Here is a 72,089-nt window from a genome sequence, read left to right as displayed (position 1 = left end):
TTTTTGTCTTTGTACTATTTCTTTATATAAACATCCCCCCTTTTTAAAAAATGTTAACATTTCATTCTACATCTCTTTAAAAGTGTTTACATATGAATAAGGCATTATCCTAGATCTTTTAGTAAGTTATTTAAATTGTTATATTTATGCCTCAGCTCACTTTCTGTCCCAAATTGTTTAAATCCTATTTGAAAAGTGTGTTTCTTTATATACTTATTTTTAACAGTTTTTATTAAACCAAACTTCATTTCAAGCATCAAAATATTTATCTATAATAGCAGCAATACTTTCTTTTCTTTTTTAACCAATTGATTGTATTTTAAAAATACAAAAGTATTTTAGAGCTTTAAGCAAATCTTTAGATTAGATCTAAGTTGATCTTTAAATAAAAACTGGATGACCCTTTTGAAATTATATTGAAGATGGAATTTTTTTCCAGTTACAGATTGGACTAAACTACAGGATTAAGCAGCTGTGGTATTGCCTGGAGTCTTCAACCTTGAACATCAAATCCCTTTCTGGATGCATACCCATTCAGGACTATTGACCCTGAATCTCCTGGCCTTTCCCTGAAGTGCCTTCCAATGGATTTCTGTGTGAATGCAGGATTAATGACTACCATAATTCTTAACTAGTTTGGCTCACTATTCCCATCATTCATCCTTCTTGTGGGATCTTGTGATCTTTCTCAGCATTCCAACTTTAGTCTTTTATGCCATTTGATTCCATGCTTCCATGGTTTTTTGCCAAAAAGCCTCAAATGAAATCACGAGAAGTCAGACATGACTGAAATGAACAACGAGAAGATGAAGGTGATAGTCTTGACTTTGTCAGAACACACTAAGCATTGTGCTTAGCTCTGGGTAGCACATTTTAAGAAAGACATTAATAAAAGAGAAACATGTCCAAAGAAGGGTGAATGAGAATAGTGAGGGGACTCATCCCCATGCTAGATTAGTAAAAGGGCGGGAGATACCCTCATACCCCAACTGATGTAATGACAATGTGTGAAATATGAAGGTGATCTCATATGATGAATAAGTCCAGAGGGCTTGTCATACTGGGATTGGTTAAAGAAACTGGTGTTGTTTAATCTCTGTGTAAGAGAAATGGGGGAAACATAACAATTGATATTTTCAATTTCATTTTCACTGAGTTCATATATGAATTAATAATCCCTTTAGGTCCTACAAAGTTGGAAGAGAGAGTAGAGCCAATGAGATTGATGAGTTATTATAGTTATTCATATTTCTAAAGAGAAACTCAGGTTGAGTCATCTAAGGGGAGTAAAGGTGAGCTCTACGGTCTGACCATGTTTAATTAATAGAAATTTGAGCACAGAATTGAGTAGCTGCTCATGCATGCATAGTAGAAGTAGGTAGAGGTTGGAGGTGGAGCTCAGAGTGCCATCTGATGGTTTGGACAAGCATTCTATTCAGAGAAATATTCTGTTCTCGCTTAGAGACCAGTGGCAAATTCTCGGCATGGGAATTCCTTCCACTGGTTATTGGTCATCTATTTGCAATTTGTGGTCTTAGTAGGTTGCCTTTGATCAGACATTTAGTTTGTGTCAAGACAGAACCTGAATCCAGGTCTCCTAGACACTATGGCTGGTCCTTTCTAAGGTGAACCTAGGTTACACTGGGCTAAATGACTTCTAAAGTCCCTTTTAGCTTATTCTGTAAACCCAGTATTTTACTAGACATTTACAATGTCTGTCCTTGAATGACATTATTTAAAAGTTAAAATTTTCCAATAGCAGGCATGAAATTTTATAGCCCCAGATTGCAAAAAATAAAAACAAAATAAAACATTTGGCAATAATCTTTAGTGGCCTTATTCAATTCAATAAATATTTCATAAATATCTATCTGTGTTAAATCTCAGATGAAGAAAGACAAAAATAATCCAGGACCTCTCCTCAAGGAGAATACAATTTACTGGCTTTTTAGCTGATTTTGTTTTAGGCCAAGCAAACCATGTTAAAAAAAAAATGCTTTTATTCCACACTAGGTCTTTATGACCCCTCTTCTTTTAGAAGCTTGAGTCACAAAAACCATTACATTGAATTCCCAATCCCTATATTTATGCACACCTGCATTTTTGATTTCCTTCACAAGCTAATTGTACAATATTTCAGAGTCTGATTCTTTTTCTACAGTAAAATAACGTTTTGGTCGGGTATACTTATTGTATATCTAATTTATGTTTTAATGTATTTAACGTCTACTGGTCATCCTGCCATCTAGGGGAGGGGGTGTGGGGGGGTAAGAGGTGGAGAATTGGAACAAGAGGTTTGGCAATTGTTGGTGCTGTGAAGTTGCCCATGTTTATATCCTGTAGGTGAAAGGCTATTAAATAAAAATGAAAAAAAAAAATAAAAAAATAAAAAAAAAAGAAGCTTGAGTCACTTGGAATTGAATTTTCTTCTGAAGAGCTCTTTCACCACCTACATGCTGAAGTCACATGGATCAGAATAAGCCAGAATAGGGGTTGTAGTAATTAATGTTTGGATTCCAACAAGTTTTTTCAGTTCCAAGTGAGCACCGAAATGAATAGAATTTTTTCAGTGAGTTTATGAGGGAATGATTCGCTGAGGCAAGGCTACTGGTAGTAGCAACAGCATCCAAAACAGTGTCAGAGGGTCTTTAGGTTTAGCCAGCACCTCACGTGGTAAGAAGCTGTTAGAAATATAGTCTCCTTTTGGGTCACAGAGATTGACTGAGTGCCTACTATGTCCCAATCTCTGGGCTGAGGTCTCTTATTTGAAGCTCTCTGAGGGGGAAGGAAGTGATGAGAACACCCATCCCCTCTATTTGGGTGACATCCAAGATCAGATCACTCACCCAAGGAAGGAAGTGTCCGAACCACAAGACAGCTGCTGTACTCACAACTTACTCTGCACACTTACACCCAATTGTTCTCCTTTAACTCATGCACATCATTGTGCTTCCGCTCTATGAGACCTTCCCTTCTGAGCAAATAGAAATTAAGTAGAAATATGGCAAACATGAGTGTGTAAAAGAAAAAGAAATCTTCCAAATCTGGACAGGAGAAGTGAGACAAATTCTCTGGATATGCATTAGAAAGAGATTTGGCTTTGAAGAGGAAAAAAAAAATAGAACAAATCATGTCTCTTTAATCCAGGTTTTGACAGTACCATGGGACTGTAATTCACCTGATTTCTGAGAACTATATTCAGATCTATAAAAATTAATTGGACCATAAGTTTATAATGGAGGTACAACTTATCCAGTAGTCAAGTAATCTTTAAGATTAAAAAAAAAAAGCATTTGGTTAGAGACTTAATGCAAACATGGAAGACCAAATTTCATTCACTCTTAGAAAAGTGGTTAAAAGATGGGAAGAAGCAATTCTCAAAAGATCTGTAAAGATTTGGCTGCATATGAAGAAATACTCCAAGTCACTAATAATAAGAGAAATCCAAATCAGAACAATTCTGAGGCTTCTGACCCTCAGCAAATTGGAAAAAATGATGAAAGATGACAATAGTTAATGTTGGATGGGGCTATGGAGAGACTGAAATACTACTCTGTTATTGATGGGGCTGTGAATTGTTCCAGCCACCCTATAAAGCGATGTATGTGTGTGTGTATGTGCGTGTGTACTTTTTGGAAGGGGATGTCCTGGGAGGAAGGGGGTTCTCTTGGTGCAATCCCACGTGTACTTCAGAGCACACATAGCTACTGTTTCCAGCTTGCTCACCCATTGACTGCTGACCTATAACTGAGAATCCTTACGGAAGGTACCAATATGATGGTTAGGTCCTCTTTCCTGGCCCGTAGGTCCTAATCTCTGACCACCTGGGCATCCCCATGGCCAAGAATACAGGTTCCTCTCTGCCACTTTGCATTTGCTCTTTCATGAGCCTCTGTGTGAAGTAGAGTGGGACTGTAGATATTGCACACACAGTCTTGGACACACCAAATTCTGAATTTGGAGGCTTTGAAATATCATGATGACCTACTGCCAGAGATCCCGGAGCTCAGTACTCTAGATTTTATAGATGGCCAAACCCAGTGAGGAGTGAAATCCTGATGTCCTGCCTGACCTACACAGAAGTGCCCGAGAGGATGGACAACCTTACTGCATTTGGAAGTGTATTTGGCAGGATGATTTGTGACAAAACTATTCTATTTTTGAGCCCACTTTCCCAAGTCACTGAGGTGATACAGAGGAGAAGAGACCTTCTTTTTGTACTTTTGTTCCAGTTAGATCTTGTTAGTAAATATCCCTTTGTAAAATCTAATTAATATTAAGTGATGGGAATGTAGTGCCCACTATTGTAGAGCATTAGGGAGATTGTACGAGCATTAGGAGTCTGAGCAGATAGCATTAGAAAGATTACCCAACCCAAATGCCTTGGAGTTCCCTTGGAACTTTGTTTGGGGCATGAGCATGGGCAGTAGTAATCTTGCTCTGGGGCACTTGGCTCATCATTGAGAGTAGAAGTTAGGGGAAGTTCGGTGTTTCTAAAGACTATCCTAAAAAATTAACTAAACATAACATGTTAAATAAATGTTAAATGATATTCTTTGACCTATAAATCCTACTGCCAGTGTAAACCCCAAGGAAGACAAAGACAGAAGGGAAAATTCCAAATGGACTAATCAGAGCATACCTTTTTGTGGTAACAAAGAATTGAAAAAAAAAAAAGCAGACATCAATAGATTGGAGAATGGCTAAACAAAATGCATTACATGAATATACTGGAAGCAAAGAAAATGAGGAATTCAGAGAAGCGTCAGAAGACTCATAGAACTGATGTAAAGGGAAGCAAAAGTAGGAAGACACTATATACAATAAGTATAACATTTAAAACAGAAAAAAAAACCCAATCTTACCAACAAAATAGAAACTGGATATTGTGTAATTATAGTGATCAGTATAGACCTAAAGAATATGTAAATGCAAAAAATAATAAAAACAATAACAATTAAACAGAACATTATATAATTATAATGATTAAACTTGGCTCCAAAGAAGAGAAGAGAAATTTTCTTTTTTAGGTAAAAAGAGTTTTTAAAAACTTGCTGTTTTCTTTTCAGAGGTTAAGGATCATGGGCATGGAACATTATATAAACTATCATACTCAATTGATGTGTTGGTTAGTTTTACCCAATTTCTTTTCCCCCCTCTTTTAAAAAATTTCTTTATTACAAATATTCTTTGCCTCTTGAAAAGTGAGCCTGGATATAGGACCTAGTGGGGAAAGTTGCATTGAGGTGGTATATCTTTTGTACTATAAGAGAGAGAGACATTTACTCCTCTCATAGGGTGCTGAAATGGGAATGAGAGTCCTACCTTTTAAGAAATGGAAGACAAAAATTTTACACATAGAAAAATTTTTCTCATAGAAATGCTTAGAAGTACTCTCTTTTATTAGAAGTCCATGAGATACAATTCCTTTTTAGCATGAGTTAAGGTAGAGGGAGAAGGGAGGGAAGGAAGGGGGGAGGGGGAGGAAAAGAAGGAAGAGGATGAGAGAGCAAGAGACTGAGAGTTAGAAGAAGAAACATTCAGTGATTTTGATAGCAGTTGATATGTTTCCTGTCAGACAAAAAATCTACCCACTCCCACCACTCCTAATTGCCACTTCCCCTTTTTTTCCTCTTCTTTAATCAACTGAGAGAGGGGAAGCTGCATCAAAATAAGAATTTAAAATGGCTCAGGTATACTATTAGAACCCTGGAGTTAATTTAGCTTTGTACTTGGATTCCCCAAGCATTGTGGCCAGCAAACTCCCACCTCCTAACTTTCTAATCCCTGTGATTCAGAAAAACTTTCTAATTGGGCAAAACTCTCTTTCCTTATTACTCAGGTTCAAATCCCAGTCTTCAAAATGCATTTGTTTATTGCTTTTTAATAAAGATTTTGAAATCTAGAATTTAGGGAGAGAAATAGAACACTTTACCTGTGTTATTTCATACACATTGCCTTTGCCCCAGCATGTTTAGCTGTTTTTTCAGGAGAACTTTGTTCCCTTCACTTTGAAATTAAACTTCTGGTTGATCCCTGACTCTCCTCTCAGACCTGCTCTGTTCTGTTCTAGCTACCCAGGTTAGAGGTCAGTTTTGGTCCAGTTGATATTAATTGGTGTCAAACTTGGACACAGAACTGGGCCATTAGACTTCCTGGTACCAGTGAGAGTGGACTAAACACCACCAAAGACCTCTCCAGAATTCAATTCCACCTCATCTGGTGAGTTCTCTGCCCCTTGTTCCTGCTCAAATTTCTTGGGCTTAGCCTTTTTTTTTTTTTAATAGGATTTTATTTTTCCAAACACATGCAAAGATAGTCAGCATTCATCCCTGCAAGACTCTGTGTTTCAAATTTTTCTCCCTCCCTCCCCCATCACCCCAAGACAGCAAGCAATCTGACATAAGATAAATATGCCCAATACTTTTAAATATATCTCCCTAAGAGCAATTCGGAACTATGCTCAGAAAGTTATCAACCTGTGCATACCCTTTGATCCAGCAGTGTTACTACTGGGCTTATATTCCCAAAGAGATAATAAAGAAGGGAAAGGGGCCTGTATGTGCCAAAATGTTTGTGGCAGCCCTTTTTGTAGTGGCTAGAAGCTGGAAAATGAATGGATGCCCATCAGTTGGAGAATGGCCGAATAAATTGTGGTATATGAATATTATGGAATATTATTGTTCTGTAAGAAATTACCAGCAGGATGAATACAGAGAGGTTTGGAGAGACTTACACGAACTGATGCTGAGTGAGATGAGCAGGACCAGATCATTATATACTTCAACAACAATACTATATGATGATCAGTTCTGAGGACGTGGCCCTCTTCAACAATAAGATGAACCAAATCAGTTTCAATAGAGCAGTAATGAATTGAACCAGCTACGCCCAGTGAAAGAACTCTGGGAGATGACTATGAACCACTAAATAGAATTCCCAATCCCTCTATTTTTGTCCGTCTGCATTTTGGATTTCCTTCACAGGTTAATTGTACACTATTTCAAAGTCTGATTCTTCTTGTGCAGCAAAATAACTGTAAGGACACGTATACATATATTGTATTTAACATATTTAACATGTATTGGTCAACCTGCCATCTGGGGGAGGGGATGGGGGAAGGAGGGGAAAAATTGGAAAAAAAGGTTTTGTAACTCTCAATGCTGAAAAATTACCCATGCATATAACTTGTAAATAAAAAACTATAATAATAAAAATAAATGAATAAATAAATCTCCCTATCTGTCATGCTGGGCAAGAAAAATCAGACCAAAAGGGAAAAAAAAAAAAAAACACAAGAAAAAAAAACCCAATTAAAAAAAGGTAAAAATACTATGTTATAATCCACATTCAATCCCCAGTCCTCTCTCTGGACCCTGATGGCACTTTCCCTCTGTTGGAATTGGCCTTTAATCACCTCATTATGGAAAATCAGAGCTGACCATCACCTAATCTTGTAGCTGGGTACAAAGTCTTCCTGGTTCTGCTCACTTCACTCAACATAAGTTCACCCAAATCTTCCCAGGATCCTCTGTCATTCACCACAAAACAACTGCATTCCATCACATTCATGCAACCTGGGCTAACTCTTGATAAAACTCGCTTTTCTGAGTGAGGAAAACTCCAGGGCCCCTCCTCTGACCTGGTTTTGGTAAGGATATCCTATGCACATCTGAGCTCCCTACATGACCATGAATTTTTGCTGGGTGCCTTTGTGTTTTTTATGTTTGTTTTTCTCCCTGCGTCTCTAACCAATTGTTCTACCTGTTCTGTTTAACACCAGTCTCCCAGACCAGGAAGCTTTTATCTGTCTCTATCTGCCCCTGAGGGATAAGGAAGTAATTTGGCCTTCTACATGCCTCGGGTCTGTGTGTGTGTCTCTGGGTTTGTTTTTTTTCCTGCACATCTTAGGATCTATGTGCCTCAAGTCATTTGGATAAAATAAAATTTGTGCGCTTTATTGTTTTTGTTTTATCATTTTGTCTGTGACTGTGTCTTTGTAAGATGCAGAATGTCTGTTTTGTGTTGTGTCATGAGCTAGATTCTATTATCTTGAAAGATTTTAAAATACAGCCAGCTAGGACAACATCTAAGGCCTGTAGCCAGAAATTAGGTTAGAACACCAGGAGAAATGAATGAATTTTCATAGCTGAAGCAGTAAAGCTCCACTTTTAGGCTTTCCTTGGGAGATTAGGTTTTAGGAAAAAGAAAAGAAAAACTTGTTTTTTTTTCTCTATAGTCTTCATAACATTGGTCAAGTTGTAATTACAAAAATAAAGTTAGATAATCAAAGTTGTGAAGTCACTCAGATTTGGAGATCAATCATTAAATAGTTTGGAAATTAATCACTTTAAGATTGTAGGAGAGAATTTCTGAGATTTTGGGGTCACTCCAGGAACTCATTTCCTTCTGAAATATCTTAAGTTTTGGCGTACCACTCTTTAAAATTTAAGGAAAAATAAGGATTAAATATTATTAAAAAAAATTTAAAGTAATTGGTAAGATGGATAGCCTCACTGTCCCGGAATGAAGAGTGAGGAAAAAAATTAGGTAAACAGTTTGCACCTTATAGCACTATCTTGTTAGCTCTTCCTTGCCCTTTCAGCTTTTATCCTATTTTGTTAACAATCTTCACCAACCATCTCTAAACAAATTAAGCTGATTACTTTTGATTCACAATATCTGAGATTGGGTTCTCCCTTGAGACTGTAGAAAAATATGGTCCCAGGGGCAGTTAGATGGCACAGTGGATAGAGTACCAGCCCTGAAGTCAGGAGGACCTGAGTTCAAATCAGATCTCAGACACTTAACACGTCCCTGGTATGTGACCCTGGGCAAGTCACTTAACCCCAAATGCCTCAAAAAAAAAAAAAAAAAAAAAAAAAAAAAAAAAAAAAAAAAAGTATGGTCTATTTAATCAACAAAAGATGCAAACTAAGAGTTTATTCTTACTTTAAGAAACTTGACTGGAGAACAGAATGTAGAATAAAAGCTAGGGTAAGATGCTGAAAAGGGGAAAGCATCCTAGAAAGTACTGAGGGACCCTCCTACAACCCTGCTTACTCAGGATGATGCAGCTCCAGGCAGGGCTGGCAAGAGGAGGGGGATATTCAGTAAACCCCTCTGCCTCGCCCACTCCCTTCCCCAAGAGTCATGAGTATATCTCAGTTGTGGGAATTGTTAACAAGACCATTACAGGCCATGTCTCTTTGTAAACCACCTTCATCTCAGATCAGATGCTGGAGAATTGTAGGGAACTTGAATTATGTTCTACCTTACCTGGTAGAAAGGAGGGGCAGCAGGCACAGTGGGTTCCCGCAGAGGCAATGGTCTCCGTGCCCCTGGCAGCTCACCTGCCCTAAGCAAGCCTGGGGACATCCCCAAAGTACAGGGGTCCTGCCTACCCTGCCCCAGCCCCTGCAGGTTACCCCAGCCCTAGCAGTGCCTGCAGCTGTTGGGAGTGGATTGGGGCAGGCCCCACAGCCAGCATTCTTTTTGCTCTGCCACCAGGAACTGACACCGATGGGAATGCCCTGGTACCATCATCTCAACCCTAGGCAGTGCCTTCTGCTGCATCCCCTAAGGCCCAGCCCTTGGCAGGTCCTGTGCCCTGCCAGTGCCCAGTGTGAACTGGGTATACCAGACAGTTTCTGCCCTTAGTGAGCCCTCCCAACTCTGTCCAGGGGCAGAAATGTATTAGTTGTGCAATCTTAGGCAAGTTACTTTAATCTGTTTGCCTCAGTTTCCCAACTTGTAAAGAGTAGTTGTAAGATCAAAATGATATGATTGTAAAAGTCTTAACAAAATGACTGGCGTATACTAAACACTGCACTATTATTATTTCTCTAACTGAATATAATCATTCCCTATCTAATAATTCTAAAGTGGTTTTAAAATACCAAAGGTACTAAGAACAATGATTTTTTGTATATAATTTAAAAATGTAATTGATGTCATCTTGATGTGGTAAAGATTCCAATCTTTGATTCCCAACCCCCCTAGCTAATGTAAATTACCCTTTGACTCACAAATCCTGGTCCCTTTGAATTCCAATAGAAGGTCCGGACCTGTCCCAGCCCCACCCGGATCTGAGCCAACTCTGGGGCTACACCCCAAAGCCCCTCGAGCTAAGTCTCCGACTTAAAAGGACCACACTGGGAACCCCTCTTTGCAGAGATTCCAAACATGGTCGCCATGTGAGGACCCTCTGTCCACTGGACCCTCTGTCCAGTGCCCTCCTTATCTCTGCCTTCACCTATCTCCTACTTCTAAACTCAGTAATAAACCTCTTTTATTACTCTAGCTCTCTGGGCCAATAAATGCTTTTATTGGGAATCCGCGCCGCTACTAGACCTCATATACCGCCGTATCCTTGCGCCGAATCCAAGGGGGTTGCAGGGGAGCTTTGCTTGACTCTCTGTACCCCAAACCCGCCACTAGACCTAACTAAACCCTAATTTCATTTAGGTATCCCAAATGTAGACCTCAACACATGTGGTCTACACCTCAACATTTGGTTCCTGACCTCAACAATCTGGTTTATTGTGTTATTGTTTTCCTAAGTCTATATCATCAAATTTGACATAATGTAAGCTAGTAATTCTTTTACTTTTCATGTTACCCATGAATTGGACTTTTAAAAGGCTGTGGTTGTTTAAAAAATGATATTTAAAACCTATTAAATATGTAATGAGGCATATTTAGTTAGAAAACAGCCACTATTGCTACTTTTTACTTTAATAGCATATTTTCATTTGAAAATCTTGGCTATTATGAAAGTGTATATGTTGTTTAAAGCACCATATAAAGATGTAGCTTCAACTTTTTATGCTGAGTCATTTGCTGTATGTCAGAAGCCCCAGAATATGGAAGTTTTAGTTTGTAAGTAAAAGATTAGGGAAATGTTAACTACTAGGGAAACATCAGGAAAGATATTCAAGGCCAACTTTATGGGTTGTGAAGTTTTGCTATTTAAAAGATAACAATTTCTGGGACAGTAATTTACTATTGTCTTAAGTTTGGATTATAAGGATAGTTATCTGAATTTTCGTGATGTCAATAGTAGAAAATGGCATGTGCGGCAATCTAGGGAGGAGCAAGTGAAAGATAAAATACCTTGAAAGCTTTTAAGTGGCATATTAATGAAATGGTAGGCCTGGTTTACAAGGGGTAAAGGAAATTCTATAATGGAAGAAAAGGAGCATCTATCCAGACTTGGAAGCCTACTTGTGAAAAGGCATAGAAAGGTAATGTTCTGTACAAGGAATAGTTAGCATGCTAGTCTGACGGGACTGGGAGGTTCATAAATTCATTTTGAGTAATGTGAAATAAACCTAGGAAGGAAGACCAATGATATGCTGGGTGATGTCTTGGCTTTGGATTTTAAGTGTGGCACAAAGTTGTCACCAGAGTTAGACAAACCCAGTGTCTTGAGCCCTGGCCGGGAAGTGCAGTGACTGGCTTTGCTTTCAATTGCTGACCAAATTCTAATTGTCGCAAGGCACCTGCTTGGGCTCGACTTCATGGTCATTGAAATAAATTGTTCTCATCCCCCATTCTGCCAAGAGTGGAGTCCCCCACCTCAGGAACAGGTTTGAAGCCTGTCAGTCACCCTCAACCTGATTTAGCCCATCTGCTGAAAGTTTGGGGGATGGAGGGGTGGCTGCTCTGCATGCTGCGGCTTCCTGGAGCCATGGGTATGCGCCAAGAGGAGCAGAAGCCCTGAAAAGGAATCAACCCCCCACACCAGAAATGCTAGTCGTCCTTGAACACACATAAAAACCAAAACCAAAACCAAAACCCTGTAAGTTTTAAAGATATATAAATGTCAATTATTATAGCACAGCCCTGAGATACAACTAATCAACAAATATTGGCCAAATTTAACTTAGTGTGCTCCTGGGGTCTTGTGAGTCATGATGCTTTGAGTTAAAGAATTGCAACCTTTATGGTGGAAATGTTGATTTTTGCTAATGATCCTCAAGGCACCTTGCAGAAGCAGCCACCAGTTGGGTACATCTGCAAAGCAGATTTTTGATTGTTTTTTGGTTGACAGTTTGGAATGGTAAGGGAAAGTAATGTGCAAGGTGGGATGGCTCTCTGGCCCTTTGGGCTCCTTTCACTTTCTAGTGCTGTTGTTTGTCTTGGGGAACTTGATCTTAAAACTGCTCTTTGCTGGACAAAGCAAGTGCTTATAGTATTTGTAATTGGTGCTGGCTTGAATTACTTGGAGGAAACTAAGGAGCCAGTGAAAGAAATCAATTACCAGAAAGGATGGAGGTACAGTTGTATAATGGAAAGGAACCACAGAGTCTGGCTTCTAACCTTTGAGCAAAACACTTTTTTTTTTTTTTTTTTTTATGATTAGAAATGGCTTTAAATTTCTTCATCTGAAAATTGTCTGTTCATATTCCTTGACTATTTATCAATTGGAGAATAGCTTGAATTCTTATAAATTTGAGTTAATTTTCTATATAGTTTAGAAATACTTTTTTTTTTTTTTTTTACTAACTTTTTATTGACAGAACCCATGCCGGGGTAATTTTTTACATTATCCCTTGCACTCACTTCTGTTCTGACTTTTCCCCTCCCTCCCTCCCCCAGATGGCAAGCAGTCCTATACATGTTAAATGGGTTACAGTAGATCTTAGATACAATATATATGTGCAGAACCGAACAGTTCTCTTGTTTGAGCAAAACACTTAACACTTCTAGATCCAGGTGGGCCACAAATATAAAAGTCCTCCTGGGATCTCATTTGCAGGCAGCCTCTTTTCCCTAATACTATCCTTTTCTCTTGCTTAGTCCCCTTTCTACAGCATTGTCCCATTTTTGAAGGAAACAAAATGACTTCCTGTCTTGCAATCTCCAGCAAAGCAGCAGCAAGTTTCTCTAATAACAGCAATAGCTGCTAAGTGAAGGACACATTCCCCAGACCAGACTAAATGCCCTTAACTTCCTGTGCCCAGAAAGCTCAATGAGGTGAAGATGATGTTGGAAAGGAGGTGGGAAAACGGGGACACTGATACATTGTTGGTAGAACTGTGATCCAACCATTCTGGAGAGCAATTTGGAACTATGCTCAAAAAGTTATCAAACTGTGCATATCCTTTGATCCAGCAGTGTTACTACTGGGCTTATATCCCAAAGAGATCCTAAAGGAGGGAAAAGGACTCATATATGCAAAAATGTTTGTGGCAGCCCTCTTTGTAGTGGGAACAAACTGGAAACTGGATGCCTGTCAGAGAATGGCTGAATAAGTCATGGTATATGAATGTTAGGGAATCTTATTGTTCTTTTAAGAAACGATCAACAGGATGACTTCAGAAATCAGGACTTACGTGAACTGATATTAAGTGAAGTGAGCTGTGTAATATTGTACACAGTAATAAGATTATGAGATGATTAATTCTGATGGACGTGGTTCTTTTCAACAATGAGGCGATTCAAGGCAATTCAAGTCCATTTGACTTGTGGAGAGTCCAAGAAAGAGAATGATGGAGGCTGAGTGGATCACAGCATAGTATTTTCACCTTTTGTTGTTGGCTTTTTTTTTTTTCCTTTCTCATTTTCTTTTTGATCTTATTTTTCTTGTGCAGCATGAAAAATGTGGAAATTGTATAAAAGAATTGCACATTTAATATATATTGGATTACTTGTTTTCTAGGGCAGGGGAGTGAAGAAGAGAAAAATTTGGAATACAAGGTTTTGCAATGGTGAATGTTAAAAACTTTCTTTGCAAGTATTTTGAAAAAAGCTATTAATAAAGTTTTTTTAAAAAAAGAAATGGCTCAATCAATGGTAGTGAGCTTAAAAAAAAAATAGGCCATACTAATAAGCAAATCAGATGCTATCTATGTCTCTATAATTAAATACTCAGCTGGCTAGTGCCTCCTTATTTATATGGGGCAAAACTGTCCTTCATCTGGATCCCACCCCAATTTCTGCCAGAAGAGCAATGTTTCGGGACATCCAATGAAAGGGGAGCACTACCACAGCTGAACATAAAGGAAATTATCCCATGCCATCAATTTCTCTCACCTTATAGAGGACTGTGGGGACTGAATGTGTATCACAACATAGCATTTTCATCTTTTTTGTTGTTTGCTTGTTTCTTTATCATTTTTGTTCCTTTCTGATGTGATTTTTCTTGTGCAGCATAATTGTGGAAATATGTAAAGAAGAATTGCACACGTTTAACATGCTGGATTACTATCTAGCGGAAGGAGAAAAAATTTGGAACACAAGGTTTTGCAAGGGTAAATGTTGAAAACTATCTTTGCATGCATTTTAAAAATAAAAAGCTATTATTTAAAAAAAAAACACAAAAAAAGGCTTCTCTCACCTCGGTGAAAATACATCATGATGAGCCTATACCCCTACCTAAGCTCTTCTATCATGCATCATTATTAAAACATTTTAAATTACTTTTCTTTTGTGTGGGGAGCATGGTCGGAAGAAACCAGGGTTGGTCAGGACTGGAGGAAGGAAGGGGAGAATCAGCTGTTTCATGTCTTTCTTAAAGGCCCAAGTGCCCTTTGACTCCAGGATGGGGATAAGGTTCATTTTTAAAAATGTTATCATTGAGCCCTTTATGGTTGTTTTTTCTTTCTTTTTTCCTATGAACTGGCTACAACACTGGGTAAATTACAGTGCTTCTAGAGCTTAGCTTTTCAATTTGTAAAATAGATTGAACTAAATTTCCACTCTAAAATACATTTATTTCTATAGCTAGTCAATTTTGGATTATTGTCTGTCTTTGAGTGGCAGTATGGTAGACAAAGGGCTTTCCTCAAAGCTGGGAAAACGTGTTCAAGTCTCCTCTGTGACATATTATACTTGTGATCCCGAATAATTCACCTAATTTCTCAGGACTGTAGACATCTCTGTCTCTTACTGGAGAGAGAAAGGGTGCCAACCCACATTGGTGGAGGGAGTTTCCAAACAGCAGGGAAATAACAGGTCTGACTTTTATCCCAATTTATGATGTCACTGGGGTAGGGAATCCCCAGCTGCAGGCAGCTATCCCTCCAGGCTCTCCCCAGCTTCCCACCTCAGCTTGAGTGCCACCTTGTAGGGAAGGCATTTTCTGACCTCTTTTCTTCAAAAGTGTTAAGTAGCTTTCTCCCAAATATTACCCTTGACTTTATTTACATTTTGTTTCTTCCCAACAGAAAGAATTACTGGAGCCATTTTGCTTTTGTTAAGAACTTGTGCTCTATAAAGAATTTTTGAAATCTGCTACCTTAAGAGTTTATCTGGAAACATGGACATGTTGACCTGCTCATTGACCTTGCATGTCAGAGGCACACCTTTCTCACTGAGGTTAGCCTTTTTAAATCAAGAACAATGAAGGAGCAGCAAAGCAGAAGAGACTTTTAATGAACTTTTCTAAAGTATGCCTACTAGGTTATCTGATTCCTTTTCTCCTAAAAAAAAAAAAAAAAAAAGTACTTAAATGTGTAAACAAGGTCATAGGATCATAGCCTTAGAGCGGAAAGGACTTCCAAGCTCAATTGATTTAACTACTTTATTTACAATAAGAAAACTGAAGTCCAAAGAAGTGACTTGGCCAAGATTATCCACCAGCAGAGCCAGAATTCAAACCTAAGTTCTTGGACTCCAGATCTTAACTTTCTACTTTAGAGTGCTGCCTATAAAGTAGCAGGAAATATTCACTCTGGTCACATTTCCTATAGCACAAATGAGCACATTTGTATTCAGAAAGTAGTAATGGTATTTCTGATAACACTTTGGTTCATATTTCATCTTTCAATAAATCTAAACCATTAACGGAGCTGCTGAAGCAAGTTTATTTGATTAGTTTATTCGACACATAATTAGGTCCATGTGTACAACCAAGAAATAAAGACAATCCCAAAGGCAGAAAAGTTGAGAATTACACCAACATCCATCTAGAAAAGAAAAGCAGCTGTACTAATTCACATGATAATAACGTTCACAGCACCATTTTTCTCAAAGATATTTAAAGTGCTTTACAAAACAACAAGGCTGTCTTTTGCTGCAACCCTGACAATTCTGGGAAATAATACTGCCTTAAAAAGATCAGAAAAATAGTTTAAAAAAAAAAATGTGAATACTGGGTAGGATCTTATATTTAACACAGGCTTTAAAAGGAAAATGCAAAGAGGAAGTTATGGGTTTAGATTTACCCTGAAGACAAATGTAGACTGAACTTTCATTTTTCTATCAATGACTATCCCTTAACTACAACCACTACCAGCAACCTTAGAGCTTAAGTAAATATTATTTAGAAAGGTCCAGTAAGTGCTTCTCTATTATCTGGAACCATTCTGAATTTAATCTTCTTTATAGTAAAGGCTTATCATTCAATTAGATGACATAGACATTAATGCCACTTATATAAGGCAAACTAGTAAAAGAATATTAACACTTTCAAAACAAATTTCTTTGTTTCTGGCCCAAATGTCAGAATTTAATTCTAACCTCTTCAATGTCCTACTTCAACTGGCTTGAAAACTTCCCAAGTGTCAGTCTAAGAACTTGGTTCTCATGTTAGCTATTTGTAATGAGATGCGCCTATTTGTAATTTAATGTACCTTGCTAAAAGCAAAGCTTAGCCCAAGACTGTTTAAGAATTCTTTCTTTTTCCTGGAATAAGAAAAAGGAGTAAAGTTTATTAGTCCATCTACCTCTCCCCTCTCTTGTTAAGTCATACTACATAGTATTACTACTTATCCCAGGCACACCCCATCCAAAAGAGGGGGAATACTGATCAAATGTAAAATACTCCATGTTTTATGACTATTTTTAAAACACTTGCTCCTTTAAAACATAGTGGGGAAAACAAATTCAGTCCATGTTGTAAATTTATGTGTCAATTTAGCAAGCAATGCCTTAATGCCATTGCTGTAAGTTCTTTTGATTTAAAATAAAGTTAATCTCTTTGTAGGAAGCAAGCACCAAAATACTTAATTCCTTTACCCAATTCCTTCTCCCTTGATTAGCCCCACTGTAAAGAGAATTACAAGATATATGTGTGTGTGTGTGTGTGTGTGTGTGTGTATATACACACACACACATGCACAAACACATATATATATATATATCTTGTTAAATGGGGAATTCTTGTAGTTTTAAAACTTTAGTTGATAGTTTGTTAAGCACTATTTTCCCAGTAGCTAGTCACTAGAAACCAAGCAGAATTTAATGCCTTTGAAAAAATAAAGTTCTCAATTCAAGAATGTTTTCTGACTGAATTTATCTCTGTGCAATTGTCTTATGTAACTCAAACTAAAGCTTAGTGTCTTTGCACAGATTTGCAAGTCTTACATTCTTCCCTTTCCTCTCCATAAGCACAAGAAATATAATCAATCTTAAAAGTTCTACCTCTTGTTTAGGGTAGAAAACATTTAGCTTTTGCCTAACTCAGTTTTGGAGCGCATCTGATGTGGCTTACCCTTTAATCTTATGGAACAAAATATTAGGCTTACCACAAGATTACCATAAGAGTTTAAGAATACTGTATTTAAAGCTGAAATCTGAAGTGAACTCTAGATGCTATATGAATCCAGTGATGCTTATATAACTTCATATTCTCTTTGACAAATGCTGATTGGGCATCCAACACAAAAAGAGAGAAACAGGGACTGATTTCAAGCTTAGTGGAAATGAAGTAGGGTAAAAACTTTCTTAGTACATAAAGGAAAAATTCCATATTTGAATGGGTTGGAAACGACTATTTAAAAAAAAATTAAAATACAGTGCTCTACATCAGAAATAATTCATCAAATCCAATAGTAGTCTTTAAAAGTTAAGGAATTGGATAACTGCCAAATATTAAAAGACAGGAATTATCCAGGCAATCTTATTCAAAGGGAAATAGACACTAACAAGGAATGTAGTGTCCATTTAAGTGTTTTAAGATAAAGGCAAAGATGAAAGTACACCGTTAAGTTTCTAAGGAAAATACTAAATGGGTTGTTAGTATTTAAAAAATTAAGGATTAATAATCATTTTTCTTCTTTCTTTTGTCCTTTCTCTTAGAAAGCTTTAATATTTCCCTTTTCACAAATCAGACACTATAAATTTCCATTTTTCCAGATCATGAATATGAGGGGAGAAAAATTCATTAAAAAACAAAAAAATGTTAACAGGTTTGGAATATAGCTGAATACTGAACTGAATTGAACTGCCAAAATCTTTCAACTTAAGGGCCGAAGTTTGCAAAAAGGTTATTAGTTACTGTTACCTAATCTACTACACATATACCCACAATTTCTATTCAATAAAATATACATGCCAACCAAAGAAATTTTTTCCCATTTGAATCGAAATTTGGAAAAGTGAAAGTACCAGTTTGCTTTTTGTCTACTATCCTCAATGAATGTTAAGTAAGAAGACAGCTGAAGATGATAATATATATATATATGCATATAAATATATAGATACACATACCTAAATATCTATATATGTATATAGATATACATATAGAGAAATATATAAACAATGTAGATGACGTAATGTGCACTACTTTTAAACGTGCTTCTTCCATTCCTAAAAGTTCTTTTTTTGTTTTTTAGCATAATCCATGTAAAAAATTAAAGCGAGACAGTAAAGGTTTTAAAGTTTTCTCTTTGAAAAGATGGTATCTTACAGTACATACAAAAATACTCTGAAAATACATACGACTTCATTTACAAAACATTGAATCAAACATATTACAAGAGGAATTACATGGTTATGGTTTTTTTTTTTTTTTTTAATAAACTGCATGCTTTCATGAAACTTAAAAAATTACTAAGAAATGCACTGAAAAAAGCAGTGTAAAAAAAAAGACAACATATGTATTTGTTAAATGAAGATTACAAAGGCCCTGAGCCAATTAATGGTCAGTTGTAATGGTCATTCAAAAATGCCTTTTAGATTTCAATAAAACCTACTGCTTGTTTCTGCATGCCTGTCAGTGGGGGGGAAGGGTGGGGAAAAAAAAAAACACTTTTTAAGGTTGTGGTGTAAAATGATGGTGTAGAGTTGTCATGCCCAGTTAATTCCACACCATGAAGATGTAATCTCTTATATTATGGTATTAATTTTCATTGGTACTGGAATGTTTTGTGGTTCTACAAAAGCTTGCAAAAACATGAGATAAATACCAAGGATGACATGGGATATGGTATATAATAATTCTACCATTCATACACTGACTTTCAGTTATCCTGGTTATGTTTTGATTTTTAGTAAAGATGCATTTCACAGACCTCCATGGGAGGCAAGTTAGAAAGAATACATGGTGCTTCGTGCTTGCCATTAATCACTAGACTAATACTCTCTAGTAACCAAGCACCATTTTGACAGAAATGCACACAAAAATTTAGTTTAAATATTCTATGTGCCAACCTGTGGGAAAAATAATTTAAATCAACAATAGATGAACAGACAAGTATATCTACACAAATTGGAAAAGCAGAAATGATACCTCAAATTCATGTATCTGACATTTCACAACAGGGCTTCACTGACTAAAGTAAATATGTTGACATATAGTAGATTACAATTATAGGACAATTTTTTTTTTGTTTTTAACTTTTCAGTTTCAGACAATGATTATAACACAAGACTGGAGGAGGGGGAAAAAATCAGGACTGTTCTATGGTAGTCCACAAGGGTGAGGATGGGTCCCCCATAACAGAGGAAGCAAGCATCTAAAGTTAAGGCAATAAAACCCCTAAACTTAAAGCCATAATATAGTAGACAGTCTGACAGCAGGTGATTCTGGAAAAGTTACATACAGTAACAGGAACCATCTGCAGGTCAAAGTGAAGACATAAAAATTCAAAACCAGATCAGGGTTTCCAGGCTGATGACTGTTAACTCTCACCGTATTTTATGTGGGACAGCAACTGCAATAAAAAAAGAGAGTAGCTGCTTGTGAGCCACTAAACCATTGCATATTTTCTTTTATGTGATGAGGCACATTGCCTTTTACCGGTTAAGGGTTAGACGGATGGAATTTTTAATGACGCGGATGTTATTTGTTGGAACAGGAGATGATGAATCTGGTAGTTCTTTACTGGGAAGTCTCTAAGGAAAAAAAAAATAATCAGGAAAAATGAACAGATTTTAAAATACTGAACACTAATTTAGATACCAAGTAAATGGCAACTCTAGTTCCCTACCCTGCTACAAATCTTTTAGTTCTTAATTTAATACAAATAAATGCCCTTGGTGTGTTAAGTGTCTTCAAATATTCATAAATAACTTCTCACTCTAGCGTTTTCATGTAATGGAGGAGTTCCACATTCCTAGGGAGTGGGGGACAAGAGAGGGAAAAGTAGATGGGAAAGCAGGGAAAAAAGAGAGTTTCAACAAAGAGAGAAATTCTTATTACTTATACCTCTTTCCTTTACTCTGCTTACATAAAGAAGGGAAAGTAATTTTCCTGATAAGGCAGAGAGACTGTAGTTCTTCCTTAAGCCTGACATTGCTGTCACACATATGGTACAGGAAAGTTGGGAGGGACATAGATCACCCAAGAATAAAATTACTAACTGCCTTGGAAAGGGCAAAAATTCTACCAGTGAATTGAAATTTGTTTGATACTTGCTACTAATACAGAGATACAGAGAAATAAATTAACTGTAAACTTGGATTGTTGGAAGGAGACATATCTTATAAATACACTAAGATTACAGAAACAGTGATCCCATCGTGTGGGAATTAGCAAAGTATGGAATGAAATACAACTGCGTGATGGATACTGCATTAACTTCTTACTGAGAGCGAAATATACTCTCTATTTTAATTCTCCACAGTGCTGTGGAACACATATTCGTCAGGAACACAAGATGTTCAAGAAACTCAGAAAGCCTTCTCTATCTCTATATTATGTTCTTTCATTTACTTAAAACTTCTACTTCTATTAAGGGTCTATTCTCTGTAATATGGTGTTATTACTATTGATTTCAGTTGTGTCTAACTGTACATGACCCCATTTGGGGTTCTCTTGACAGAGACGAAGCTACTATTTAATTAAATGACGTATTTTCCTAGAATGCAACTATTTGCTCAATATTAGATTCAAGGTTTATATGGAAAAAGATATATTATGCATACCATTTTGTTCTCCTAATAGCAGCACATGTAAATAATATACTGTAAAAGTACCAATTATAATTGATAATAAAGACTATAACAAAGGACGATGATCTTATACTGCCACAACAGATTTCTGTGTTTAAACCCCATGTTTCTTAAAAACTAAGACAATAAAAGAAGAAAAAATTAAGACAATAAGTCATCCATGAAGCTTAATTTCCCTAGCTCATAATAGTTTCTTCTCTGAACTCCCTAGAGTATTTACAAAGTTAATAATATGGAGTTTAATATTTGTTTGCTTTTATGTATTTATTTCAAGTATATGTTATTTAAATAACTGAAAGAATTTTACCTGTAGTCTAGATGTGTCAATAGTTGGAATAGGCATAGATTCTCCTCCAAGATTATCCTGAAAGGTCAAAAGCAAGCAAGTGAGACTTTTTCATTTACTATGAATAAATTTGTGATAAATGATTCGGATCTATTAAGAAAAACAATTGTACTTAAAATTAACATATGTGTGAGCTCACACACAAAACAAGATAGATTTAACTGCCCTGATTCTCAGAAAGTATTCTCTCTCATATATTATAAACCTTATGATGTAATTCTTTCCAAGTACTTAGAATGAACATTACATACTTACTATTGGTTTTCTCTTTCCATCTTTAGGGGTACAAGATTCTCTGAAAGCTGAATCAAGTCCAATAAACTATAAAAATAAGAATCAAATAAATATTAAAATCACTTGGTTTTAATTTACATTTATAGTCACAATCTTTATAATTTAGAGAATAAAAAAATATAGTGCAACAGCCAATATATTAAAAAGTGGGATAAAGTCAGGGAAGGATGAATAGAATTTAACATATCTTTCTTTATATGTCTTTCTCAATTTCTACAATGTGAAAGATCATCCTTTAGTGAGAAGTCTGCTATGAAATTCTTTCAAAAAATAACTCATGAATTTACCACCACCTACTGGACATAAAGGAGACCACACCATTATCTAAGCAGATAATTATAATGGGTATTTAATCCAAAATTCACAATCCCCTGATGATATGGTGTCTAAGACCTATCACTAATATATGGGTGTTTAGGATACAAGCTATTGACATGATTCTTCCATAGTTTAAAACATGCCCAGGTTTTCTGTTTTTCCCTAGTTTCTTTCATTATTCATCTTGATCAGGGGATGACAAACTACAGCTGGCACAGTCTGTTTTTTGTACAGTTCAGGAGCTAAGAATCACTTTTACATTTTAAAATTAGGTTCAATTTTATAAAGTCGATTGTAGTTTGTTGACATCCATTTTATTCCCCCAAACAATAAGGCTGAAATTCCTGCACAGAATCCTATTGTAGAATATTTTTGTATACAATAGGGTGAGGTATGGTGGGTGGGATGAGGGAGGCAGAAAAGAAGTAGATTTGCAGAAGAGCTCAAGCTGTGTCAGGTCTGCTCAATAATAGGCTAACGTATCCTTCAGAACTAGCACAGCTAAATTCTTGGGTTTTAAATAAAACACTGGCAAAGAGGCAATGACTTTTTTGAGAACAACAATTACCAAAGTGATTGCATTAAGGGATTCTAATCTGTGGCAAGGGAAGAAATATTCATACTGAGAATATAATTTCCATAAGGGTGGAAAGGGTGCGCGAATTTAAACTTTTTATCTCTTCCCAGTGTCTAGGTACTACAATGTTTTAATTCTGAAGTGCTGAAAATATTCAATTTGCTTTTAAGAAATCAGATAAATGGAAATTTGAATAAGAACAATGTAATAAATAAAAGCATTTCCTATTAAAAAAATTAATGTGATGGGTAAATTAAGCCAATATAATAAAATGATACTGTACCTAAAAAATACCATGCCTAAATTAATTTACTTAACTTTGTAGGGCTAGAATAATTAAATTCACATGGAAGAACAAAAGGTCAAGATCTCAAGGGAAATAATAATAACAACAAAAGTGGGAAGTCATCTATCAGCATTAGATTTCACCTATAACATAAAGCAATAATCATTAAAATGCTCTAGTAGTAGAGCTGTATATTCATCCTACACTGTGGGAGGCAATTTGGAACTACAGCCCCAAAACAGGTTTGATTCAAGTATAATATCATTAGATCAAAGAAGAAAATGAACCAAACACATACACAAAAATATAGTAGTTCTTTTCCTAGTAGCCTCGAATGAGAAATTAATTGGGTACCCAATGCACTGGTGAATGGCTACACAAATCATATGAATGTAATCAATTACTATAAGAAATTATGAAATAGATAATTTTATAAGAAATTAGGAGAGCAAATATAAATCATAGTCCAAATGATGAAGATGAAACATGCTGCCCACCTCTTGCCAGAGAGGTGAATAGACTTAAAATGCAGAATGAGATATACATTTTTGGACATGGCCAATGTAGGCATTTGTTTTTGTTTGAAAATATATAATTATCAAAGATTTTCTTCTTTCTTCTAAGTCCAATGTGGATGAGGGGTGCAGCGAGAAGGAGAATTAATAAATGCTCATAAAAAGAAACTAAACACACAGAAGAGAAAAAGTAAAATAAAACAACATTTAGGTACTTTGTTTACTCAAGAGGACTGAGAAATCTCTAAAGTAATTTTTAAAAGAAATAATTAAAACAATGCCCATACCTTTTCTATGTCTTTCAACCTTTTAGGAGATCCATCTAAAGAAGGCGAATGAGATCTCTTGGATATAGCACTTTTAGATGTTACACTTAACATTCCATTTTGGTGCTGCTGTCCTTGGACTAGATTATGAGATGTTATTATACGAGGAATGACATTTCTTCCTACTACAGTAGGAATAGTACAGATAGTTGGAGGTGATATGGCTTTCATTGTTGAATCAATTTCTGCAAAAGAGGAATTCTTTTAGACTATAATAAACACAGTGGAATCATATAGTAGCAAAAAGTTTTGATACATACTTGAACCAATAACTGGGATAGACAATCCTTGAATTGGAGGTGAAGGAACAACATCCAAAGGCTTTTCTGCAATGCTGGCAGGTGCTGTTTCATCAGGTTCAGCACAGCTGCTGTTGAAAAGAAAAGATAATCTAAATTTTCTAATGATTTAAAAAATAAATCAACATAATAAAATTCCACATTAAACTTAGGGCTTGTGGAAGATGGGGAGTCAATGAGATTTTTTAAAACCTCAAATGCAAAAAGGAAATTTAGTCATTCCTATTTGTTGACTTGCCATAATATATTCCCTTTATATGATTTCATTATCCAATGAGTAATTAAACATTTTCACTAAAAGACTATATCCAAGAACCCTTAAAATTTGTTTTCTGGCTGAGCATTTCTTACTTGTCATTTCAAAAATCTGAAGAGCTGTAGTCTATGTTTGGAAAATACCATTATGCTAATGACACCACTTAGCGTTGCTAACTTTTTTTAAAATGTCATTTAGGTACAAAAGAAAAAGATGTTTAAAAAAAGATTCATATTTTAGTTCAAAATGTATCCTAAAAAAGCTATTTGATGAAAGATTAAATCAACAATACAGACCTTTCCATTTCTACCACAGGAGGACTCTCAGGCTTGGGATGCTTGTTTAATAACACAGGGGAATTAAAAGGTGTTCCATTATCAGTGTCTCTGGAACTATCCAAGCAATTTCCATCCAGGGATGATCTCTTTGACTGAAGTCCACTAGCACTTCGATTGATATCTTGAAGGCTTTGCTGAGAAAGAAAAAACTCACAAAATTAAAAATTAAACACAAACAAAAGCCAACTGGTGACAGAAAGAACATGATCGACTTAATTATCTGCAAGCAGGCCATCCTTTTGTGGATGAACAAAGGCAAATTGGGAATGGCTTTGTTCACATAAATGCAAATTCTGTGATTGGTCATGGAATTGTATAACTTGCTATCAGTCTATTTAGGAAGGCAAAGCTGTCTATACTGATCTATTCTGAAATACAAACACAGATAGCTTGCAGTTATCTTTTCTGTCTAGGATTTTGCTCCATTTAAATCATATCTCTTCTTATTAGGGTAAAAAATTAGGAATTAACTAAATCAACTAAAAACTAAGTTAAACACTTACCTTCTTTTTTTTTTGCAAAATTTCTGCAGGAAGATAATGATGAAGTTGCTTTTTCTTTACATGAGTTGCTTCAATCTTCATTCCTTCTTTTAGCATGTTTATGTTGTTTGCTTGCCTATATACTGTAAAACAGCATCTTTTTTTGTGAGAATCTAACTTTTAAACTGCAACAGCTCTGGCTTTTCTTAATAAGCCAGTTTTATGTACAGGCACACATGAGACTAATATCTTAGAACATGTTCATTATCATGTCGCCATTAGAACACAACTGATTCAAAGAAGACCAGATTAGCAATATCTTTTGAAACATCTGATTATATTTCTGTTCAATCTAAGACCCACATAAAAATGACAAAAATAGTACTAAACCATACCTCAAAACCTAGTCAGGCAGAATGAAAAGGCAAATTAAAACAAATGAAGTTTAGTGTCACATAAATCAAATTGGCATAGAAGATCTTTTATCTTCATCTTTTATGAAAATAAGCAATGTTACAGAGGTTGTGAGAAATTAGGCATAATAGTATATTGTTGGCAGAGCTGTGAATTGGTTCAAATCTTGGGAGAAATCAATTAACTCATGCCACTAACTTATTTAATGACAGGAAATCTCATAAATTCTTAACACATTCACATCACTACTCTTTAGATGAGGCACCTATTACATGGGAATGGCTGAAAGAAGGATGATGCGGTGAAATCTAACTGTGTCTTAAGAAAAAAAGAATGAGACAATCAGAGGAATGTGGGAAGAATTGTATTAACTGACACAAAGGAGAGAAAGAAACATACATGACTAAAATAATGTAAAGGAAAATGTTAAAAGACACCAGAATGCAAATCAGAAACATTTAATCTTGGGTCCAGAGGATTACTCTATTGGCAGGGAATTATTGATGCAATCTGTCACTAGTGATGCCACTAGGAATTGATAGACAGGTTTGTTTCACTTTTATTATTTTTCTCTTTTATGAAAGGATTCAAGGTAGGATTTCTGGGAAAAGATATACAAAATAAAAAGTATTACTAAAATATTTTTTTAAAAGAACTATACCAGTCAAGATTAAATCAACAAAGTTTTTATTAATCAATGTGAAATGAAGTCAAATGTAGAACATTTACTAAATCTCAAAGTGCTACATAAGTCCTGCATCTGAATTCCGATATCTTCTGCCCTATATTTATCTTTTTATGTGAGCTGACCTGGGGAGGCTCATTATAATAGCCAACTCTCAATTCTTCCTGAAGCTGTCTTTTGTGACCTATGTGTTAGATGTGGATACAATTTAGCTCACAGTGGCATGCATCCCTCCCCTTATGCCTTATTGATTAAATATCCTAGGGATCAAGGGAAAACAAAGTTAAAAATATTTTTTCTGGAGGGGAAAAGGCTATTATTATTTATCTTCTATAGCCAACTTTTTAGAAACTAAAAATTGTATTTATGGCTTGCAGGCCAAATATGCCTTGTCTGACTTTGAGGTTTGGCTCACTTTAATATTTTAGGCAAAAAAAGCACTCTAAATTAAGTAATCAAAAAAGAAGCTTAATCACCTGAAATTTATGGCTACATGGTTAGGTTCTAGGCAAAGACTGAGACTACTTGGCTCTTTCATGAGACTGATGAAATTACATCAATGACATATGTAATCCTGGAGCTGCAACTGAGATAAGTTTCTGACTTTAATATGCCTCATAATTCACATGAATTCCATCTGTTAACTGGTTTATTGTTAATTAGTTAAAAACCAATAAGTATTCTCACAGACTTCATCAGTGTTTCTATTGAAAAAATTTGGAATCTGCTGTTTTGCAACAGCACCTTACATTTACATAGTACTTACACAATGCTTTACCTGTCTCCTTTGATTCTGTAAGGTAGGGGCTATTATGACTTCCATTTTCCAGATAAGAAAAACTGAGGCTCAGAGAGAGGGTAGGGAACTTGAACATCAACACAGAGCTACTTATCTGAGGTAGGATTTGAACCTCAAACTTTCCAAGTCTAGCCTGTCATACCTTCTTGTTATGCTACAGTAGCCATCTGGCAGGAAGCAAAGGCTCTTCAAGAATGTATTTTAGACCTTCTTGATTTTGCCCATGTCTACCTCATATTACTCTTCCCCCTCCTCTATGATCCAGAACATTCAAAACTCTACAAAGTATAAAATTTCTCTCCCTGGCTTTCAAGACCTTCTTTTAATCTTACTTATAAAACACCTAGAAATTCAAACTCTATTCTTCAAGCTTCTTCACATTTCAGAAATAACTAAAAAATTTCACAGTATTTCTGTTACTAAAAACAAGTTATATACAGTTGTGATACTAAGATCAATTATTTTTCTACTAGGCATCACTGATGATGTATATCTCCTAAATTTTCATGAGGTTATCATTGATAGATATATAGCTATAGAATGAATTCAAACAAACAGCTCTGGCAAGAGTTCAAAAAATGAAGTGTCACTATAGAAAAAAAAAGAAACATTTAGAAATCACTTAATACTTTACATGATTGCTATTAGAACAATAATTTTAATAATTTTTTCAGTGATAATATTTAGCTACTGATAAATACTGAATGGTCAAAAAGGCCTATAGTATATACCTGATAGACTCACATCTAGCCTTTTATTCATGAAATTAGCTCCAAATTAAAACAAACAAAAATTTAGTCTTACCTGTATCAGTAAATGATTGAATATCATATGTTAAATCTATGTTAACACTTTCTGCATTTTCAACTCGCCGGAAAATTATTCCAAGAAACCACATAGATACATAGTCACTCCTTGTAAAAATAAAAAATAATAGTAATATTAGGATAATCCCCTAAATTTAACAATAAAAACTAAATACTTAAAAAAAGATTTCCAAATTTTTAGACTTAAAAGATCCTCTGCTAGCCTAAGCATAAAAATTTATAAATTCCACCACTATAACTGATGATTAAATATCCCTTAAACACTAAAATATCAAGTAGCACTGGTTCAAATAATGATATTAAACTTACTCTTTATAATGTTCCTTGTTCCCTGGGAATGACTGCGGATTAACGTGGGCAAGAGTAATAAATTCATTCCGCTCCAAATTTCCGACAAGTACACGAATTTTAGATTCAACTAAGCCAACCCTAAAAAGAAAAAAAAAAAAAAATAGAACAATTTTCTTGATTTTATGCCAGCATTAAATTTGGCAGCTTGCAGGTCAGTCACACCCCCAAATGTTTTCAAAGATGCGCATTATCTGTGGATTAAGGCAATCAGTCTTAAAATGTGGTTGCCTTCAATACTTCTTATCTCTAGGCCTAACTTTAAACTAACCTATGTATGGTCTAAATAGAGATAAAGGAAATTATTTTGCAAGGAAAAAGTATTTTAAATTCCTTTTCCATTTTTAATTATGGAAGTGCACACCATTAATTATTTAAAATTTCCATACTATAGTTATGTTTGTTAGTTATGTCATTATAATTCACCAAAATTTATTATGTGTCTACTAAATACAAGGCACTATGAGCTCAATATTGGAAATTCAAACAAAGAGTTCTCATGGGACATTCTATATTGGGGGAATGACATGTATGAACATAATTATAATAAGGAGGAAGGGAAAAGGGCAAAGAAGATGATTAAAGTGCCAGAGAAGGTACTATCTGAACTTTCTAAGTCTTGAATGGAGATAGGATTCTGAAACGTGAAGAGGGATAGTACATTTCCAGTAGGAGGGATGGCCTCTGTGAAATATAAAGTGGGAGGAAATTGGCATATCAACTTTGGAAAATAATCCAATCTGTATGGCACAAAGACTACATTGAGAAATAGAGCCAGAGTATATGGACAGTATCAACATTAGGCTTTATATTTTATCATAATGTCCAGAGAGAGCCACTAAAGCTGGCTGAGCAGGGAAGGGGGCCTGGTAAAACCTGTGCCTCAGGAAGATCACTTTGGCATTTCTATGAAGAATAGATTGGATAGGGGGAAAAGTACAGTAAAGTAGACCAAATAGGAGACTATCATAATAGTGGATCAAAGAGATGGTCCTGGAAATGGGTAGAGGCAATATTTATTGAATAAAGGGGAATGATGGGATAAATGGATGTAGAATAAAAAGGACTTAATACCTTATTGGACATAGGGAATAAGGGAAAAGAAGAATAAGAATTATTTTGAAGTTTCAAACTAGTAAAATAAAAAAAAATTTATACTGTTTAAACTGACTCCTTTCAATACTGAAGCCCCATTTAAAAATGTTCAATTTATAAGGATTTCCATAGGATCATAGATTTAGAGATAATCTAGTGCAACTCCCTTATTTAACAGATGAAGAAGTGGAGGGGTTTGCCCACACTCACAATGGTAGTAAGCATCAGAAGTGGGCTCTGAATTCAGGTTTTCTGAATCCACAGTCCTTTCCACTGAGCTAAATTGCCTTCACATGTAACAGTTTTGCAAAAAAAATGAGGCTTACTAAATTTAAAAGATATTTGTTTACTAACCATCTACAATAGGTATAACAGTACTAGTTATAGGTAATATATAATTAATATGCTAGTTCTTCCTTTCCAAGAGTCTACAATCTGGCTGTAAAAGATATTTTTTTTCCTTATAAAATCATATTTCTTTTGAGTCAACTCCCTTTTATCCAGATATTTTACTCTAGATTTCAGCCTTCTGGAACTTTGCCATGAATTTTAAAAGGTTGTGGAGCTTTAAATAGTGGCTACAAAGCCCATTTACTTATGCATAAAATAAGGTAATTGATTTGGATTATAAGCAACAGTGGCACACTGACAAGCAGCAAGAAATGACAACAGAGGGAAGGCACCAGAAGAACTAAAGATATCTAAAACATTTAGTTCTATTATTTTCAGGAAAAATAATCCTGCATAGACTTCCTGGGGACATTATTGGCTTACAAAACAGTGGAATAATTATATTTATAATAAACTTGAGTCATTATAAAAAAGATTAAACATTGTTTAAATTAGAGAAACTCAACCAACATATTTTAGAAAGATTTCAATTTAAAAAGTAGTTAGCAATTAAAACAAAGAGTAAGTTTCCCAGGAAATATGCTTGTTGACTATCTTATTCCCTGATGGTGAAGCAGTATGGTATGTATGCTTCAATAGCTCAAGGACCCATGATTTTGTTGATAGGGGTACACCAATGTAGATCACAACCCCTTTAAACCTTAGCAGATGGTCTTTGTGAGCTGCTATGGCCAAAAAAATAATCACCTGGTGGCCAAGCCTTTGATGATGAGCCTCTCCCACGGAAGGCAGACATCCACTCCATTGCCGGGCCTGTACTCGAAGCCAGTTTGGTAGGACCTGCTAGAACTTGTGCTCCACTGGCATAGCCTTCGAGAACCCAGGGTCCCCTCCATGCCATGATGAGTAGGAAGGACTTTAGTGGAGGTACTACATATAACTAAGTGCTAAATTGGATATAATCAAGTGACAAAATGCATGGTACAGACAACAAATGGTATGGGCAATGAGGAAGGGGAGATAGCAATACTGACCAGAATTATTAGAAAAGATTTCACGGAGCAGGTGAAGTTTGAGATATGTATACACTGGGCCCATTTAAGTTTCAAATCAATTGTCCAAATTGAAATGCTATCACAAGCAACAAAAAGATATTTTAGCAGCCTGGTTGTGTATGTGATACTCGAGACTGCCTTTTGAAATGGGAATTTGGCACCTTTAATTCCTCATATTATATGGAAGTGTACTGCCAATATGGACTATGTTTTTTGACCCACTTGGTGACCCAACTTGATTCAGATGACAAATGGGATAGGACAGGCCACGAGAACAAAGGGTAAAGGTTAAGGGTATGATTTCAGGGATTCCAGGAAAGATCTACCTCAAAATAACTGTATACCCAGTTATGGATATTTGAATTTAATTTTAAAAAGGGTAAGCCTTTCATACCACAATTAGAAATAAGGCTTAGATGAAATTTGGGAAAGAATATGTCAATCTAAAGTTACACTAAGAATAAAAGATTAATATGTAGAGGGACAGCACTAGAAGGATGACACTGCCTAGGAAGGGAGGCTGGGGGCAGAAGAAAATCTCTATCTACCTATAATTCTGACTAGGGCTTGCTTTGACATGTACATAGTGGCCCATGTGGTCAAAAATCTTAGAATAGAGAGTAGGGACAAAAGAAAAGAAGCTGCCTTGTACATGCACCATTAACTCCCGACTACATCCCTTGCCCCCCCAATTTGAAAAAAAAAAAATTTAATACCACTTATTAAATTCAGTGCCACTAAAATGGCCATTCATTCTCAAAGCAGAAAAGTTAAGGATGCTGTTAAGGCTAGAAAATTTCTTATATCTATGTGGTTGAATTATACATTTGAGGTTAAAAGAAAAAAGTAGTCTTACCATTCTAAATGGTTCTCTTCTGTGGATGCACTGGCAGTCAATACTATATAATGTCTATGAAGAATTTTCAATATTAAATGGCCATTGGGGATTCAAGAAGGAAGTGAGAAAAAAAAGAATAGTCAATCAGGATATATATTATCATTTCCATTCCTTTTCTACCACCATGACTCTGTGTTTCCTCTTTAATTATAGCAGTATAATTAAGATATAGTCTTAGATGAATTTAAGTGAGGAACTACTGATACCAATACGAATTACAACCCCTAATGCATATATTTTTGAGAGAAATCATAAGTCTAGCTTCAAACACAAACTTTTTTTCAAACACAAAATTTCTTTAAAAAAGCTACTTATAAATCTATTAGGCATGAAAATGAATATTTTATATTTACTATGTGTAAAAGTAACATTACACACACATATATATAAATAAAAATCTGCCATTGCATTCTATGTTATCAAAAACATTAAACTATGTTAAATACAACATAGACAATATTTCTACCAAACACTTAACCCATTCAGACAATCCCAAATACCTGTATTTCTGAAAAAAATTTGGTGGTTCAAGAAGTTTGGACCAGTCTGATTTTCCTTGAAGAATTTCACCTGTTACTGCAAGACCTGTTTTAAAATAAGACACAAAAATTTGCTGTTATATTTTACTCTTAGAAACTGGAACCCTTGGGTAAAAATTTCAACATAGTCAACTCCATTTCAAAGTACAAAAATTAAGTCTCAACTATATTGGATTATATATTTTTTTTATGTTGTCATTCCAACATAAAAGAATGCTTTGAATTGTAATAGAATTGACTTACCAATTTTAACAGACCATTAAGGCTGAAGAAAACTTTTAAGTAGTTTTCCTTACCAATTATAATGCTTTTCTGCTTAGAGAATCAGGTTGCCAAAACTAAAACTTGTTATCAGACCTCAGATAAATGGTTACAGAGTGCTTACCTTGTTTGAATTCTTCTACCATTACAGTCCGGGTTGAAGTAGATACGTTATAAGTAGAATTTTGTTGTGGATAGGCAGGGGTGATTATGGGCATGAGATGATATCTATCAGATGGATTTACCTATGAAATTGGATAATACAAGAATTAAGACTTATTCTATTTCTTTAACAACTATTTACTGTGCACCTACTATATGAAAGCAAGCTATTTCAGTGGCTCCCATTTCATTTCCCCCCAACCTACAATACACAATATAGGAACATGGGTAAAGTAAAAATAAAGTTAATAAATGGCTATGAAAAGAATGATGCAGTAAACCTGACCTCGAACAATTTTTAACTATAGTGGAGATAATAACAAAAATATGTTTTTGTTTATTTCTTCTTATCTACCAATAGAACAAAGGAGAAGGAACAGACAGGAGAGGCAGGGAAAAAGGTAAGTAGGGCTAGAATCATCAAAAATAGACCTCAGCTTGGAGAGTAATTAAAGAAATAACAAAACAAATTATTCACATACCCTAGGATCCCAAACAGGTAAATTCAGATTGCTGTCTTCAGGTTGTTTCAAAAGCACTGGATTTGGCCATTCCCTATATAATTGCAGATAAAATCTTTTTTTTTTTAAGGAACTTGAGAAAATATCAGAACTGCCATTTTTGATCCAAATCTCAAGAATGGAAACCTGACTATAGCAAAGTCAACTGTTGTTTATATATCACAAATGGACTGTGTATATAATATTCACTTAAAATTATATATATATATATATATGTGTGTGTGTGTGTGTGTGTGTGTGTGTGTGTGTGTGTGTGTGTGAGTGTATACATAAATACACACACACGAAGGACTCGAGGATTTTTGTTTGAAAATAGTATCTTCTTCAAGGGATATATATACTGTTTTGCATTAGATACCTAAGTAATAGAACTAGAGAACTATTGGCTGCACTGGAGTTCCCATTCCCAGCTTCATTGCCCATACTCTAATGCTACGGAAAGAAGAAATAACTTTATTTTAGTAGAATAAATATGTAAGAGATGCCAGTTACCTAAAGCATTTTGACAGTAAGTTATCAGATTTGGGGAAGGATTTATTTGTTTTAAGAGAAAAGCTTAGCTATAAGGGGCTATGACAAATAAACATAACTCATCCTAGATAAACTGTCCACTGTCAGCATCAATTGAAATTTTGATTCAACAAGCTCCAGGTACTAACAAAGTTGCTTAGATTCCTCAACATTTAACTGCTTAAGCAAATAAGTACCACTTGCTATACAGATAGCAATTTTAAAATGTATACAGTATTTTGCTTAATCACATTTTTTACTGATGTAGACATCATCCCTGAATCAGCAGTATAGTCAGACCAGACTTTGTTAGAACAAAGACAGAGAGAAAAACTTATTTAATTCACAACTGAAACTCAATTCTTACCCATTTAAACAAGTTACAATGAAAAATGGGCAATGGGTAACCAAAATGATGTCAACACTCATTATAATCATTTTATAAAGAAATTTAACTAATGTAAATGAACTGTGAAAACCAGACCAAATGAGCATAAAAAAGTATCTTAACAAACATTTAACTTACTTGCCAGAGAAATTATAGCCAAAGGTAATACTAGTTTAGCAATCACTGGTAAAAACTTACAGAGGATGATAGAAGATTATAAAGAGTATCAGCTCACAAATAGCTGCAGGAACAGAAAGTAGAAACACCTGACAAAACCCCTGGTGATTCAATCAAAGCCATCATAAAGGCATTTAAAGATAAAAATGGTAAAACAGAAAAATGGAAAAGATCTACAAACATTTAAAAATATGTATTTTTATTACTATCTTTTCACATTGTCTATAAATATAGTTTTTCCCTTTATTCCTCCTGTATCCCTTAAAATATAAAAAAGAATGGCAAATCTATAGTAGATCAACTAAGATTTTTATAGCAAATTTTTTCCACCATTAAGGACAGCAGAGATACCCTTTGGTTTTTATCATCAATTATAGGTATGTACATAGAAGAAATAAAGATGATACTAAAGAATTAGGATAAGACCAAATATATACAGAAGTTATACAACTCTGAAAGCATTGAGGGATTATTTACAAGTTATCCCAAAGAGGGAAAGACACCAAAATAATCTTATTGACACTGAAAAAAAGGCAATCAAAAAAAGTATTCATAACCTGCCTCTGTAGGCCTACTTTCCTATCTATACAAAATGTTTGAGACTCATACATTTATTTTAAGTCTTTTGGGTACATACCAGCTTTTTACAAACAGAAGTCCCTAGTGCCCCATCTCTTTACTATCATACAGTTGATTTGTACAAGAACCCTCTCTGCTCACTATATCTTGATTAGGAAGACATTTGCTTCCATACAGCAAAATGCTGCCTTAAAGACTTTTTTCTAAAAAGTTATCTCCTCCTATATGGCAAAATCATTTTTAGATTCTTTGAAAAATGTTTAACTACCAAGATAACTTTTTTAAAAATGACCTACTGATCATAAGTAACAGGCAAGATATAAAACAGAAAAATGATGCTTTCTACTTTGATGGCAATCCAAGAGATTCACTGTGGATAGATGCTCCTGTTTGGAGAAGACATTGTGTCCCTCTGTAGATCCTTATATAAGAAAACTATAACCACTCAAAAGACCAATTTAGCTTGACCATCCACACAGAAAAAAAGGCCGAGTACATGAAGAATGCTTATTGCCTAGGTTTTAAAATATATATGGACTTTTTTCATCAGCATGTATATCAGTAAGAGATATTAATTTGAAAAATGAACTGAGCTCAGGAAAAAGCAAGGGGAAAAGAGCAGGATGGATTGCTTCCAGGAGATTGCAAGACCCCTTTAATCTCCCCAAATGGGTCCCATCTTTCTAAAAACCAATATTCCACTATTGTTGTGACTGAATACAGAACAATACAAAAGGCAACAGACAGGTGGATATGAGAGGACTGCAAAAAATAACTAATGAATAATGTTGAAGAACAACAATATATGATGGAAAAAAGACAAGCTTGTTACAAGGTGAGGGATTACAAGTAGACAGCCTGAGCCTGTCTGATATCTTCCTGATGTCAGGAGAAAAGATAATAGGCAGACAGATCTCCTTTGGTGAAGTTATATAAAAAACACGGATCGTAATTGTTCAAGATGGGTAGACACAAATGGGTTGAAATAGAAGGGAATGTCCAAATCAATATGACCCATTTGAATATTAATAATTCTGTTGAATTTGAGCCTTTATGATCTTCAAAGGTATTGTTTTAAAATTTTAATGTCCTTGTTTCCTTGATTTAATATAATGTGTGTTAAAAGTTATAATTTAAGAATTTCTGCAATAACCTCTCATATTAGACACTTCTTTTGGGTACAATTTAAGATCTGAATACTTAATAAGCTAAGAATGAAATGATATGGTAGAGGCTGTTCCTAATCTCTGCTTTTACCACTGGGATTAGATGTGAGAATGGGAACTTTTTACAGCCAGTAGTCCTTCACTGCCTGAAAGTATTTTTTGAGACAAAAAACAAACAAAACCCAAAACACTTTCCTAGTATACTCTGAAAACTTTGTTAAATTTTTACTAAGATATTTCAAACAGTGTAGAATTTTAACAGTATTATATTCTTTTCCCTGTGCAGAACAGAACTACTCCATGTCTTAATAGATTATTCAAAGTCTTATCATATTGCTAGGACCTGCTCAAGCTTGTATTCCATTAGAACGAGGGTCACTTCCATTACATGTTAAAGACATCAAAAAATGACTTTAGCAGAGTACCCCAATTTTTAAAAGAATTGACAATAGCTATTCAAAGTGAATAAAGATGTTCTTAGTACAGTAAATAAATTTGCTATGATATGAAATTTATTATAATGGGGTTATACTTTTATATGCTAGGCCAAGTAGCAACTCTATGGGAAAATAAAACTTTTAATAGCATAAATTAGAATTTAGGAGGAAATATAAAATAGAAGTCTCCAAAAAAGCTTTAATTTACTAACAATTTGTAGAATACACATTCAAGTTAGAGAGGTAAACTACTTACCACTTTGAAAATACTAAAAAGAACTTGTGGACTAGAGTTGATGCTGCTGCATTTGGATATAACTGACAAGTTCTTGCAACCAGCATTGCCCAAGAGACGCCACCAAGAAATCCTAGCATGTTGGAATAAATCCCGCGTCCTAGGATAAATGAATATTTATTTAAGCTACATTCACTTGTTAAATTTTTACTACCTTTTTGGGTGACTTTTTCCTGTCACAAAAAAGATCCTCAGGAAATGCTAATCATATCATCTATTTTCAAATAAGTTAAATTTGGTGTTGGCACCTACTTTCATGAAAAAAAAAATTTTTTTTTTCTATGCTTGGTGATCCTTTTCTCTGTTCTAATGATACTCTTTCCTCAATGGCTTAACCTACAAAGTGTCCCATAAAGGAAAATGCTCTACCTGCATTCTTCTCTCCAAAGTAAAACACTCTAATCTCTTAATAATCTGATTTTTACAAGGGTATAAATAATTGTAATCATTTAATTCAAGAAATAAGAAATATCCTATCTTTAAATACACAGTTACACATAAATGGCCTTTAAATCAGTGGAATTTCAGATATTTTTGAAAAAGGGGGCAACTTTAAAAATGGCATATTAAAATATTTTAAAGAGCCTAGCCTCTATGATATCTCTCTGGTCAATTCTTCTAAGTTATTCCAATTTTCCTGTTAACTTTTTTTCCCTTGCTTTATTTGTAATCATACAAATTCTCTACAAGTTCTCTAAAAGCAGGTGCCAATTTCTGAGGGCCCAACCAGATTAAAATCTATTTATAAATGTTTTAACAAAATAAGAATACAATACAAATGTTAAATTTATGGTTTTCTGAATCCATATGCAGACCACCAGGACCACTTTCTATTTGAATGTGACACCACTGCTCTGACAGCACCATTGTAGTAGTTGTTCTTAAACAGTCACTTTAAGGCTTATTATTTTCATCTTGGGAAGCAATGTGCACACTAATTTACCCAATGCTTATTAGAGTTTTAAAAATGAAAAAATGAAATTTGCCAAAAGCATTTAAAAGATAATTTAAACCTTAATTTGTACACTGTGACCATACAACTATTTGTAAAAAGTATTATTTTGTTGATGTGAATTTTATCAAAGAGAAAATCACTGGTGTCACATCACTATTTTCTTTGGGGTTTATGTTACTAGATCCCATGATGTTACATACAGTTAAAGTTTAATTTAATATGATTCAATAGGGTTATTAGGCACTTTTCTTTTAATAAGAATCTTATTTGGGTTGTGTAAAAAGCGACTTCATATATTCAGTTAAAAAAAGAAGCAAAAATGTAATGTCTTTTTTAAAAAATTAAATTAGAAAAGCATCTGTTGTAGAAAACAACATAGAGCAAGCAGATATATCACAAAAGCAGATATACCTGAGCCCCAGTGTGTCAAGGGTCCTGAAAAAAAACTGTTTCTAGGCCCTCAGCGATCGAGAACCTAGTGTCTGTTCCACATGGAAGATCTCTTCTTGGGTCTTTCTATCACTTATCTCATGAAGCTATAGACCCTGGGAACCCAATCACCAGATAACATCTATCACTGTCAGTATCTCAGAGCTTTAAGTGAGCTCAAATCTCCAAGAAGTAGAAACAACAGAGCCTGCCCTGTAAGTGAACCGTCGTATGTAGACACTACAAAGCCTCTGAGTGCTTAAAGAGTCAAAGAATCAGTGCTTTGAGGGATCCAAAAAGTAAGTGAAGTTTAAGTGTGTGAGTTTTCTGAGTGTTTTAAGAGGCAGGCCTAACACCAGCACTTAGTTCAGGCTCACTTTCAAGGATAAAATGAAATGCTCATAAACATTTGACAAAAAGAAAGCTATGGCTTTTTATGCTTTTATGAAACCAAAAAGTTGAATCAAAGAAGTTGGGACCTAAAGGGGGTAGTTTTTGTCGTTGGGGAGAAGGGAAGAGAGGAGGTCCAGGTCCTATCATAATGGATGTGCATCATGACTTCCTTTTTTGAGATAAGGCCTTAGAACTGGCAGCAGACATGAGTTCATGCTGGTGGTGGTGTGTTCTATCTATTCAGTCTAAAGGATAAGGACCTGATTACCACAGATGTATGTCTAAGGTAGGATCTTGGAACTAGAAGAAATCCTGAATATCAGGAAGCCAGAAGCAAAAGAGGGCTTCCGACAAAAGGGACTAATATCCATCTAAGACTGAAAACAAATTCAGAAGTCCTAAGACTCAGCACCCAAAATATTGGAGGACCTGTAAATTTCAGAGACATAGAGAAATTGGGAGATGAATGCTTGTTCCACATATAAAATATCTATTTTCTGTGTACATCTTATTCCCCTCCCCATCTTGGGATGCTACAGACAGCAAGTTCAGTTTGTCCTGGGTGATCAGAACACCAATTACATTAATTAACCAAGAACCCCTGAGAAAACTCCTTGCTACTTCTATCTCTGAATTTCTTACATTAAGAATGAACAACAATGAAAACTCACAGCATTATATCTATTAGGTTTAGTTATCATAAAATCCTGTAGCCCCTTAATCAGTTCCTTCATCCCAAGGCAGGCAAGCAATACCTGTTCTGTTTCCCTCATCCTTCTGTTTCAAGGTCACAATTTGCTCAGCAAATTTTTTTCTATTCTAATCTCCAGTCACCTCAGTCCAACCAGTTTCTTTTCTACTCTCCCATTCCATTGCTTCTTCTGAAACTGTCTGTTCAGCCAATAAATTCCTTTTAAATAGGACTTCACTTTCCTTGCACTTACTAGGTTCCCCTGGAAGACACTGCATCTTGAATAAACCACTCTGGTACTAGATGTAACTTCTCTCATGAACCCCAACTCATTCCTAATTTGCCACTTGCATTTTCAGATTCTTTCTTCCTCTTGCTGCCTTGACATTGAATTCTTAACCTTTCCAGTAAGTCATTCCATCCTTCTCTATCCCTTACTTCAGATTCTGGTTTTAGTCATGTCCTTTCTCAAGAACACACCTTTCCTTTCTAACTTATGCCTGGGTGTGAGACTAAAATATTTTGACATCCCATTAAGTAATCTAGGCTCACATTTAAATCTCAATTCTTATGAGTCTTCCTGCCCCTTCACTCACTTAAGAGGACTTGACCTCAGTAAACTTCTTTTATGATCCTTCAGTTTTCTTTTTCAGCTCCTCTATTTGGTCCCACCTCTCCCTCTTCCTTCCTTCGGGCCCCTGACTTTCTGCCCTCCCTGGGCTTGCTTCTCCTGATCTTGACTCTGCTTCATCAGTTACACGTGATTCTCTGTGCTTGACCACACAATGCCCTTTGCCTTCCCTTTCCCCTTGCTGCTCCTCATGCTTGTCAAACCCAAATTCTGGGTTGCTCTCACCACCATACCCTTTCTTTTCTTGCTCCTGCTTTCATGCTGCTGAGCATGGCTGGACACTAATCACACATGCCCTTCTTTCCTGTCTTTCATGACACTATTCTCTCGGTGTTTTTAGAGGGCCAGAACTCTGGAGAAGTATGCCTGAAACAAGGTGTTAACTTAGTGGAATTGATGATTGTTCTCTAGTTCACATATATACTTAGTACTTAGCATGGTGATATGCTGTAATGATGTAATTACAATAAGGCACATAAGGGCTAAAAAGGACTGGAAGAGAGATATTCTATCTTTGACAGTGGTAGTTCTCCTGCCTCCTGCACTAAGTCAAGACTGGGCCAGAATAAAGAATCTAGACTCTATTCTTGACCATAATCAGTATGCTGTAATGATGTAATTACAATAAGGTATATAAGGGCTAAGAAGGACTGGAAGATAGACATTCTATCTTTGATGAGCCTGGTGGTGGCTGTCCTGCCTTCATCATTTCCCCACTAAGACCAAGTACTCAGGCTGATCCCAAGGTCCTCCAGAAAGCTAACCTGAATATTACAGTTCTCTTCCTATGTCTGGCTATTCCTTGATATCTTTCTCATGAGAAAATCCTTACACAAATAAATAACAAAATGGATACTTCAGAAAAGAAAGCAGTAATTGCAAAAGGCCAACATAGCTTTGTCAAGAATAAAACAAGTCCTATTTCCTGAAAGTATAACAAGGCAAAGAGACTTGAAGAATGCTACCCAATTTACCTAGATTTTACTCATACTATTTTTGTGAAAAATTTGGGAGTATATTAGATAAAAATTAGATGAATTCCAAACATGAAGACGAGCTAGATTCAAAAGATAAACAATGTTAACTTCACAGAATCACAGAATTTGAGATTTGGCGGGGATCTCAGCCAGCAGCTCTTTAATTCAACCTATATATGAAAGGAATCCCCACAGTGACATCAAAAGGGCCACCAGCCTTTAACTGAAAATTATGAAGGACAGGAAACCTACCACTTCTTTTAAAATTGTTTTAACCTACCATTTTTTGAGGAAGTCTATTCCACTTTTGGATGGCTTTAATCAGCAATTTTTTCCTGACATTGAGCCTACATTTGCTCCTTGCTGTCTTCCCCTGAAACATTTCAGCTCAGGGTATACTATCTTTTCCTTGAATCCTCTGAAATACACATTCCCCAAATCTAGGGCAGAGCTACCTAACAAGAGGTATTCAATAGAATGTTCCAGGGATGCCTAAGACATCGTATCCTCAACATATCTTAAAATCAAATTCAATGATTTTCTAAACTTCCCAACTTCTGATAAATGTATCACTATCCTCGCAATGTTGAACTTTCATAATTTTGATGTTATCCATGACTCCTCAATCTCTCTTATCCCATAAATTCTATTGGTTACCAAATGCTGCCATTATGCCATCTTTAGCTTTTTATCTATACAACCTTACTTTGGGCCCTAGATTACTGCAGTACCAATACTTGAAGCAATACTTTCTATTTCTGTGCTTTTGCACAAGTTATCTTCTCTCTACCTCACTAAATCACATGTCTGCATGCGCCGGCTTCTCACCTCCAGCTCTGAAAAACTCTGTTTCTTCCAAAGTTAAGTAAAGGTTACCAGCTCTCTTATATTAAACTTTCCTTGAAATTCTCAATTGTTTGTGCTTTCTCCTTTTCTCCTCCAAATACCTTACCATTGTTTATTTATTTAGACATAGTATTCCCCCAATAGAGCAAAAGCTACTTGGAAGGAAATTTTGTCCCTGCATCTAGCCAAGTATGTGCTTAATAAATGAGTGAAAAGCTTAAAGTGCTATATAAATCCAAATTATTATCATCTGCTAGACTATCTTTAAAATTCTAACTTCCAAGTTCTCAGAAGTTAAGTTGAAGGATAACGTAGCATATTTATCAGGCACAAGAAATAAAATAACGAAGCACTATGATTCACCATACTGCACATCACAAAGCTCTTTCAATTTGCAAAGCATGAAATTACTACTAAAAAATGAAAAGGTGAAAATGTATGTAGTATGGGTATATGCTACATAGAATACCTGAAATCAACAAACCTGGATTTAAGTACAGTATACAGCAACTATATGAATTTGGGCAAGTCTCTAGATCTCAATTTCCCTATCTGTAAAGTAGCAATCATAATATCTGTACTAGTCACCTTTTGTAAACTCAAAGTATTACAAAAATGAGCTATCATTACATAAATTCCATGGAAGACAGCAAGTACTTTCATCCAAGTTAAATGCTTAAAAGCTGCTGGCAAAACCCAAGACAATTGTAAACAGCAGTCTTATTTCTAAAATATTTTTAAACACACACAAATACTTACTCTTTGCCCATAGTTTGACTGCTCTAAGAGTGAGTCTAAAAGTCTCCTTATTTGGCACCAAATGCAAAATTTCATCAGTAACTCTGCAACCTGAAAGATTTGGAGTATTTATGCATTATTAGAACCACCACCAAACCCCCCACAAATCATTAATTCAATTACTTCAAATATTGATATCTTTTCAAATCTAAAAATGTGATTAGCATTGACTGTTGGAATCCTAGTGTCAACTCAACTTGAAACAAGGTGAAAACTCAAGGGCGATGTCAGAATCCTGGTGTTAACTCAATAGAATTGATACAGTGCTTATTAGTTCATACCTTAGAGTGAATCCTTACAAGGTGATAAGTTGCTAATACTGATGGAAACAATGCTTGTGTTCATACCTTTAGAGAGCTCATAAGTATCTAAGTACTCAATGGAGTTCATGTGTTTGGGAGAGTTCAGGGTTTAGAAAGAAACACCGAATTCATACCTCCCTTAGGGCCAGAGAGCACTCTGGGAGATAACCCAGAATCCCTCTCCCTCCAGAAGGCAGAGTTAACCTTTGGGAGATCACATATATAGGGAGCTCTTGGAGCTTGAGTTCTGCTTCTCTCTGATGGACCTATCTGGCCCCTTCCATTCACCACTTTCTGAATCTCTCCACATCACCTGGCGATTATCTAGAGATAGTAAAGCTGCTCGCACTGGACACTGCTCTTCTGGTGGGTTATAAAACCTGTCTGCTGGAGCCAGTGCATCTTTATCAAAAATTAAAAAATTAATGGTATAGAGAACTAAATTTAGAAGTTCTCTAGGGTTACCCATGGCTCCCCCTTTCTTTTGTTTTTGGAAGAGTGTCTTAATGTCTCTTTCTAAGATCAAATCAACTCCAATGGCTTAACAGTTTGTAAAGATTCCAACAAAAATCAAAAGAAAAGGGGAAATGTTGGAATCCTAGTGTCAACTCAACTTGAAACAAGGTGAAAACTCAAGGGTGATGTCAGAATCCTGGTGTTAACTATAATGTTGAATTTCTGTAAAATAAAATGTATTTGCAAAATCTAGCATTCAGCTTTTGGACTATGCTAACTCTCTGCTTGGTTCCAAGAGATCTTGCAGCTTTGTCCTTGGCTTCTGCCTCTGCTTTCTTCAGCCTCCAGCCAGCACCAAATTGGAAGATGCAATGAATCTCTTGCTTCGAAAATAGGGTTTATGGGTTCCAAGAGCTCTCTCTGACTCCAAGTAAAACTCTCTCAAGCTCCCAAGAAAAACTCTTTCAAGTAACTCCTCAAGTAACTAATCCAAGTAACTACCACAAGAAAAAACTAACTCAAGCTCCAAGAGCTCCCTATATATGTGATCTCCCAAAGGTTAACTCTGCCTTCTGGAGGGAGAGGGATTCTGGGTTATCTCCCAGAGTGCTCTCTGGCCCTAAGGGAGGTGTGAATTCAGTGTTTCTTTCTAAACCCTGAACTCTCCCAAACGAATGAACTCCATTGAGTACTTAGATACTTATAAGCTCTCTAAAGGTGTGAACACAAGCATTGTTTCCATCAGTATTAGCAACTTATCACCTTGTAAGGATTCGCTCTAAGGTGTGAACTAATAAGCACTGTATCAATTCTTTTGAGTTAACACCAGGATTCTGACATCGCCCTTGAGTTTTCACCTTGTTTCAAGTTGAGTTGACACTAGGATTCCAACAATTGACAATATTAAAAAAGTTATTTTCTTAGAACTTGTTATTATTAAAAATGTTAATACATATAAACTATTCTTTTATAGCAGATGTTCCCAAGAGTTTCTTGGTTTGTGGAGCCCTTAGTGCCACAGTAACTCTGGTGCCTCTAGACTGAAATAGCTAACAATTCTGTTTATTAAGTAATTGGACCAAAAATTTATCCTTTGGTGTCCCAGGAACTCAGTGCAGTTTGGGAACCAAGGATCTTTAAATCAAAAGTATACAGATAATCTGATTTAACACTACTTAATACTAACAAAAAAGCTCCTAAATATTTTAATTCCTTTGGCCTCTAACTATAAGCAATTTGGAATAGAGATAACAGTGATATTTAGAATACTAATACCTATCTGAGATCTGATTCCATCATTATAACAAGCTGTGGGCTTTAGCAAAATCATTTAATTTCTATGAACCTCAGTTTAACCTTCTACTTAAATGAATATCAAAATATTTGCACTATTAATATTGTGCAGGACAATTGTGGGGAATCAAATGAGATTTTATATTAATGGCTAAAATCAGTCTAATTTTGAAATACAGAGCTACAAACAAGATTCATCAAATACTTTAGAAATACTGTCATTCTCAAATATATAATCTGAGGATTTACTTTTAAAACTTACCATTGAGGCTCCGGATGCACCTTATATCTAGGCTTCTCAAACGTGAATCATCTCGTAGATCTAAATTATCAGATACAGTTTGTATTGCCAGTCTTGCAAACACAAGATCAATCTTGAAAAGGAACAACAAAAAAAAAAAATAAAATGGAAAAAGCCATTAAAACAAAAACTAAAAATAGAATACCCAAAGAAAAAAGTTTTATACAAAAGACAAATTTTTTAAAACTATGAAGAATTTAAACTATTATTAGTCTGGGAAATTTTAGTGAAAGAACAAGTTTTCCTACATGGTCAAATATGTCTAATACCAGACAGAACTACAGCAAAGTATTAGACAATTGTGATAACTTCTTAAACAAAACGAAATTATTTCAGTTAAGCATGCAAGGTAAAGAAAAATCATAAAAATTATCAGTGAAATATTTTGTAATATTAGTAAATATTACAATTCTTACCTCAATACCATCAAATTCAAATTTGACTACTGGCACATAAGCATCTTCTACTGCCTGTCAAAAGAAAGCAAGAAACTGATTTCTTATGGGATAGGTAGTTCCCTCAGTTCTCCTTAATTTTTAAGGGAGCATATGCCTGTTTTACAGTGTACTTGTTTTCAATCATGTATTTCACCAAGAAAAAAAAACACACACACCAAAATCATATCCTCGGTCAGATTTTTTATTAATTACCCCATAGTCACTTGTGACAATTTTGCTTAATCAAACATTTCGATTAACAATTTAAAAATATAAAACCCAGTTGTTTCGAAGAAACATGTGAATTAATGGAAGATAAAATACAATTCCAAGAGAGTACCATTAATACAATAAGCATGTTAAAACCAGGACTTCCTTAGTTCAATAAGGTCTTTATATAAACTAGCAATAAAATAAGAAGTACTAACTTATTTCAGTTTTCTTATTAGGAGCTGGCCAAATTTATATGAAAGAAAAACTCCATTTCACACAAAATAATCTACATAATTTTATATATATATATATATATATATATATAAAATCTACATAATCCATTAATGGGAACACACAAGTAAGCAAGGCTGAAAAATTATGAGTCTTAAAATTATGGCCTATTAAATCCCATTAATTTTATATTGTTTCCAACTTCTATTTTCATTGATCAGTTATAAATTGAAACATAGTGTTAACAAAAAGATTTGGAAGATCTGGGTTTGAATTCTAGCTCATTTTCCTTTCTAACTGTGGGCAAATGACAACTTTACTAGGTTTCAGTTTTCACCTTTGCAAAATGATCTGAAGAGGTGTTAAGACTATCACCAATTGGAGTTGTGAACGAATCCAACCATTTTGGAGAGTAGTTTGGAACTATGCTCAAAAAGTTATCAAACTGTGCATACCCTTTGATCCAGCAGTGTTACTACTGGGATTATATCCCAAAGAGATTATAAAGAAGGGAAAGGGACCTGTATGTGCACGAATGTTTGTGGCAGCCCTTTTTGTAGTGGCTAGAAACTGGAAACTGAATGGATGTCCATCAGTTGGAGAATGGCTGAATAAATTGTGGTGTATGAAAATTATGGAATATTACTGTTCTGTAAGAAATGACCAACAGGATGATTTCAGAAAGGCCTGGAGAGACTTACACGAACTGATGCTGAGTGAAATGAGCAGGACCAGGAGATCATTATATACTTCAACAACAATACTAGATGATGACCAGTTCTGATGGATCAGGCCATCCTCAGCAACGAGATCAACCAAATCATTTCTAATGGAGCAGTAATGAACTGAACTAGCTATGCCCAGAAAAAGAACTCTGGGAGATGACTAAAAACCATTACATTGAATTCCCAATCCCTATATTTATGCACACATGCATTTTTGATTTCATTCACAAGCTAACTGTACAATAATTCAGAGTCTGATTCTTTTTGTACAGCAAAATAATGTTTTGGTCATGTATACTTATTGTGTATCTAAGTTATATTTTAATATATTTAACATCTACTGGTCATCCTGCCATCTAGGGGAGGGGGTGGGGGGGGGGGGTAAGAGGTGAAAAATTGGAACAAGAGGTTTGGCAATTGTTAATCCTGTAAAGTTACCCATGTATATATCCTGTAAATAAAAGGCTATTAAATAAATAAATAAATAAAAAAAACAAAAAAAAAGACTATCACCAATCTATAAGATCCCTTTCAGTTTCAATTCCTATGATCTTTACGAATTAATTAAAACTGAAATCAAATCCTTCTCTGCTCCAGAAAGCTTTTCCTTATTCCTTACAAATACAGGTTTCTCCTTAAATTTCATGTAACACTGTTTTGGAATTCTAATCTACTTCTTATAACCACTGTATATTTGTTACCTATATGTCTTCTTTCTACTAGACTATATTTCAAGAAGTCAAGGACTATATATTATCTTACTTTTTATCTCTCTTAGTAGTATCTAGCCCACAGTAAGCACTTATGTGTTTGCTCGGTATTTACTAAACAAGAGAATCTAACTTCTTTACCTGTTACTTTGGACTTTTTTGGGGGGGAGAGAGGAGGTGAAGGGAGGGTTGTGGTGTAATGCCATCATTCCATTAGTGGAAATAATTCCTGTAGAGAAAACTCCTTCTGCCAATATACATCAGCAATTGTTCAGCAATTTTACAGCTTTACAGGGGAACTAGGGAACTGAAAAGGTAAGTTACTTTCCTAGGATCACAAAGCCAATAAGAATTAGGGGCCCAACTTGAACCTGTCTTTCCAACAATAAAGCTAACTCTCTACATACCCTATCAAGCTGCCTCTTGAAAAATTGCACTCCTCAAACATCATTAGTTCCTGAAGCCCAATGATGATCTTGCCTGATCAAAAATTATCTCATTTACTCTAATCACCGCTCAGGCCTAGAAGAAGCAATAGAGATCATCTGTTCTTATCCCTTTCACTTACAGGTGAGGAAAATTGAGGTCTAGAGAAACTAAGGAAACTCTAAAGTATGAGGAGGCAGCAGAGCTGGCACTGAACCCAGGTTCAGTCTAAAAATGTGCTTTTGTCTCTATTATGCTAAGTCTTCTTCATGGTACAGGAATCAGATTCCAGAACTCAGAATACAAATTTCAAACCAACTTCTTAGGAAAAACAGTACACTTAAAAAAAAAAAAAAAAAAAAAAAAAAATTGATTCTCAAGAATACTTCCCTAGAGAGAAAACACAAAGAAAAAAATTCACCAAAGTGTGGCAGGTACAATTTGGCTGAATTCATAAAAACATTTCCTTCTCAGTCTTTCCTGATTTCTTCTACTTAATATGGAAAAGAGTACTTTTTAATCTTTTGAGTATAGGGAAATGTAAATACTCACTCATTTAATAAAAAAATAAAACATTTTTAAGATTTTTTCCCCCGAAAGATAGACTTTTAGATATAAAATATATATCATATATAATACATAATATATATTTATATTTCATCAATAATAAATGATAAAACAATAAAACAAAATTTTTGTCATCAGTATTAAATTAATGCTATTAAATATCAATAGAACAGTACTTGCCCTTAAGTTTCTAATTCCATCCTGATGCTTGAGTTTCTCAAAAAAGGACTGAAAAAAATCAGATCTTTCCACATGTCTGGGTGCAACACACAATGCATCAATATCAGCACCTACAAATAAATTCAAACAAAACATATTCTTTTAAGAAAAATTATGCTAAACAATGATGTTAATATATATTATATATAAGTCATATAAATATAACTATATATAAATATAAAAGTTAATATAAAGAATATAAATATAAAAGTTAATACCTTTTGTGTGTACTCCCAGTCTGTAAGACCCAAAGGTAAAAATCTTACCACCAACATTAGCCACAACAGAAGGTGGGAGATTCTGAAATGAAATTAAACAAATGCTTAATTGAATAACAAAAATTTAGGAGAAACACCATAAACAGTATCATTACCACACAGTTCAGAGTAAAAACAGACTTATAAAAATTATACTACAATTCTCTATTTACAAAATAAATTTTATTTGACAGACTTATTTTTTCCCTAGGGATCTCAAAAGTTTATCTAGCTTAAACTGTACCTTAATAGGAATTCTCTCTATAATACCCCTAACAAAATGTCATATAGACAACTGGTTACAATATGATCATTGCTTTAGAGCTAAAAGTACTCTACATGTTATCTAACACAAGACTCTTCATTTTACAGATGAGAGAACTGAAGTCCAGAGAAGTTAAATGATCTGCCTAAGGTCAGTAACTGTCAAGATCTGAATTTGGATCCCACAACTCCAAATTTAGCATTTTTCACTGTATTGACCTACCTTCCTGTTACTTCTTGATGTTAAATACAATCCACATTTCGGTGGCTCTAATTATTAGTTTTTCTTATGTAGAATCAAAATTAACCTCTTTGAACTTCTATTGCTTCTAATTCTAATTCCAGAGGTCAAGAAGAGTGTAATTTCTCTTCAGTCTCTTTACCATTACAGTCTCTATTCTCTTAGACCCACTACATACAATTTGTCCACGTTCTTAGTAAATAAAACATGATCCCTAAAACAACATAATACTTTAGATGTTGTTTGAATAGGGGTACTAAGAGGTGACTAATGATCCCTTGACCATTGCCAAATCTATGCTGTTTTCTTAGTTCTTCTTTAAAATATGGAGCTCAATAGTGCTCCAAAAACTTGAGAGATCAATGTTAATCCTCTCCTCAGTTTTCATATTATCTAGACTCTTTAGACTTATGGCTTTTTGTTCCTTCTTCTTTGTTTTCTCCTCTAATACACTAAATGTGGCAGCGGGGGGTGGAGATAGGTACAGGTCCTAGGCTCTATATACTCTATGGGTACACAAAGCCTACTCTCATGGCTGAAACTATTATATGCTGAAGACTGACTGCTGAATCTTGATCTCTTTTCCCCAAGTTCTCCAACTAGCCTAATGGATATTTCTACCTGAATTCTTGCTGGTCATCTCAACACACTGAAAACTGAATCAATCAACCCAAAGTATCAAAGGAGGCCCCTTCTACTCCCAAATTGTCTGTCCCTCTGATTTCCCTATTTCTACCATTGGTACTATTGGCCTTCCTATCAGACTCCAGAAGATAGATGAAAGCATCTGTTAACAGCTAAAATATAGGAGACATAGCACTAAGTATTGGAAACAAAAGCAAAACAGATATTCCCTGTCCTCAAGGACTTAACATTATAATGGGGAAGATAATATAAAAATGAGAGAGGAAAGGGAGAAAAAGCTGATAGTAGTGATGCCCAAACAGAACTCACAAGGCTTCTTTTTCCTGGCTTCCTTCAGGCAGATAATCAATCCCCAATCCCTCAACTTTGTTCTGGTTGATACTAACCTTTCCCATCTCTGTCCTATCTGGTACAACTCCTACTTCAGAACTACATTGCCAGCTGGTCTTGGGCCACTGTGTGGGCCTCAGGCCTCTCTACCAAGACTCACATGACCCCTCCAGATTAATCTGCCCACTACCCAGTTCTTACTTTATCACACTCCGGCTTAAATATTCCCAATAACTCACCACATGGCCACAAATGCTTTGGTCAGACTCCTCTCTCCGAGATCCAGGGGAGTTCTGTGAAGCCTTCCTTTGCCCACCTAGACCACAATGAACTTTCCCTTTTGAATCTCTACATTTAAAGAGTTCCTGTACCACTTCTATGATAGTTAGCATTTAAGCTTACATAGTTTCTCTCATTTTAAATCAAATAGATTTAAGTAAGCCTCTTGTTTGTAGGGACAATACCATATACTTCCTTGTACTCCAAATTAACTGCAGTGCACTGCATATAATCAAATATATTTATGCATGTTAAAATCACAAATACTTTCCTTGGGTTAATGGAGTACTAGTATTTCAGGATTAAGACTTATAGAAAAAGTCTAATTCCTTTTCCATTTTATATAGCATCAAACACATAAATACAGTTATGATAATTCTCCACAAGTCCTCACTTGTCCAGACTAAATATCCTGGGTTCACTCACTATCTTAGTCACCCACCGATATCCTCTCTTTTAAGGTGTTTTATTTTCCAAACACATGCGTGGATTATCCTTAACATTCACCTCTGCACAACCCTGTGTTCCAAATTTCTTCTCTCCCTTCCCCTCACTCCTTCCCTTAGAGGGCAAGCAATTCAAGTATGTTAATCATGTACAATTCCTCCATCCATATTTCTACAATTTTCATGTTACACAAGAAGTATCAGATCAAAAAGGGAAAAAAAATGAGAAAGAAAACAAAATGCAAGCAAACAACAAAAAAGTGAAAATATGTTGTGATCCACACTCAGTTCCAACAGTCCTCTCTCTGGGTGCAGATAGCTCTTCCCATCACAAGACTATTGGAATTGGCCTGAATCATCTCACTGTTTAGAAGAACCATATCCTTCAGAATTGATCATTGTAGAATCTTGCTGTTGCTATGTATAGATCTCCTGGTTCTATTCATTTCCCTTAGCATCAGTTTATGTAAGTTTCTCCAAGCTTTTCTGAAATCAACCCACTGATTCTTTATTATAGAACAGTAATATTCCATAATATTCATATACCACAATTTATTCAGCCATTCCCCAATTGATGGGCATCCATTCAGTTTCTAGTTTCTTGCCACCACAAAGAGGGCTGCCGCAAACATTTTTGCACATGTGAGTCCCTTTCCCTCCTTTATGATCTCTTTGGGATATAAGCCCAGGTAGAGATACTGATTGAAAAAAGGGTATGCACAGTTTGTTAGCTCTTTGGACATAGTTTCAAATTGCTCTCCAGAATGACTGAATCAGTTCATAACTCCAAAGAGGTGCTTGCATGACTTTAGGAAAAATCTGAACTTGGATCTTTCCAGACTCCACATCCAGCAACTCTATCCACTGTACTAGCTAACTGCCATGTGAAAGTAATGTATGAAATGAAGGAGGGAAACAAGCATTTATATAATACCCACTATGTGCCAAGTACTATGCGAAACGCTTTACAAATATTACTTCATTTAATTCTCACAACTATAAAAGGTAGATGCTATTATTATCAGCACCCCCATTTTACAGAGAAGGAAACTGGCACAAAGATTAATAAGCAGGCTTGCCAGGGTCATACAGCTAGTTAGTATATGAAGCTAGATTTGAACTCAGGTTTCCTGACCCTAGGCCAGTACCTTATCCATTGCACTCCCTGGCTGCCTAAGTGTCTCACATTGAGTACACAATTGTTTAATACAAGGGGAAGGGAGATACTTGAGGGAAAAGTGATGAATCAAGGAATTTATTACTAGATATTTGGAATGGATGGGGTAGAGATCAACATGCAGCTGGTGATATTGAGGACTGGAGTTTAGGAAATCAAGCAAGTAACTTATCTAGTGCTGTAAGTCTTCAACAGAGATAATTGAACTTATAGGAAAGATCAAGACAGAGGGTACATACAAAGAAAGAGGAGAAAAAAAGGACAAAGGCATGAAGGACATCCAAACTTAGGGGATGTGGAGAAGAGCTTTATAAAATTAAACATTTTATTGACATGAATCAAAGAATCTAAGAATTGGAAGGGATTTCTCAGTAATCACTCAGTCAGACTTATATATATGAAAAAAAATTTCTCACTACACTATCTAGTTTTGAAGGTTTAAAGACCTTCAAATAAAAGAAAACCACCAACTACCTCCTGAGACAACACATTCCATCTTAGGACAGCTCTAATTATTAGGGAGTTTTTCTTGACATCAAGCCTAAATAGGCCTTCTTGCAACTACTACTCATTTCTGGGTTTACTTTCAGGGCCAAACAAAATAAACTCAATCCTTCTTCCACATGACAGCTTCCCAAATACTTCAAGAAATCTATAGTGTTATCTATCCTAAGTCTTATATTCTCCAAGCTCAACATGTTTAATTTCTTCAATCAAGTCCTTTAAAAAAAAAAAAAAAATTTAATTGGTTAAATATTTTCCAATTACATGTAAAAACATGTAATAGCCATTCTAAAATTTTTGAGTTTGGAATTCTTTCCCTGACTCTCCCCACCCTCAAACACTTTGATTTCAATTATACATGTGAAGTGATGCAAAACATTTCCATATTAGCAAAAGAAAACCTAAACAAAATAAAAGCCTAAAAAAAATGTTTCAATTGATCAAGGCCTTTCACTATCCTGGTTGCCTTTCTTTAGATGTGTTCCAATTTATCCATGCCCTCAAATTTTGATTTCCGTGGATCTGGATATCCACAATAATCCAGATGAAGTCTGACAATCACATCTTCATCCCTGAAGCTATGCTTCTCACAAGATTACATTAGCTTGTTTTGTTAGTGCATTGTAACGCTGATTTATACTGTTTGAAGTTCACTGATGCCTCCAGATCTTTTCCAGTATAACTGCTATTGAGATATGTCTCTCCCCTGTTATCTTTATGAAACTATATTTTTGGGTACTCAAATATAAGACTTTTTACCTTCAATTCAAGCCCAAAGTTTTAGTCCGTCAAGGCATTTTTCAATCCTGTCATTAAATGTTATCCTTCCCAACTTTGTCATCTGACAATTTGATAAACATGCCGCTTTGGTTCTATAATTTTTGCAAGCCACTGATAAAAGTGATTAAACAGCATTGCCAAGTACAGATTAAATACTATTACAGGCAAAACTATACACACCCCTAAAGTGCCAGTAACAAACCCAATTTTGCTTCAGTTTAAACCCATTTGCAAAAAACAAACAAACCCCAAAACTTTAAGAAAATCCAAGCCATATTACTTAACTAAAATTTCATTCTCATGTTTCTTGAAACTTTTATTATTAATTCATGATCATGTCCTATATAAACACACCAACATTAAAATACATTTTCCCATGTGAAGGGAGCATTCACTCATTTGAAGTAAATTATTCTCTTGCCAACCATGAGTTTCTAGAGAATATCTCAAATAAATGAGTAGTTTATATATAAGAAAAGGATATATATAGGAAATAACAAGATTACCTACAAATCTATATAACCTTATGTAATTTCTCCTGTCTGAGTAAGAAGTAAACACTGAAAAACTACTCTAAATCTTCTACAACTCAAAATCTGTATGTGATTATGCCAATGGGATTAAAGTCTATCATATTTAGTAGATAGAGTGCTAAGTGAATTTACTGGGAACAATTACTAGAACCAGAGGACTAAATAATACTGTGAGACCTCACAATCTACCTCCCTACCTTTGAAAGTCAGTTGAATTACTTAAAATTTACAGGAAAGGAGTTGCCGAAACACAATTAGAAATAAAAGGATAATCACAATATAAAAGGACTCTCAATTTCTAACTAAAGTATGCCTGATTTGTGGTTGTAGTCTAGTTACAAATGTAATTTTCCCAAACTAGTTCTTATTTATATTAAAAAAGATGATTTTACTCAAAGAGTATAATTAAATAAATCTAAGAAAAGAATGTTGGCTATCTTGTGATTTTCCTTGAGGTGAGAAGTAAAATAATAGGAAATAGGAGAGTGTCTTAGATAGGAAAGAAATAGCTTTTAAGACTTCTTAGGAAACTTTGGAACTTTGAAACTCCACCCCTGCTCACTCTTCCCAAACAAAACGGATCCTGATGTAGGGCTGATGGAAAACTGGCAAGCAGGAATCATCTTTCTAGACAAGTTGGTGATAACAGATAAGAGTAAGGATTAGGTAGAGATAAAATAGAGCAGATAAAGTGGAATGTCAGCTTAAAAGGGAAGATATCTGCCTGCCCCAAAGACAGAGTAAGAGTGATTGATATAAGCAGAAAGTAAATTGGATTAGAAATGAGAGGATCTGAAACTGAATTCCATCTCTTATTCAAATTACATGCATTCTTGGGATACTAAGTTCCCTCATCAGTAAATGGAGAACACTGGATAACAATGACCCTGAGGTCTCTTCCAGCTTTATCTATAATCTACAAGATCTATATTAGATTAGACAAATTTTTAAAAATAATTAAATCTAACTAAAGAATATGAAAATTAGCCATTTCTTCCCCTGGAGGAAGAGGCATTTGGTGGCAGAGTTGAAGGAAGCCCTAGGTGATGAAAACTTCTACCAATGTATGTTGCCAAATGTTTGAAAATCTAATTTTAGAAGGCTGCCTGGGGCACTGAGAAGTGAAATGATTTGCCAGTAATCACACCACCATTATTTACTGGAGGTAAGATTAGAACCCAGGTCTTCCTGCCTATTCTCTACCTGCATCTCTAAACAAGAATCATATAAATAATAAATTTCAGAGTTGAAAGGCATTTAGAAAATAATCTAGTCCAACCTACATCTGAGCAGATAACTATGACATCCCTAAGGAAGGGTACTTTAATATCTACCTAAAGATCCCTATCAATGGGAAAATCCCTACCTCTTATCAATGGGAAAATCCCTACCTCTAAGGGCAGCCCATTCCATTTTTCAATCACTCCAATCATCACTAAGTTTTTCCTCAGGTTGGTACAAATTTGCCACTGCTTGTCTGTTCAGTGAAATTTGCTAGAACTATAAAATGACTTTTACATTAATACACATATGAACTACTTATCATGTAACAATCTCAACTATTCCAAATGTCCTGTAAGAATCAAGAAGGCAATAAAAAGCAGTCCCTGGGAAGCAACCTATTAAATTTGCATACTGCACAAAGCTTAAGATAGTTAATACAACAGAAACAGGTAAGCTCCAAAAAGATTTGTATTAGGACACTGGGATGAAAATCTACTAAGATGAAATTTAATAGGAATAAATGTAAACTCTTATTGTTGGGTTTGAGAAAAAGATTTTACAAGTACAAGTTGGGGGAGAGAGTCTGAGACAAAGATGTGAGGATCTGGAGTTTTAAGTAGACTACATGTTCAATGAAAAAACAGTATAATATTGCAGTCCTCAAAGCTACTGCAGTCTTGAGCACATTAAATGAATAGGGAGGCTTGTTCTTTCCGTAATGATGAAACTATGGTTAGAGAATTCTGTACAGTTCTGGGAACAACATTTTAGGAAGGACGATGATAAGCTTGAGTCAGAAAAAGACAATTAGGATGGGGAAACCCTAGAAGATCTGCTCAAGGAATGAGGGTGATTTAACTGGAAGAAGAGATAGCTCAGAACAACAAAAAGCTGTCTTCAAGTACTTGAAAGGCTAGTCAAAGTGGATGAGGGATCAGATTTGTTTTGTTTAGGAAGAACCAGTTGCAAAGAGGCAAATCTAGACTGGATATAAAGGGAAAAATAAAAATTAGAGTTATCAATGATAGTAAAGGTTTTCATTTGGAAGTTGTGGATTCAGCTCTTATTGAAAATCTTCAAGAAAAAGCTGCAGGGATATTAGGTGTATTATAAAGGAGATTCTTTTTTGGGCATGAGTTGAACTAGATGACAACTAAGATCTCTTCCAAATCTGAATTTCTGTGAAAAGCAGATGTTTAGAGAATTTCTACTTGGTTTTTCATTATTACCTTAACTGAGGCTCCTTTCATTTCTCACCTGTACCTTATAATAGCTTCCTGACAAGTCCTCCGGCCTCCAGATACTCCCTTCTATCTAACTTACTCATAGCTACCAAAATAATTTTCCTAATGAGTAAGTCTGACCATGTCACTCTAATATCAAAAATCTTAAGGGACTAATTCTGCTCTAGGCTACTTTTCCAGATGTATTAGACCATCACAATTGAAAAGCATTCCCTCCTTACCACCTGTTTTTAAATGTTTTCTTCTTTTAAAGAATATTTCAAATGCTATATTCTCCATGAATGAAGCCTTCCCTGAACCACCCACTGAATATTCTTTTCTTCTTCACAGATTATTTAAAGACCACTCTGTCAGATTTCATTTGGCCTCATGATATTCTTTGTAATATTTTAGCTGTAATTCTTACATTATAAATACCATAGAGACAGAGACTACATTATTTTTCATATTCACATCCCTGTCATGGAATGGGACTTTTCACAGAGGTATTTAATACATGCTGAACCAAAGTGAAAAGCATTCACTCAGTTTTTACTCTTACTCTATATTATCCTATTATTCTAACAAGCTTAACTTGTTTGCTTCCAAATCCACAACAGATTAGAAGAAGTAAATAGGGAGAGGTCCTATTGGCAGAGACAATCAAGATGTGTGTTAGTGTTAACAAGGAAAAGCCATAAATATAATTTTTTAAAATGTGCCTAACAATTCAAAACACAGCAACATGGAGTTATTTTAAAATGTGTACAAATGGTCTAATCAGCTCAATAGACTCGTGGATGCTGCTGAATTCACAGTATAAATGAAATATTTAAAAAAGGTATAAATAAACTCTCCCTTGTGTTATTTAGATTACAAGACAATCTAAAATGTTTCAAGGGTTCCAGATATATGAAGATTTTGCCAAGAATTTTAATTTAGTCTTGTCTTTGTTCCTTAAGTATATCCCTTTGATTATAAAGAATAACTCAATGTTTTTAAAGACTCTTACCTTACTTTCACTGAGTTCTGAAATCCATTCTTTTACCAGATTATTCAGTTTGCCAAGAACAACAAGTCTGCAATTAAAAAAAAAAAAAGTTTTAGTTTTGGGGTAAACAAACAAACAAAAAACAAAATCCTCAATTTTAACTAGAATGGCATCCCTTAAAATGATGCTTCTAGTGGATAGATCCAATAATTGTGCTATACAGACTTTAAAAAAAAAAAAAAAAAAGCAAAAAGCTAACATTTTTATACTGCTATGTGCCAGATACGCTGGTAAGCACTTTTTACAATAATCTTATTTGATCCTTATAACCACCAGGTAGGTGCTATTACTATTCCTATTTTACAGGAGAAACTAAATGAAACAGAGGTTGAGTAATTTGCTGAGGGTCACACAAATTCTAAGTGCCTGAGGATGGATTTGAACTTGGATCTTCTGACTCTAGGCTCAGTGCTCTAATCTACTGTGGTTAAAGCCCATGTTATTTCTGATTTTTTGTGTATCATGATTATTTGGTGGACACGATTTTACTAATGTGTGAACAAAAAAAATACAAGTACCAAAATGGATAATCACAGAATAATAGTACCTCACATTTATATATTATTTTAAGATTTACAAGTCATTTCCTCCCAATAACCTTTTAAGATGAAGACAACTGACTTCAGAGAGCGTAAACTGATGTTCCAGCCAAGAAACTGCCTCCATCATAAAAGAAAATGATTACAAATAGACTCACCCTGCTTTTCTAACCTTACTTCCCCCCCAATCTCCTTATGTACCCTATTTATCAACCAAACCTGGAAAAACTGAATAGTCCAAATATCACCCTCAATTTTCCATGTCTAGAATACCCTTCCTTCACTAAGTTCCATCTAATTATATCATTATATGTCTCCTCCCCATAGCATTTATTTTTCCAATTACATATATATAGTTTTCAACATTTTGTTAAGATTTCGAGTTCCAAATTTTTCTTCTTCTCTTTACTTCCCCTCCCCGCCCCGCACCCCAAGACAGCAAGCAATCTGATACAGGGTATACATGTACAATCATTTTAAACATATTTCCATATTAGTCATGTTGTGAAAGAAAAATTGGAACAAAAGGGAAAAACCATGAGAATGAAAAAAAAAAAAACAAAAAACCAAGAAAAGGTTATGAAAATAGTGGCTTTGGTCCATATTCAGTCTTCATGGTTCTCTCTGGATGTGGATGGCATTTTCCATCCCAAGTCTTGGATCACTATATTGCTAAGAAGAGTTAATTCTATCACAGCTGATTACAAAATTTTGCTGTTACTATGTACAATGTTCTCTTGGTTCTGCTCACATCAGTTCATATAAATCTTTCTAGGCTTTTCTGAAATCAGCCTGCTGATCATTTCTTACAGAACAATAATATTCCATCATATTCATATACCATAACTTATTCAGACAATCCCCAATTGATGGGGATCCAGTTTCCAATTCCTTTCACTACAAAAAGAGCTGCCACAAACATTTTCCCCTCTTTTATGATCTCTTTTGAATATAGACCCAATCAAAGAATATGCAGTTTTACAGCCCTTTAGACATAGATCCAAATTGCTTTCCAGAATGGCTGAATCAGTTCACAACTCAACCAACAATACATGAGTGCCCTAATTTTCCCACATCCCCACTGACATTTATTATTATATTTTCCTGTCATTTTAACCAATCTGATAAGTGTGAAGTGGTACCTCAGAGATGCTTTAATTTGCATTTTTCTAATCAACAGTATATATCATACTTTTCAAGGTTGAGCTCAAATGCCATTTATTCCAAATGTCACTGACAATCTTTTAATAGCATTTTATATATACCCTTTATATAGTTGATACTGTAGTTATTCATATAAATTTTAATCTTTAATATAAATTATAAACTATTTGAAGAAAGAAATATATATCTTTGTATCTTTTACAGTACTAGTATCAAACTCAAATAGAAACAGGTACCAATTATTTGTACACAAAGAACTTTCAGGCCACATATAGACATAGTTTTAAAATGTAACATCTGTTTTACTGTACTTTTATATATTTTGTTAAATATTTCTCAATTACATTTTAATCTGGTTCAGACTACATTTAGGTGTCTTGTAGGCGGCATGTCAAATGTCTGTCTTATACTATCTATCACAGAACCTAGAACAGGGAAGACACTCCAATGTTTGTTAAGTGAATGACATACCTGTGATTTAATTCCTCTTCATCTTCAAATACACCAAATGGTTTCATGGCTTCAATTAGCTTCTGTGTATAAATATGATCTATTTCTTTGGGAGATGCCAAACTAATTGGAGATGTGATTCCATAATGCTTTTGACGCTGGGTCTCCAGCACAGCACTTCTGCTTAAGAAAAGATAATAAAAAGAAAAGCTTAAGTTATCATGAGACTGTGATTTAGTGGTTGTACTACATTTTAATTTCCCCTTAAGACTCACCAAAGGCATTAATATACATTATATTAGACTGACGTTTCACTTTTGGTCCTAAAAGGTACCTGTGATTTTCTCTCATCTTTGGTTTTTGAATGGAGACTATGACTTTCCTATGTATTAGTATCAAGGAAAACTGTCTTACATACAATCAATGCTCAAAAGCAGGATTCCTGAATAAAATTTGAATCAGTGTTTCTGTTATCATAACCTAAAGAAATAAAAATGCAAGTTTTGTCTAAAATTCATAAGGTAAGGTGTTGTTAATCACTATCACTTCACTTTTTAAAAGGTTAAAAACTGCTTTAAGATAGAAAAGCAGAGTGTCCGAGTGTTGGGTTGCTTTTCTTGGGGGGGGAGGGACCAGAGGAGAAGGAATGGATGAGGAATTAGAATTTTCAGGGCTCATTCACTTACGAATGTCTAAACTCCTACTGCCCAGATAACAACACTCAAAAGATGTGAGAATGCTGTATTCTACTAACACAATTAGCACTTTTTCAGTTTGGGAAAAGTCTATTTGTGAACTCTTCACCCATGTAAATAGGACATATTTATTTTAAAGATAATATTTATTTTAAAATTGCCATCATTTATAAGGTCAGTAAAATTCACAAAATCATACTAACTTTACATACATTCTCAACCAAACCTTCTGGGCCAGCCTTTAAGTACCACAGATGTTATCTCTATTTTATATTATATTACTTATTATTTCCTTATCTATCTTATAGATAAGAAAACTGACTGAAAGATGTAATTACCAGTCAATATTTAAAAAGTATAGAAGGCTGAATTCCAACAGAGGTGTTTCTTGACCTCAATTGCACAATGAGTGAAAACCATTATTATATAGCCTCTAAAAGTTTTACAGAGGACCAGAAAGTCTCTCCAGAAGCTTTCCCTATATTCCCTTCTCCCCAGCCTTGGTAGAAAGAAACATTCTTTTCCTGGAAAGAGCCTTTGAATGAAGGGAATTTGGGATTAGACTAAGGAAGGAAATGGCTATTTATCTTGGGCTTTCAAGAAAGAATCTGTATTATTTATAGCAATTATTAATAAACCTATGTTAGGTTTATTTGAGACAGCTAGATGATATGGTGAATAAATAGGTATTAGGTGCCAACTTGGAAAGACCTGACTTCAAATCTAGTCCATCATGACTCTGGGCAAATCATTTAACCCTGTTTGCCTCAGTTCCTCATCTGTAAAATGAGCTTGAGAAGAAGGTGGCAAATGACTTTTTTTTTTTCTTGGCCAAGAAAATCCCAAAACAGGATTGAAAAAAGTTAGTTTCCTTTGAGGGGAAATAAAAATTCACAACAAATGAAAAAAAGGTGATTTAGAATCATTTAAAATAAAAAACACTATCAACTTACTCTGAAAGGGGGCAACTATTAATATAAAAGTCAAGTTATTTTATTAGAGAGATACAAACAGCCACAAATTAGAAGAAACTTGTGAAATATTCAGGCCTTTCAAAAGGAGAAAAAGCTGCACAATGGGGAAGGGGGAGTAGGGTAACAGATACAGGTTTATGGAGGTGGGGATGTGTAGGGAGAAATATAGGAATTTGTTCTGTAATTCTATCAAATTCTCTTTATTTGGATCGGACCCATATGCCAATTGCAGAATTCCCAAATGCACTAATTAAAAATGTCCTAATGCATTTGGTGCTTTGCTTGACACCACACACTATAAATTGATAAAGGTTCTAGGCCTTGCTACAAAAAGGTCCCCAAGGTTTCTCATTTAAAAAAAAGAGAGCAGAAATAATGCATTAGGGTCAAAGGATAACTTAATATCCTTCTTAAAATACTTATTGATCCTTAATCATAAGGACAAAAGGGAAGATACTTAGTTTCCAGAAAATAACCAAAAACAATGACTTTTAGATCTCCACTAGCAATCATTTTGTTGCCAGATAGTTGAGAGAGAAAGAAAGAAAAACAAGTTTAGGGATCAGCTTTAGTGTCTCCTATGGAGAGGATTCAAGTCCCATTTCTGAGTCATACTAGTGTCGCTGGGTAAGGCGCTTCACTTTGTCATAACACTAAGCAATTGTCTTAAGACTGAAGCTTCAGTCTAAGTGGGGCTTAGACTCGGTAACCTTTCTTCACCTATACTAATGACACCATTCTAAACCACTACTCCAGCTAGCAGTCTTCCCAGTTTGGCCTCCGGTGGAAAAGGATTTATTTCATTTCCTCATTATCTTCGACAACTAATTGTAATGGTCATCTATAATAGTTATAGTACATATGTATTATGTAGTAATATACTAGAGTTATGAGATAGTTCTTACAATGTGTTTTTATAAGATGGATATTATAATAAAGCTTTTACGACGGCCTAACAAAACGGTTACTATAAGACAGCAAGGTAACAAGATGGTTTTTTATAAGCAGGAATTAAAACTAGACAACAATCTTTCCCAAGAACAGAATCCAAGAATGATTTCGATTGAACACGGAGACTTTAGGATGCAGAGGAAGCGACAGATGAGAAGCTCTCTCCAGAGCGAAAAGGGAAACTGAGGCGAGTGCTCCGCCGGACCGAGCCAGCAAACTAGGTGCACTTGCTGAATAGCTACGAGGAAGGGGCTTTCTGTGTTGTTGTTGCGCAGGGAGCCGAGAAAAGCAGCCCAGCAGAAGCTGCCAAGGGATCAAGCACGGGGAGACTGGGTGGACGCACAAAAACGGCGGCCCGGAGGGGAGACACAGCCGGGAAGCCAGCGTTCCGGGGGCCGGGAGGTTGGAGGGGGGAGCAGCGACGGGCTCGGACCGGCTCCTGAGCCACAGGGTGTGCCCAGCAAACTCCCGACCCCCCTCCCCTTCCTCCGGACTTAGCAGCATCAGCTGGGGGACACGTCGCGGGTGGGGGTGGGGACGGACGGAACCAGAGCGCCCCAGCCGCAGCCCCCGGGGGAGGGGCCATGAGGCGGACCCGGCGGGAGGCCCAGGTGGGGGTGGGGGATGGGGGGGGTGTAACGAGAGTAGTGGCTGAGGGAGGGGAGCGCGACGGGAAGTGGACACCTCCCAACTGCCGCCCCCGCCCGCCGGGCCCGGATCCCGCCCGCCGGCCCGCGGGCCTGCCCGAACTTACGCTGACATTTCTTTCATCGCTTCCTGCGCCTCCACCTCTGGCAAGAGTCGTTCTCTCTTCCCCTCAGCGGCCCCTTTCCCTCCTTCCTTCTCCTCCTCCGTTCGCTCCCTCGGTTTTCCTAGGCTCGCTCGCTCTCGCTAGCTAGCTCGTTCTCACTCACTCGCTCACTAGTTCGCTCGCTCGCTCGCTCACTCAATCGCTCTCTCACTCACTGCGGCCGAAACATCCAACCCAGCGGCGCGGCCCGAGCCCGCGGGGCCGGCCCTATTTATGACAATACAGCGCGGCCGCCGCCGCCGCCGCTAACGCCAACATGGCGCCCCTTCCCGACGGGCCTCGCGCGGCGGGCGCCGGCGTCGGCTCCGCCCCCACCCCTTCCTCTCCCCGCCCTCCAGGCTCCCGGCAGGCGGCTCCCTCCCCACCTAGCGGCTGCTTGGCGCTCTGGGATAGTGGCGGCCAGGTGCGTGCGAGCGGCTCCGGAGCCCGGCCCCTCCCCTCCAGACTCCTCCCGGGCGGGGCTCCGGCAGGCCTGCGCCGGCTCCCCGAGGCACGCATGACAGCTTGGGAACGGGCTTCATTGATAGACGGATGCTGCCTGCGCGATGCTCCGCGCATCTTGCGTAGCAGCCGCGGGTCTGTCCGAACGGTAAAGCCTTCAGGGCTTGCTTTCTTTTCATTTTAAAATGAACAAGCTTTTATTTTTGTTAACTTTTAGTTTTATTATTAAGTTAAATTTGTTTTTAATTTTTTAATTAAGTAAATGCTTGTTAAGTGAAAAAAATTAAAAATGTATTTTTCTCCCTTCCCCCTCCATACTCGCTGAAAAAAAAAAAGAAAGTAAATGCGGACCCACCATAGCATACAAACGTAGCGATGCAAAACAAATTCCCACTTTGGCCACGTCCAAAAAGGTGTTTCTCCTTCTGCATTTATATGTCCAGTGGAATCGTGGTTGATCATTGCACTACCCAGAATTCTTTAGGTCTTTCAGAATTGCTCCTTTAAAATAGTTTTTTAAAACAATATTGACGTTATACTGTCCTATAAATTGTTCTGATTCTGCTCCCTGCAGACTGCATCAGTCCACAAAAGTATTCCCAGCTGTCTATTGTCTTTTAGGACAATAACTTTAAATTACATAATTACTGATGAAATGGTCAAAGGATATGAACAGAAAGATTTCAAAATTAAAGCCATTTCTAGTCATATGAAAAAAATGCTCTAAATCACTATTTATTAGAGAAATGCAAATTAAGACAACTCTGAGTAACTGGGTAAGATGACAGGAAAAGATAATAATAAATGTTGGAAGGGATGTGGGAAAATTGGGACACTAATACATTGTTGATGGAGTTGTGAACGGATCCAACCAAGCTGGAGAGCAACTGGAACTATGCCCAAAGGACTGTCAAACTACATTCCCTTTGATGCAGAAGTCTGCATCCCAAAGAAATCATAGGGGAAAAGGACCCACATGTGCAAAAATGTTTGTAGCTCATTTTGTGGTAGCAAAGAATTGGAAAATGAGTAGATGCCCATCAATTGAGGAATGGCTGGACAAGTTGTGGCATATGAAGAAAATGGAATATTATTGTTCTATAAGAAATAATCAGTGAAGTGATTTCAGAAAAACCTGGAAAGACTTACATGAAAGGATGCTGAGAAAGTGAGCAGAATCAAGAGAACACTGTACACAGTAACAAGATTATGTGATTATCAATTGTGATGGACTTGACTCTTCCCGACACAATTTGGTATTCCATGGCAATTCCATGGAAAATGCCATCTGCATAAAGAGAGAGGACCATGGAGACTGAATGTAGATTGACACATAGTATTTTCAACCTTTTTTGTTTGTTTTCTTTCCTGTTTTTTCCCTTTTGGTCTTTTTTTTTTTTTTTTGTAAAACATGACAAATATGGAAATATTTTTAGAAGAATTGTACATGTATACCCTCTATCAGATTGTTTGCTGAGGGAGGGAGTTAAGAGAGAGAGGAAGAAAACTTTGGAACTAGAAATCTTAAAAATGTTGAAACTAACATGTAATTGGAGAAATACTGTTGAAAATTTTAAAAAATAAATAATATCATTACAATTACTGCTACTGGTTCAGTCTTTCTCCTTTGAGGAAAAAAGTGGAATAGAAAATCTTTGTAACAACTATGCATGCTCAAGCAAAATAAATTCCCACACTCCATTTACAAAAATGTCTCATGTATATTTAATCCATCACTTCTCTGTCAGGAGGTAAATACAATTCATATGTTATAAGAAGTTAAACTCCAAATGGATATATGAGACATATAAAAGCTCTCTTAAAAATTATTATTAAAAAATAATTTAAGCACCAAATAAAATGAGCATTTTAATTACTATATATTAGAATAGTAATATATATGAAACTTGCAGTAACTTACACCAAGGCTTGTGCTACCTTCAGAATAATTTTGTCTACTGGACAAAAATCTCTGTAAGTACAAATTATAGAGCACTGGATTTTGAATCAGGGACACTTAGTTTCAAATATTACCTCAGACACTTAACTACTCTTACTGTGGGCATGTCATTTAACTTCTGTACAGCCTTAATTTTTCTTTTCTGTAAAATGGGAATGATAATAGTACCTACATCACAGAGTTGTTAGAAATACCAAATGAGATAATATATGTAATGTTTGTAAACATTCTAACACTATAGAAATGTGAGCTATCATTTTAGATTATAGGATAACAGATTTACACTGGAAAGTCTCTTAGATGTCAGCCATACTCCAGTTTTGCCAATAAATAAAACTGAGGTCCAGAAAACTGAGGCTCAAGTTCACATAAGTAGTAAACTAGAAAGCTGGATATCAGACCCAGGTCCTCTTAGCGTATTGCAATGACAGAAAAATTCAACACTCTAAAGACAACCAACCTCCTCTGAACTTAGGGCATTGAGACAACAACAGAAGTCCATCAGCAATCAGAACTTAGAACCTGTGTAGCTTGATCCATACCAACAGATATTAATATATTTCTAATTGAAATGGTAGGAAATTGAAAACACAACCCTTTGTAGCAACATACTTATCTGTATATGTAAGAGTGGAGTTGAAAACACTCCATTTGGCCTGTGTCTTGACAAGTTAAAGATTTTTTTTTTTTAATTTATTGAATAAGGCAATGAAAAGTGAGTTAACAGGACTTGTATACTTCCCTGACCTAAGCAAAGCCATTGGGTAAGAGACTGGATCATGCTGCAAACACTTTGTATAGAAAGGAAAAATTATCTCAGAATCAAGGAATGAGAAATTTTTGGGGGGGTCTGGATTTTAGAAGTTAGAGCAAGTATGGAGCAAAGGGAAGACATTTATTATATCATGTTATATATAGCATTATAAAGGAGATTGCAAATTGAGCAAAGTCACAAGCACAGGTCAGCTCTTTCCCTAACTTCCCCTCCCAATATCTGTCACTCCATAGATACTATAATATAATTTCTTGTATCATTGTCCAAATGTTTTTGGTAACCAAATTTTGCTTCAACTTTGATGTAGTGGATAGGGCATAAGGCCTGGAGTCAAAAAAGACTCTTTTTCCTGAGTTCAAATGTGGCCTCAGGAACTTAATTAGCCTTGTGAACCTGAACAAGTCACTTTAATCCTGTTTCTTCCTCTGTAAAATGAGCTAGATAAGAAAGAAATGGCAAACCACTTCAGGGTCTTTGCCACCAAAACCAAAATAGGGTCGCAAAGAGTCTGACTAGAGACAGCTATAAATGTAAGGTTAGGCAAAGAACCCAGCCTCTGTCTAGGTGTTATGAATTTTTACTAACTAGAACATAGAGAAATTGTGACTGAACTCAAGACTTTTCATTTAAAATAAGCTTCCTAAAACCAAAAAGAAAGAAACCAAGGGGAATCTTAGTGTTATTTTATTACCCCAGACAAAATGAGCTAACTATTGTAACAAAATTAACAAGGTGTTTTACACACACACACACACACACACAAAACACACATAGACAACACACACACACACATATAATTAGAGAATTGCTAAAAAGACAAAGAAGGTTTTTTTTTTTAAACATTTTTTGAATGTTTTTGTTGTAAAGGAGTCTATGTGAAAACTCAAATTGAATTAAAGTCTCCCATACTGAAATGACTAGCTCTTTAGATAAAATAACATTTAAGTGAGAAAGGAAAGAGAAATAGCAATAGATTGCATTTTCTAAGGCCCTTTAAAGTTTATAAAATTCTTACTCATAAAATAAATTTATTTATAAATAAAATTTATAAAATAATTAAATTAATAAATTAAAATTTAATGAAATAATAAATAAAACGATTTTTAATGAAAATGAAACTTATTTTTAACCAATATTAAATTATTTTGATTATTTCTATTTTATAGTATAGTTTGAGATTTGGTAATGTGAGGCCCTTGTGATTCTTTTTTTTTTTTTTTTTGCCTCTCTACGTATTTCATTATGATTTTTTTTCTAGTTCTATAAAATAAATATTTGGTAGTTTGAATAAGTAAATAACTTAGGTAGTTTTTTCATTTTATTGACTTATTCTACCCATGAGCAATTAATATTTTTCCAATTAGATCTCTATTTCTATAAAGAATGGGTTATAGTTGTATGTATACAGTTCTTAGATGTCTCTTGGTAGGTAGATTTACAAGCATTTTATATGTTCTATAGTCATTTTAAATAACAATTATTTCTTCCTGCTGAGTTTTATTGGTATCATATAGAAATGCTAATGACTTTTATGGATTTATTTTATATCCTGTAAATTTGTTGAAATTATTATTTCAGTTTTTAGTTAACTCATGATTTTTTAGGTACACTACCATATCACTGTAAAAAGTGATCATTTTATTTCTTCTTTATCTATACTTAGCTGTTCAATGTCTTTTTCTTGTCCTATTGCTATAGCTAGCATTTCTAGTACTGTCAAAAAGAAGTAGTGACGATCAAAATCCTTGTTTCATCCTTAATTTTAATTGAAAGGATTCTAGTTTATCCTTATTATACATAATACCAGCCCTTGGTTTAAGATACATACTACTTATCATTTTAGGGAAAAAGTCCAATTATTTCAACTTATCTAATAAATTAAAAAACAGAAATGGATGTTGTATTTTGTCAAAGTTTTTCTACATTTATTGATACAATCATATGATTTTTGTTGTTTTTACTATTAATATGGTTGTATAGCTGTCCTAATATTAAACCATCCTTATATTCCTGATAAAAATCTGATCATATCATAAGGCATAATTTTTATATGTTGTTTTAGAATTTTTGCTAGCATTTTTATTTAAAATCCTTGCCTGTATGTTCATTAGAGACATTAGTTTATAATTTTGTTTTTTTCTGTTTTGACTACCCCTGATATATCTATCAAGACCATATCAGTGTCATAAAAAAATCAAGATCGCTTCTTTTGCTATTCTTTGCAAACAGTTTTTCTAAAATTGATATTAATTGTTCTTTGAATATATTATAGAGTTCACTTGTGAAAACATAATTGTCTTGATTTTTTCCTTTGGAAGTTCATTTACGTAATGTTCAGTTTCTTCCTCTAAGATCATATTGTTTAAATTTTTTCCTTTTTTAAAAATAAATTTTGGGCATATTGTATTTTTGTAAATATTCATTCATTTCATCTGAGTTGTCAGTTTTATTATGTTATAGAGTGTGACAAAAGTTTAAATATCTTTTATTTTTTCTTCATTGTGAATTCTTTTTCATTTTTGATACTGGTAACTTGGTTTTCTTTTTTCATCTTTTAAAATAAAATTAGCATTATTCTTTGCTTTCGATTTTCTTGATCTATTCTTTCATTTTTAGGATTTCTGATTTGGTGTTTAATTGAGGCTTGTTAATTTGTTGGTTTGCTAACTTTTTAAGTCACAGTCCCAATTTGTTAATTTGTTATTGTCTTTTTTGTTAATGAAGAGATAGACATGTTCCCTTAGGAACTACTTTGGCTACATTCCCCCAAATTTCAGTATGTTGACTCATTGTTGTCATTATCTTTAATCAAATTATCTATTTCATTGATCAGTGGAACATATGAGCTATTCAACATAAAAAGCAAACAGATGAATCTAATATCTTAGTGTTCAGTAAACAGCTACTAAAATAAGGATTTGCTATTTGAAACAAAATTCTGGGAGAATTGGATAGCAGTATGTAGAAAATTAGATTTACATCAGATTCTCACATCAAGGTAAATTCCAAATGGATATGACCTAGATTTTAAAAGTTACATTATAAACAAATTAGAGAAATGTGGGAAAAATTTCCTATCATATCTATAGAGTGAAGAAAAGTTCTTGACCAAATAGGTAATAAGCAGGATTATAAAATAAGATGGATGATTTTGATCATATAATATTAAGAAAAATTTGCACAAAACCCCCAAAGACAGGGGAATTAAAAGGAAACAATTAACTGGGGGAAAATCTCTTTAGCTAATTTCTTTGATAGTCTCCAAGGAACATAAGGAATAGATTCAAACTTGTAAGAATAAGAGTTATTCCTCATTTGATAAAAGGCTTAAAGATGTAGATTCTCAAGAAACAAAACCAAAGACGTGAAAAAAAATGCTCTTAATCTCTAGTAAATAGAGAATTGCAAATTAAAGCAATTCTGAGGTTCTTCTACACATCTATCAGATTGCAAAGAAGATAAAAAAGATCCAAAGTACAAATGTGACAGTGACTGGAAAAACAAGTACACTTATGCACCATTAATGGACTAATACTCTAGCCCAGGCATTCTGGAGAGCAATTCAGAATTATACAGAAAATGTTATTAAACAATTCATGTCCTTTGAGCCTGGTATATCTCTACTGTACCCAAAAGACATCAGATACAGAGGAAAAGGTCTTATATGCACATACACACACAAATTTAGCAACTCTTTTGTGGTGGGAAAAAAACCTGGAAACTAAGAGAATATCCATCAATTGGGGGATTTTTGAACAAATTGTGATAGGTAAATATGCTGAAATATCCTATAATAAATGAAAAAAAGAGATTATTTCAAAAAGACATGGAAAGACTTATATGAACTAGTGCAGAGTGATGTGAATAGAATCAGGAGAACAATGTTTATATCAATATTATAAAGAATGAAGTTTTGAAAACTTTTATAAACTGATGAGGAATGAAATGAACAGAATCAAGAAAACAATTTATATACAAACAATAACATTATAAAAACAAATTTTTGAATTACCATCCAGTATTCCAGGAGACCAATGATATATGTAGTCCTTACCTCTTGACAGAGAGCTGAGGGATTCAAGGTACAGAATGAGACATATGATCAATGAGAGATGTGGTTTTCCTTACCTGTGCATTTTTTTTAAACAAGAAATTTGTTTTTCTTTTTTTCCCCCAAGAGGATAATAGGAGGAAAAGAAAATGTGCTTTTGTTAAGCAGTAACAACAACAAATACTAACAACACTTTAATTAGAAATAAAACAAAGGAACATCTGATTTACCCAGAATTATATAGGTAGTAAATTGCAGAGCTGAACCTGAAACCTGAGATCCTCTGACAAATCTAGTATTCTTTCTACTATACAGTGCTGCTTTATATATATATAAAAAAAAATACTGCTACACAATATCACTGCTAAGTCTATATCCCAAAGCCATCAAATAAACAAAAAACAAAAAGAGCAAAGGACTTGTTTGTACAAAAATATTTATAGCTATTCTTTTTTTGGTGGCAAAGAATTAGAAATTGAAATTTTCTCACCACCAATTGGGAAATGGCTAAACAAGCTATGATATATGATTGTGATGGAATATTATTGTGTTATAAGAAATGCCAAGCAGAATGATTTCATAAAATCCTGGAAAGACTTACCTGAACTGATGCAAAATGAAGTGAGTAAAACCAGGAGAATGTTGTACACAGTAATAGCAAAATTATATGATGAAGAATTGTAAGTGATTTAGCTATTCTCAGCAATCCAGTGATCCAAGACAATTCCAAAGGACTAATGATAAAGCATACCATCTACTTCCAGAGAAAGAATTGATATTTTCTGAATCCAGACTAAAACATGCTGTTTTTCACTTTCACGCTTTTAAAAAAAAATTCTAGTGTTCTTGTATAAAATGACCAATATAAAAATGCTTTATATGATTTCATATATATGACATATCTATCTGCTTGCCATCTCAGGGAGGGCAAGAGGAATAGAATTTGGGATTCAAAACTTTAAAAAAATGTTAATAATTGTTTTAACATGTAAAAGAGGGATAATTTATAAATTATATATAAAATTGCATATATATATATATATATATATTCAAGTTCTTTTGAGAATGAAAAAAATTCATGCTACAGGAATTTCCAATCCAAGCCTTTTTTAAAAATGCCTTTAATGTAAAAAAAAAAAAAAATTAAACAATCTTCAAAGATGTTTATGAACTATTATAAATAATTTAGAATATTTATTATAGTTCAGAGCAAGTCAATATACTCAATAGAGTTCAGAGCAAGTCTTGTTTGTTCACCTATTGTCATAGTCTTATTAGTCTTCCTGCCTTTATGCCTTCACCCTTCCAACTCATCATTTATTACATTACTAGAATATCGTTTTATAAAGAGGTGTAGTCATAAAACTGCTCAAAAGTTTTCAATGGCTCCATATACCTACTGTGTAAAGTTCAACCCCTTTATAAACTGATGCCATCTTATCTTTCCAGACATCATACTCTTGCCAAATTAAACCATATACTAATAGCACTACACCTCCTCCTCCTACTAATTATTTCCAATTGCCCCAAATTCATTCTTTTTGAATTTTACATACTGCAAATATAGTTTAATAAAAACATTAGATTGTGAATCTGAAATTAGGAGTTTAAATCCCCTTATATGCCCGAGAAAGTTACAGGAACTGCTAATTCTTGACCCCTTGATTAAACCCCATGGCTTCCTCACTTTTAAAGGATAATAGTCATCCATTGGTCTTAGGAACCAAAAATTTTGGTGCAGTTCCAAATAAAAGTAATTAATTATTAAATTCTTCTCTACTACTATCCATTACTATACTCACCTTCCCCCTAATCTACAACATATTTCTCCCACACAAAACCAGCAACTTCCCACTACTATGTAAGACCACAGTCAAACTAGCCTTCTTTACTAGCCTACTTCCATTAACCCTGATCATCCACTAAGGAAAAGAAACTACAATTACAAACTGACAATGATTCTCAATAAATACGTTCCCAGGTGTGTCCTAAGATACACCACATTCTTACACCTCTCTGCTTTTGTGTAGGTGGTTAACTGGAATTTTTTTCCTCTT

At 35.1% G+C, this 72,089-nt stretch overlaps 1 protein-coding gene across 6 annotated transcripts; it reads right to left on the bottom strand.

Annotated features, from left to right (window-relative positions):
* Window positions 1–15,788: 15,788 nt before the first annotated feature.
* Window positions 15,789–63,055, bottom strand: PAPOLG (poly(A) polymerase gamma). 6 transcript variants are annotated; one of them, XM_031950512.1, is made up of 23 exons: window positions 62,749–63,055; window positions 59,396–59,557; window positions 57,183–57,249; window positions 48,486–48,567; window positions 48,229–48,338; window positions 45,156–45,209; window positions 44,701–44,812; window positions 42,349–42,438; window positions 36,629–36,767; window positions 33,077–33,149; window positions 32,557–32,677; window positions 32,133–32,217; window positions 31,591–31,644; window positions 28,195–28,314; window positions 27,863–27,972; window positions 25,182–25,303; window positions 24,637–24,812; window positions 24,046–24,155; window positions 23,747–23,970; window positions 21,725–21,790; window positions 21,431–21,487; window positions 19,970–20,064; window positions 15,789–19,883 (listed from the first exon to the last, which is right to left on the bottom strand). In XM_031950512.1, the coding sequence occupies exons 1-23, from the start codon at window positions 62,763–62,765 to the stop codon at window positions 19,868–19,870; spliced, it is 2,262 nt and encodes a 753-aa protein (XP_031806372.1). In that variant the 5' UTR covers window positions 62,766–63,055; the 3' UTR covers window positions 15,789–19,867. The 6 variants fall into 6 exon arrangements, with proteins under 6 accessions (XP_031806372.1, XP_031806374.1, XP_031806373.1 ...); XM_031950514.1 differs by having other exon boundaries at window positions 24,046–24,152; XM_031950513.1 differs by having other exon boundaries at window positions 59,396–59,554; window positions 62,749–63,054.
* Between the last annotated feature and the right edge of the window lie 9,034 nt (window positions 63,056–72,089).

This window comes from Sarcophilus harrisii, chromosome 2 (genome assembly GCF_902635505.1).
Source record: "Sarcophilus harrisii chromosome 2, mSarHar1.11, whole genome shotgun sequence".
Lineage (NCBI taxonomy): Eukaryota > Metazoa > Chordata > Mammalia > Dasyuromorphia > Dasyuridae > Sarcophilus > Sarcophilus harrisii.
Note: the sequence above shows the minus strand (reverse complement) of the source record. Positions and strands in the feature narration are given on the sequence as shown.

Coding starts and splice junctions, on each gene's coding strand:
- PAPOLG (XM_031950512.1), bottom strand. Junction 45,210..48,228: donor ATGGAATTAGAAACTTAAGG/GCAAGTACTGTT, acceptor TTCTTTTGACAG/GCAGTAGAAGATGCTTATGT. Junction 36,768..42,348: donor AGTCAAACTATGGGCAAAGA/GTAAGTATTTGT, acceptor CATTTATCCTAG/GACGCGGGATTTATTCCAAC.